Genomic DNA, 69777 nt, shown 5'->3' with positions numbered 1-69777 from the left:
ATAACTACAGACAGGTAGATCAGTGGGTCAGGACATTCATGGTGTTGTCTTGCCAAGGGCTGAAAACCTCCACAAGTGAAAAATATTTCAGATTATCTAAAATCTGGACAGTTCCTGATGGCTGCCGTACTTCAAGTGCAAGTTTCAAAGTTTGGTAAGAAAAAAGCAAAGTATGCCACTGCTTTGGACCATGGAGAACAAGTGCTGTTATGATTCCTGTATGTTCTTTAAGCACGTATCTGATACAGCAGCTCTGTTAGATTTTGTGGTCATCCCTTTGTTGTGAAGGTACCTTATTTCTGCCTATTGTCTGCACCCCAGAAAGGAACGGTGCTTAGCATTTAATTAAGAGAGTCTGTAATTATGAAACATTCAGTTTTACACACATTTATATTTTTTCAGGATTGCCTTCACATCGTGTTAAATATTTCCGTCTTGGAGATGATGTATTCAAAGAATTCTGCAGCGACTGAAATGTCTACATTCAGCTCTGACTGATGAGTGAAGACTGATGAGAAATTCAGGATCCATTTGTTGTTCTGAAATGCCATGCAAGAATGATTTGAAACTCTTCTAGGAATAATGGTAAGAATGCAGATCATGCAAATGAATTGTGATTCCTAACCTAAGTCTCTCCTTTTAATTTTTTCAAGGAGAAGATAAAAGACAAAACAAACAAACAAAAAATAATTTTGCCCTAAATCCAGCTTCTGTGGCAGCAGTCTTTTTTGTTTTAAGTGGAGCTCTGATGCTGTGCTCCTAGACATTATGAATGTGTAAGACACCTATGTGCACACATGTACACACACAACTGCTTTCGCATTTTTTTTTCTTCAATTGCTGATCCAAACAAAATATACATATATACATATATACATATATACATATATACATATATACATATATACATTTTTTTTTGTCTTAGCAACACCAGGACAGCCTGGGCGGCAAGAATTTTGATTTGCAAAGGTGGAGAAATTTTGCGATTATTATACACCAGAGAGTAGCTGAGAGGGATTTAGGAGTATGCATATTCTTCTCCCTTGAGCAACCAGCAAGGGAAGGGCATATTCCTAACTAATTTACCTAGAAGGTGGCATCCTAGATAAAAGTCCATAATTCCTCTGTTTGGTGCCAGATTTGATTCTGGGTCTCCATCATGCTGAGACACTTTCAGAATATTCAGCACATACCTCTACAATGAGGCAATATCTTTATTCTAAAGGCCTAGACTTTCCAATGATTTTTTTTGTCAAGCTGAGAAAACTTCCTCTAGCAAAAGTTCATCATATCTGATGAATCAAAAATTATTATCTGGCTTTTGATACACTGCCACTGATTCTTCACTTGGTCTCTGTACTGTAACATGAACAGATTATAGGCTATTTCTCATTTTGTGCACACAGACTTTCCTCTCTTAACTTGAATCAAAGAAATGAGCTTTCCTAGAGCCTAAGAAAGAGATTACTTGATATATCTTTGTAACTGTTTCTCATTTAATTCACTGAAGATCTGTGATCTTGTATTTTGGTAAAACAACCATTTTTGGTTGTATTGCTTAAGGTGTATTCTCTACCATATGGGAAACATGAACATGGGCTACTCCCTTTGTTACTTTTCATAATAGTGTATTGTTTCTTGCTTAGTCTATAAGAAAAGAGAACTGGGATTTATTTTTTTTTCTGCTGTTTCTTAAGGAACAGAAAGCATTGTGCTTATAAAAGAACTCAGTGGGGAATCTTCCTGAAAATTAATTACAAGGGTGACATAAGCCCTTCGCTGGAGAGAAGAATATCAAAGGTGATAACGAGAACTTACTTTTTGTTGGTCAGCATACAAAATAGATTACATCAAAGATGAACTCTCTAAAGTGCAAATTGCTCCAGCAGATGGCTCTGTGGTTTGCATAATGCGTTTGCACATGGGAGGGATGCTTATTGGGCAGAGATGCAAAAGAGTGCAAGAGCAGTGAGATTGGCACATGGATAAAAAGTCCGTGATGTCAGCCACATGGTGTTAAACAGCTTGATATGTTGCATACAACCTGCTATATCCACCCTAGACTGGATTATTGTATGTTTCTGCAAACAACAGAGCCACAAGGATGATTAAGGGAGTGGAGCATCTCCCTTACGAGGAAAGGCTGAGGAAGCTGGGTCTTTTTAGCTTGGAGAAGAGGAGACTAAGGGGTAACCTTATCAATGTTTATAAATATGTGAAGGGCGAGTGTCAGGAGGATGGAGCCAGGCTCTTCTCGGTGACATCCAATGATGGCGGCAATGGGTGCAAGCTGGAACATAGGAGGTTCTGCTTAAATATCAGATGAAACTTCTTCATGGTGAGGGTGACAGAGCACTGGGACAGGCTGCCCAGGGGGGGTGTGGAGTCTCCTTCTCTGTAGACATTCAAAACCCATCTGGATGCATTCCTGCGTGACCTGATCTGGGTGTTCCTGCTCCAGCAGGGGGATTGGACTAGGTGATCTGTCAAGCTGAGAAAACTTCCTCTAGGTGATCTTCCTAGGTGATCTTTCAAGATCCCTTCCAACCCAAGCCGTTCTGATTATATGATCTCTGCAGCAGTCCAAACTGACCGAGTTTGACTCTTTCTGCTTTCTCAATTTGGCTCAGAAGTGGTTTCTGCCAAGTTTTCATGTTTGAAGGAATCTGAAGATGAAACCTTCAGTATAGGCAACGGCTACTAGAATTGTTTCACAGGTTACAGAATGAGAATACCCTCAGTCTGACACTCAGAGCATCAGTTCTTTGTAATCAGTCTTACTGATGAACAGGTTTTTATATCTAGCTATTGGTCATTTGCCCACTGCTAACTAGCTTGAAACACTCCAAATGCATATTTTTCCAGCTGTATTTTGAGTATGATATTGTTGAACATCATTTTGTGCAGTTCATGCTGCACAAAAGTATAGTGTTTAGGCTGGTTTCTGTCCCTGTCTTAATTGGGGCCAGATTCTCACCAAGAAAAAACACCATAAACATTATTACTGGCTTTCCTACTATTTAACCCAGTTTTCCTGTAGCATAAACTGCAGGAGATTGCTTTTTTAACTAGTCTAGATTTTGGAATGCTGAGTAAAGTGTAATTCTTTTCCCTGTTTTTATTTATAAATTGTGTCTCCTAACAGCAATTCCACACCCTAGCCAGAATATCTCTAAATGTGTATTACATTTCCAAAGTTACTAAAGTCACTCAACCTTGCATTTTTATACCACAATCCAAGGCACATTATCACTGTGTACTCCAGTAAAGTGCTGGAGTGTCCCTCTTAGGCATTTGGCAGAATCATTAATGACTGGCTGTTGCAAGCTTTTCTGTGACTTAAGGACAGGCACAGCCAAAGAACTTCTCAGACTGTCAAATGTGACAGAGAGAAAAGCTTTCACAATTCATTCACAGTTGTTATTGTGGGTTTGCAGAGGAGCAGAATATGGGGTCTACACCCTGATCAACTGTACTAGGAGAGAACTAGGAATTAATTTCTGGCTTGTAGGGATGTAGTCTAGATGTATATTGGGGTAGAAAAGAAAAACTTTTTTCCCCAATTCTGCTTACAAATTGCTATACTGTTCCGCAGTTCATCCTCATTCCTTGTTTTCAAGGACAGAATCATTGTTTCTTAAGGGCTCATCTGCACCTGCTGCTTATTTCACTACTTGAAGTCAATTTACAAAATTACAGTTGGTTACACTGGAAATAATTATGATGTGAAAAATGCAGTATTGTGACTTCAGTTATAGGCATAAGTAGCTGAAGCAGATGAACCCTTACAAAATATAGATAGTATTTTTATTCAAGGAGCCTAGAAAATATAGAGCAGGGAAAGAAGGAAGGAAGATAGGGAAGCAGAAGTGTTTCAAAGTAAATAGATTTTCAAAATTCAGCATGAATATCAAATTCATGCAAGTATCAGTTACACTTTCATGCCTGACACTTTTGCTCCAAGGAATAAATATGTTCTTGCCATGCAGAAGAGTTGTTCATTTCCAACCACTGTTAAAATAACGAGAAAATTAAATATAAATAATCATAATAGCCATAGATTTGTTTAAGACATCACAACCATTACAACATCCTCAGATCTATCCTTTCACTCATTTTCCAGAGGAGAATGAATCCATCTAAGACTCACATGTCTCACTGTGACCTGGGTGAGTATCATCTCTGTGCTGGATGCAGCTGCTCGGCTGAGAAAGTTAAACTCCCTCCTGTTCTGTCATTTCCCGGGAAGACATCACTTTGCTAGTACTATATTCCTGCTGATAATTCATATAAACTAAATCTCTGAGAATTTTACAGTACATAGAATACTTAATTAGCCCTCAACACGTTATTAAGCCTGACTTTGACAGTCTAATAAGCATTAGGAATAGAATATTTTATCCATGGACTATCCCATTACTTATTCAAGAAGCTACTGATCAAGTGTACAATATGGTAATGTCATTGAAATGGAAATCTTTGTACAGTAATGACTAACATTGTATATTGGCTGCATTCTACAAAATATATTTCAGGTTTTTTTTCTTGACTACCTATAATCGCAGCTACTTCATAGTACCTTCTGGTACTTAGCACTAATTCTAGTTTCTCTAACTAAATATAAAGAAACAATCAATTCTTGAACTTAAAACACATACTAAACATTTCAGTGTTCTCCTGTTTTCAGGTAAGTTGCCAATTAATGTGGCATTACAACTTGCATGTTGCCTGAAGGATCAGTGACCTTGTCACCTGTACTTGTTGCTGCTCTTGTCCACTACTTGAAACCCTACCAAAGTAGAACATAGAGAAATAGCAAAAGGACCACTGTATTCTCCCATGGAATCCACTGTTACTGGATGTTGAGGAGCCTTTACACAACTGCTGTCCAAGGGAAATATCCCATTGACACTAGTGGTAACTGGTAAACCATGGGACCAAAAAAAAAAAAAGGCATGTAGTTAAGGGAATGAAGAAGATCTGGACTCCTCTGACTTTTGGAATGGTCTTGGGTGAGTCATTTCAAGCTTCTAGGTGAAATATTGGTTCTGTTAATACAAGCATAGCTCTTTTCCCCTCTGCAATACAGAGAATAATAAAATTTCTCTTCCTTGCCCGGGTTACATAGAGTTCACAGGGCTTTTCAAAAGGGAATTATCACTCAAAGCATCTCATCTCAGCACTCACCTAGGGCCATCAATGCTTTTGCAGTACAAATAGTGGTGATTAAAAAACAGATAAACATGGAGGTGCTAGAAAAAAAAGAAAAAAAAAAAAAAAAACACAGTCCAACTAAATGGTCTTAGCATTCAGGCCTTGTCCAAGGGCTTCTTGAGAAAAATTGACTATAGGTGCAGCATTGTTCTCTAATCACAGTGGTTTTTGTATGCCCCAGGAGGGTGCTAGGTGAACTTAGAGCAGCCAGAACAATACATCTTTTGTCTCCCAAAAATCCACTTAGCATGAGCCTACTTTTGCCTTCACTTCTGCTGTCTCTAGTCAATGCAATCTGAAAATATTCTGAACATCTCCTCTTGCACAGACTGCTCCCTTGACTGATCTACTGTGCTTGCTTTCTGTAAACGTAAATGTAGATTAAAGGAATAGCTGGAATCCAATCTTTACCTTCTTCAACATTTCAAGTAGATTTATTATCTTCCAACCCCTTCATTTGCCACTTTAATAAATACCTGAAAAGTTAATTCATTAATAGGAATAACTCAAAAGTTTCCACTTCATTTATTAGCCAGACAGCAATTGTAACTCAGGTAGCAATAAGAGATTGATGAAGAAAGAGTAAATGTCTGAATGACATAGTAAATGTTTTTGAGCTCATTTCATCAATGGGTTTTAAGATAATTAATCTTGCATTGTTAATAGCTGGAGATGGACTGATCAAGTTTTGTGTTCTTTGGACATTTCAGCATGAGGCTATTTATGCCTTTTCATTGTGGAAGGGCAATGTGAGGTTAGAATAAGGAAAGTTTGTGAAGGAAATTAAAGTGAATAGATCATTTGGGATTTATTGGAAAAAAAGTTCTAGTTTAAGAAACAAACCAAAAAAAAGAGTAATTTGGGTGGGAGGAAGAACATTCACTCTCTCTCACACTTCTTTGCTTATAAAAAGCATAAAGAAGAAGCAGAAAAGTGAATCGTTTTCCTTCCCTTTGTTTCAAGCTGCAAGACTGAAAGCCACAATGAATTGCATCATGCATGGAAGTGAAGGAAAGGAAGAGAGGAGAGAAAAAATATGTTTGGGGGAAAAATATCATGAGTTCAAAAACTTAGGTTCTCCTCTCCTCTCTTGAAGCACTGGACTGAGAGCTACCTTTTCCAAAGACCTTAGCAGCTGCGGTCCAGATCTGACTGCAGCTTAACAAGGTGGGTCCTGCACTTGGGTCATAACAATCCCATGCTTGGAGAGGAAAGGTGCAAGGCAGAAAAGGACCTGGGGGTGCAAATCCAAATGAGAGAGGTTGTGACAGGGGAAGTGGTGTTGAGAGACAAGGAGGATACGAAGAATTTAGAGGAGCATCGGGATTCAGTCTTATCACAGGGAGGACAAGAACTAGGAATCCAATCATGCAGGCCCCACTCCAGGAGGCAGTGAGCCCACAGGGCTTGCCAATCTACCAAGAATCATTTTTTATCCTCTGACTTTATAAATTGGAAAGACTCAACAGGTTTGTATTGTGAAAATCCTGAAAAGGTATACAGAGTATTTCAAATAGCCTGGAAAGATAAGCAAGTCCTGTTGAATGCCATCCTCCAGCCAGAAGAAAGGATATTAATCCTGGAGAAGGCTAATGAAGAAAATAGGAGGGTTAATGTAAGATAGGGCCCTGAGACATCAGGTGAATAATAACATGAATTGATGGAGTGGACTTATGCCAATCATCCATTTTGCCTTTCTGCTTGGCCCAGTGGGGAGAGAGATGGAGACTGGGAGATTGCTTTCTGCATCTCATAAAACATGTCAGGATTTAAACTAACAGCAATTATTTGGGGCTGTTATTTTGGGCTCTAATCATCCCTGTTACCTACCTGGCTGTTACCATTGCTAGCTCACTTGGGCAGTCAGAAGACATTAATCAATGTTTTTTGTGACTTTGGTCACCTGAAAACATGATATTGGCATAATTTTACCATCTGTCAGACTCTATTAGCCAGGATGTAAAGAATCCTACTTATTTTCCTTCAGCCATTGAAACAGCCTTCAAGCTCTTTGACATTTTTTCACTGATAAACCTTTTCATTAAATACTGCAGCAGGAGTTGTCTCCACTCCATGTTTTACATAAAGAAGAACAACGAAAATAAATAAATAAATAAATAATCTAAACCCACACCCTCATAGAAACACAACTAGCACAAAGGAGGCTTAATGAAAACTGAAAACCCACAATAATTAAACATTAATTGCCATGAATCGCTTCACCCATAGCGAAAACTACTGATGCAGTGGCATGTTTATTTCAGGAAGGATCATTAATGGGACTGATGGTGGTGGAGTGCAGAAAACATTGTCTTGCATAGCGTCTGAGAATTTAACTTGCCTCATTGTAAACACAGCCTTGATAAAAGCACTTACTGAAAACAGAACTCATAAGCAGCAACACTTACATCCTGACATAGCATATTAGAATAGCATGTGTCATTTATGTGCTACAGGCTGCGTAGAGCTGACTCTGTAACACTAATGGATTTTGCTTATGGGTTTGAGTTTCAATAACTTCTATTCCTGTCCTTGAATATGAATTCTCTTCTGAAGTGTTCTTGGCCCAGACTGCACTGATGACCATGAATGTTTATGACCAGCCTCACCTAGGGCCTTTGTCTACACCCTGCCCACGGTTACAGGGGCTCCTCTAATTGAGTTTAATCCTGATCCCTCCCTCCTGCCCTGAATTTTGTTTGAGGAGGACTGGTCCCCAAATCCTTGACTTGGACCCTGACTTGTGGACTGATGTTGGACCTGCCTCAGGCTTTAGTTTCAGCACCATGATTAAAAGCTGATATGCAAAACTCAGATAACAGTTTAACGCTTACAACACTTTACTTATTTTCTTATTCTTATACTTCAACACTTATTCACATTACAGACTTTTACAAAGAAGAGAGTGGCATGTGTGTTTTGAAGGTAGATTGCTTCTAAATCGTCACTTTTGGGTAGTTTCCCTTAAATAATAAGACTGTAATATAAAGTACCCATTTACTATTTTTTAGACTACATATAAATGGCTGTCAGATTAAGGACAGTGAAAATTAAATATTTCGTATGAAGTCTAGCCCACATTAAGAGAGCATAATTGGAAAACTATCTCAATTTTTTTTCCTCATCATTTTTGCAATTAATAAAATTATTGCTATGATGTAAGAAAGCGATCCTTCGAAGTAGCTTAAATAATGTAAAACAGTGCTACTAAAGTTGGTTTGCTGTTCAGTGTGTTGTGATGCAAACTACTGCCATCATTTCATAGGAAGGCAGGACGTTGCTCTGTGCTGGGAAATTCACATAATGGGCACTAGCAGTGGGAATGAGACCTGTACAGTCTCATCTTCAGCGGTCTCTACTGGGCCCTGACTAGACAGACCTTCAGTCTGCCCCGACAGAGCTGGTTTAGGTTTGGTCTTCAACTGGTGACTATGGGTGTGCTGCTCTGTGTCAGAAGTGGATCCTCCTGCTTGGTCTGATCCTTCAAACCATAATTAAAATGCATCCAATCTCATTGTTCCTACAAAATGACTAGGACGCTTGTATTAATGGCTGATAAAGATTCACGTTTCACGTTGCAAAGCTCAGAAAGCTGTGGAGTGCAGCGAGGTTGCCTCTTAGCCTTCTTTTCTCCAGACTAGGCAAACCAAGTGTCCTCAGCCTCCCGTCTGAGGAGAAGCCCATCCATCTGCTTGTTCAGCCTGGAGAAAAGGAGGCTCAGGGGCGACCTTATTGCTCTCTACAGGTACATTAAAGGAGGCTGTAGCGAGGTGGGGGTTGGCCTGTTCTCCCACGTGCCTGGTGACAGGACGAGGGGGAATGGGCTTAAGTTGCGCCAGGGGAGTTTTAGGTTAGATGTTAGGAAGAACTTCTTTACTGAAAGGGTTGTGAGGCACTGGAACAGGCTGCCCAGGGAAGTGGTGGAGTCACCATCCCTGGAAGTCTTCAAAAGACGTTTAGATGTAGAGCTTAGGGATATGGTTTAGTGGAGGACTGTTAGTGTTAGGTGAGAGGGTGGACTCGATGATCTTGAGGTCTCTTCCAACCTAGAAATTCTGTGATTCTGTGATCTGTTGCATCTCTCATTGGATGTCCTCGTGTTTTACAGAAAGGCACAAATGTATGTTGCCATATTCACAGCGATGGGTGCGAAACATGCACTTCAGCAGCTACCCTCCCTCCTCCTGCCATTTATCCGCCTGTTGCTCACGCTGCGAAGTTCAACGAATGCGCGAGAGCACGAGCCGCAAAGCTACACTAGGGGTCCCTCTGCACCCAGGGATGAACTAATGTCTCCTCACAGGCGAGGAAGGGGGCTCCATGCCGAGCTACGGGGAAAAAGCAGGGGACGGGCACTGCCGGGGCGGCCCCCAACATGGCGGCGGCGCTGAGGGGGCGGCCGCCGAGGGAGGAGTTTCCCCGGCCTCGGCTTAAGCCGGTGCCTGGGGAAGGCAGCGCCGAGCCGCGATGCTGCTGCTGCTGCTACCGCTGGTGCCAGCGGCGCTGCTGGCGCCCGCCCTGCCGGCGGGGGCGGTGGCAGCGGGGGGCTGCGGGCCCTGCGAGCCGGCGCGGTGCCCGGCGCTGCCGCCGCGGGGCTGCCCGCTGGGCCGGGTGCGGGACGCCTGCGGCTGCTGCTGGCAGTGCGGGCGCGGCGAGGGCGAGGCGTGCGGCGGCTTTGGCGGGGGGCGCTGCGCCCCGGGGCTGGAGTGCGTGAAGAGCCGCAAGCGCCGCAAGGCGAAGGGCGGCCCCGAGCCGGCTGCCGGCCCCGCTGCCTCTGCCCCTGCCCCGGTGGGTGTGTGCCTGTGCAAGAGCCGCTACCCGGTGTGCGGCAGCGACGGGAGGACCTACGGCAGCGGCTGCCAGCTCCGAGCAGCCAGCCTGCGAGCGCAGAGCCGCGGGGAGCCGGCCATCGCCCAGCGCAGCAAGGGAGCCTGCGAGCAAGGTGCGGGGCTGCGGTACCCTGAGTGGTTGCAGGGGGTGGTTGGCTGGGGAGGGTGTGCGCTGCTTGGCATCAAGCTGGGCATCAGTCAGCAGGTGGTGAGAGATTGCATTGTGCATCGCTTGCTTCGTATATTTTATTATTGTTATTATTTTCCCTTCGTTTTCTGTCCTATTAGGTTGTCTTTATCTCAACCTGTCACCTTTCACTTCTCTTTTTTGCTTCGATGCTCTCCTTCATCCCTCTGGGGAGTGGTGCTCAGTGCCTGCTGGATTCACCACAACCATCCCTTGTGTACCCAGTGCGGGGCCCGAAGGGTTGAGACAGCAACACATCTGACCAGATCATCTTAAAACAAGACTGTTAAAAGCATTAAATCAGTTTAATAGTTGCTGATCACAATGTCACGTTGTGGTTTTGTTTGGTTTTGCTTTTGGATTTGTTGTGTCTGGTCTCAGAAGTGCATTGTATATAGCACGTTACTTGCTGCATGTTTTCCATGTTGTGCTGCTCACCCCCGGGTTAATGTTACCGTGTTGCTGTGCTGTGTAACGCTGGTGTGTTAGACTGGGGGAGGGAATTGAAGCAGGAAAAAAAAAAAAAGTAAAAGTTCATGGGTTAAGACAAAGACAGCTTAATAGGACAGAAAAGGAAGAGAAAATAAAATAGTTATAAAACCACCTTAAATGGATTTGAGAGGCCCAGTCATGCGAAGCTGCCTAAATTTGGTGTAAGACTTCAGACAAGCCCCAGAAATACAAAGAAATGTAGTCAGTCTTCCTTGGTTTCCAGCTGTGGTGGAACCACAAAGCCCTGCTTTTCACTGTCCTAGACACTGTGCCTGTGGCTTACGATTCAGGATGCCGTGACAAAGGGGATGAGCCATCCAGAGCAGGGTTTGGCAGAGGATGTTCACAAGCAGTGAGAAAGAGAAATGTTCTGATTAAATGGATATGAAAAGTCACAGAAATTCAGAGCCAGTGTTATTGTCACTGGCTTACTTTGGTTTGCAATTAAAGCAGGTGGTGGGATTCCTCTGAATCACACGTAGCAGTTTGTACTCAAAATATTTTTGATAAGGGTTGCATCCTAGCAGGAGCTCAGTTCTTCCCAAGCTTTTGCTTAGGGATGGTGCTTTAAAAATAAGTGGTTCTGTGAAGCTTGAACTAGGCAGTTAGGGGACTGGATTTTGCCAGGAAGCCAGGGGAGATAGCATGACATTCAGTAAATGGTTGGTATGTCTCAAGGGCGGTATTTCAGCACCAGTACCATTTTTGTGGAGGAGGAAATTTTAGAAGCACAGTATGTGACAGCCTCCCCCTCCTCATTCTCTTTTTTCCCACAACTCAAGCCAAGCGTATCTTGAAAAGCAGTATTTCTGAAGCTCCCAAGGAAAGTAGTAAAGGTTAGTTAAGGATTGAGTTGCTGCTTAAATGCCCTGTGTTGCGTTTGACAAACCTTGTGCAAAACATCGGATTTAGGTGTTAGCTGGAAATACTGTGTTACAGTGTTAACTCCTAGAGGGAACGTACTGAGAATCAAAGCAGGTTAGCCTGGGAGAAGACTGCTCTACTGCGTACTCAGATACCCAGTAGCAAGGGGAATTGGAACAAAGGTCTCCCTGCCCATTTCTGCAGCAGAACAAATCTTTCCAGATGGGAGATCCACTTTTCTGAATTTCTGAAAGGGGGAAAAAAAGAAAAAAGGCTGAACTTCTAGCATGCAGTCCACAGTCTATCAGGCTTGTGTCCTTTGAGGACAACAGAGAGCAGCCTTTCAAATCTGAGAAGGGGTCCAGAGAAGCATGTTTAGAGCAGCAGGTCCTGACTGTTCAGAGTTTTTTTGTTTGTTTTGTTTTATTTTGTTTAGGTGTAACAGGGAGGGCTTGTTTTGGTTTAGCTTTGCTTGTTTGTACATCCTATTGGAAAGCTTGTCCTGGGCAGGAGGAAATGGAGAGCTTTGACTTCTGTTGGCCTTGGCTGTCGTCAGCAGGAAGGGAGGCAGCTGGAGACAAGACAGGGCATACAGCAGAAGAAAGGAATGCATCTGGGAACGATTAGATGCTCCTCTTCACCCACCCTACTCTGCAGCATGCTAAGAGGGGGCGGAGGAGGAGGAGACAGGACACAGGTGCAAGTAGGTCTAACACCACCTTTTCTTCATTCGTGCAACCATTAGCCCAAACTTCACCTCCCAAGGAGGGTGGGAGTGAATCTTACCGCAGCCTCTTCTGCTGCCTTAAAACACATGCCCTGAGACACAGTGATCAGCCACAGGCACTTAAATGGCTGGGGTTCCTATTCCTACTTTAACTGAGAGAATCATTACAAAGCTAACTTTTGTCTCTGTCACATGGCTAATTTTTTTTTTTTTGCGTGATAAAGGTCAATTTGCGCAGTAGTGTCCAACAAAATGTCCCAGACGTTAAAATGCACAGGAAGTACCACTTGTATACTTACACTGGATTTCAGAGAGATTATGGGAGAGATTATAAAGCAGCCTAGAAGAAAAGAACTAATTTTAGAGGAAATTACATAAGGCTTAACATGCAAAATACTACTTAAGGCACATGCATTTTTTAATAGATTAATTTCCAGGGGGATAAAAAAAAACGTTCATTAAAATGCTGTTTGGTGAAGTCGACAAAATACAAGTCCAGCTGAGCTTTCTATATTGTTTATAGTGCCTGTCATATGGTTTCCTGTGCAATGCTCTGCAGTTTTTGCTTGCTAAGAAGTGCTGCCCAACAACTGGGAACAACCTGGATGTTTCTTTGTTGTTAATAGGTTAAGCAAGGAACCATTCCTTGGCTCTACCTAATTTCCTCATACCTTTCCTCAGGATTCTCTTTCTTCTGCTTGTTTTCCAGACCTCTCTGATCTGTTGCCTATGTCCTTTATACAAAAACAAAGGGAACCCATGTTGGTATTTCCAGAGCAGCCAAAAATTCCAACTGGAGTGCAAAGGAAGTTACATGACTTGGCTCAAGACAGGCAGAACAAACCCTCAAAATACCAGCCTCCATCAAAAAGCTACAAGTTCTTGTGTGTTTTTTGTTTGTTTGTTTGTTTTTTGCTTGATGATCTTTCTGAGCTGAAAAATACCAGGCACACACTTCTTGCTCAGACAGTGCAAGCAGGGACAGATCTCCCCGAGTTACCCTTATCGTTAGCTACCAGCAGATACCTGCTTCAAGGAGCGTGTTGTGACTGCTGGAAATACTGATGAAGTTGCCTTATTACAGCCCAAGGGCCTTGTGGTTTAAAATCCCTGATACATGTTCCAGTAGGGTTTAGGTCTCCAGGTTGCCTTGCCGTGACCGTCAAGGCTTTGTCTTTATTTTACACTCACTTCTTCATCCCAAGTGGAAGCCAGTTTTCCATTCCCAATTTCCCATTCTTGCACAGACACAGTGTAACACAAAGCAGCCCTTGGTGGACATCAGAGGACAGTGTTTTACTGTCAGAAAATCAGTGCTGTTTGATACCTAGCTCCAGATACTTCATGGAGGTAGAAACTAGGGGCCTCTCTGGGTGAAGGGTGGGTATGCCAGCATCCCAAGGAGCTCGGTTTGAGCTCCTGATCTGAACATGGCTTGCATCTCACTTGTCCCATGGAAGTCCTTTCCCAGCATTGGGAACGTGCAGGGGTTTGGCCCATCCCACAGGCTGTAGTGCTTCCAAGGAAGTGCCTGCGCCCTCCTTCAGCCTCCACAGTGGTTTTGTTTAGATGTGTTTGTACACATCTAAACAAAAAGTGTCCAAAAGCATTTGGACACTGTTTACGAAAGTATCTGGGAGGTAGCAGATTTCGATCACTGACACTGGCTCGTGTTCTGATACAGCTCTCTTAAATTCAAAGGCTCCTAAGTCTTACATAACAGAGAGCATAGTTCGTATCAGACCACGTTTTGAAAAAGCTCTTCTGGATTTATGCTTTTTAATTAACTAATGGCTTAGGTTGCTTTAGTTCCTTCTTACCATTCTTTCTTCCTTGGATTATAAGAGACTTAAAAGAATAGCCACGAGCTATGAGCTCTTTCCTCTTGCTTGTGAAAGAGAGGGTTAGGCGAGTTTTTTCTAAGTGATCTGTGGTTGGAAATGAACTAAATTCCCTAATTCTCCTATGAGGCTGGTTTGGGTTTCTGCGTCAGAAGTCTTGGAGCAGGGGCCTGCTACCCACTTCCTCCCACCACAAAGAAGAACTTTGTATTTGTGGGTGGATCTTGTAGGCATTTTTGTGCCACATCCACAGAGTCTGTGACAGAGCAGAGCCACACAGGTGCTCACTGTGGTTAGAGGGAGGTTGTACCACAGGGTCTTTTGAGGTGGAACATAGTGCAGGGATGCAATGGGGTTCAGCATGCTCCTTGCTTTTCCAGCACATGGTGCACTGGGATTTTGAGTTTTCACGGCTGAAGTTTTATGCTTGTGTTTGTAAAAACCATCTACAACCTTGGGTTTTTCCACTGTTGTAGCATAGGTCCTTAATTCCCCTTTAAAGTGCATTCACTTATGTGAAAAGTCTTCTGGTTCACTGGAGCTTAATACGGTTTGAGTTTTTATGGTTACAGTGCTAAAATCTTATCAGGGAAGCTGTTTAATATATTACTGAACAGCTCAGAGCATGTTCACTGGCATGCTTCTAGGAAAGCCCCAGTATACCTGGGACTCTGCAACACTGCCACTGTCCAAGGAGATCCCATATTTTTTGCTTGTCTTCATTCACAGTCATTGTAGAAAATTAGAATTCACTAGGAAGGAATGGCTTTGGATCAGCAAATTCCTCTCCATGTTTGTTTTTTCTGCTGTTGGAAAGGCATGCTGTGTTTAAAAAAAATAATAATAAAAGGAATTTAATCCATTGTTGGGCTGAGATTCACTGAGGTTCATACTAAATAGGAGATTATCAAGTAATAAGTCTAATCAGGTTGGACTTCTGAAAGCCCTGCTTGCTTTAGCATGAATAAATGCTGCCATGTCTAGTTTCTGTGTCTCCCAGCTCTCACAGTGCAAGCTTTTCATACTCTTTCCTGCTTCACATCTCCCTAACAAAAAAAGGTTTTGGAAGGAGGCAAGCCTATATTTTGCTTTATGCAAAAGCCAGGTCCTTTCTGCTCTACAGCATGTCCTGCATCATCTGTATGGCACCAAAACAGCTTAGCCTGTGGCTTGCAAGCCCTGATCACTGACAGGGGCATCCTCCACAGCTGGTTAATGGAGCTGTCTCCTAGTTCTCTCCTGCCTTGTTGCAGTGCAGTGCCACAAACATACCCGAGTGCTTTTTGCAGCTCTTTGCTATTGGCACGCTAAAGGGAGCAGCACTGGGTGGTGTGCGATGATGAAGCTGGGACAAATGAAATACTGGGCTGAGCACGTTCTCCTATCCTTAGCAGACAGACACTGAGCTACTGCTTAGCCTTTATCTCGCCTTGCGTTAGCTTGCAGTCCTCCTGCCACGATGACAGCTTTCTCAGTAAAATAGCCAAGGTCACACAGAGAGAAGAGGGGAAGCCAAGGCCAGGAGGAGAGGGAGTAAAGAAGTTTTTTGATAGAGCTTGTCCAAGCAGGTCTGGGATAAAAAAGAAATACACAGCAGGACATGGCTGTGAAGCAGCAAAGGTGTTCGCAGAATGCTGATGTATGTTTGACGCTAGGGACAGCACACATGAGAGACTGACAAGAGAAGGGGAAAGGGTTAGGCAGTTGTTAGACATTGGCTTATGGCACTCTCTTAGCAAGGCCTGTTTCTTGTCTGCTCAGAGGTCTTGGCCTTTCCCCTTCATGCAACAAGGAGCACAGACACCTTTTGCTGTTTCCAGAGCCAAGTTTGGTTATAAGCTTGCAGCTGAGCTTCAGAGTGACCTCGGCCACACTGGCCTATACATTCCTTCAGCTTCAAAATTTGCATTGTATTTGGGATGCTGAATGCAGCAAGGTACTGCACGTGGGATGAGGCATGCAGAATTGAAGCCATTTCTCTGAGTGTAACACTGGAGTCAGTGCAGCCCCATCATTCTCTTTGTTAGGTGAAAAATGGATTAAGGTTTTCTTGGCAGTAATTCCACCCCCAACCCTTCCACCTTAGGTGTGACCTACGAAGCAGGACTGATACGGAGCCACATAAAGGTCATGCACAGGGTCTCTATATTAGAACCATTGAATCATCATAGACTTGTTTAGGTTGGAAAAGACCTCTGAGGTAATCAAGTCCAACCATTAACCTAGCACTGCCAAGTCTAGTTAACTAAACCATAAAAGTCCACTAAACCATATCCCTAAGCACCACAGCTGCACGTCTTCTGAATACCTCCAGGGATGGTGACTCAGCCACTTCCCTGGTCAGCCTGTTCTACTGCTTCACAACCCTTTCAGTGAAGTGTTTCCTAATACCCAACCTAGACCTCCCCTGGTGCCACTTGAGGCCGTTTCCTCTTGTGCTGTTGCTTGTTACAATAATATTGTTTGTTGGAGAAGAGACCGACCTCCACCTCTCTACAGCCTCCTTTGAGGTAGTTGTACAGAGCAGTAAGGCATCTCCCCTGAGCTTCCTTTTCTTTACGCTGTCAGTCCAGTTTCCTCAGCTGCTCCTCACAAGACTTGTTCTCTAGACCCTTTGCAAGCTTCATTGCCCTTCTTTGGACACACTCCAGCACTTCTGTTTCCTTTCTGGTAGTGAGGGGCCCAAAGCTGAACACAGTGCTCGAGGTGCGGCCTCACCAGAGCAGAGCACAGGGGGACGATCACCTCCCTGCTCCTGCTGGCTGCACCATTCCTGACACAAGCCAGGATGCCGCTGGCCTTCTTGGCCACTACTGGCTGTACCGCTCTGTGCCAAGTCCAGTGGGATGGAGAGCAGTAGATCCATGGCAGTGTTGTCCCAGCCCCTGGGACACCTCAGTCTGTTGCACTGGCTGAGAATCACTGGGCTGATGAAGTCTGAGAGACACTGCTCACGCTTCCCACCTGCTGTTGCCTCTCAGAGCTTTGCCTTGGGAAGGAGCAGCTCAGGGCCTCTAAGGCAGAATTAGCAGGCGCTGCTTACAGAAGGGTTCCCCATCTCCATATAAAGCAATTTTGAAGGGAAAATACTTTCCCAGAGATTTAAGAGACTGTAGTGGGTCTATATCCAGGCTTGACAGAGCCTGAGTAGGTGAAAGCTGTCTAGCTTTTGCTTTGATTTTTGTCTGAGTTTTTCCAGTCTGTGTTTTATCTGGGGCTGCAACAAGGCAATGCAGCCCTTGGGACGGCTGGCTGGGAACCAGGCTGACACCCACACAAGCTTCAGCATGTAGTACGCTTCTTGATATTTTTCTGGTCAGGACTTCATACACACACCCCCGAGTGCCACAGCCTACCCAGCGGTGCTTAGTGCTGGGCCTGTCTCTGTCTGTAGTTACCTACCTGCAACCTCTTTGACTTTATCAAAGGAGTTGTTGCTTGTTAAAGTAAGATTCGTGTGTGCGTGCTTTAATGAAGCCTGGGTGCTTTAGTCTTAAAGAATGTGGATGTTTTGTTCAGAGGCAGAAGCATGCAGGGAGTGTCTCTGACTGGATTCCCTGCTGAGGCCCAGCCTGCCCGCACATGTGATCTCTGCTTTCTGACAGGATTGTTGGCACTTGCTGTGGAAGACCAAGAATTGAGAAGGCTGAATTGCTCTGTGTTGAAAAGCGTGTGATTTTTGAGGTGTTCCTGTGATGGCGTGATTCCTGGGAGAGCAATTTTTGAGGCCTCTGTGGAGGCCTCACAGTCTGTTCTGCGTAAGCTCGGAGCAGCTTCTCGCGATGTGGGGCAGGGTGGTTTTGCCTCCTCTGTGACCAGATGCTTCACCCTCCATGGCTGTAGATATGTCTGTGTTCCCAAGGGGACGGGTTGTGGGCCTGAACACCACAGAGAGAGCTGCTGGGGGCAGCTAACCCCGAGCTGTGATGGACCATCCTTGCAGTGGGAGCAGGGAGCGTGTGGCGGGGCTGGGAGCTGACAGGCAGAGGTCTGGCGTCTCAGCATGGTGAGCAGGGAAGAGGGACCTGGGACGAGTATGCTAACTGGTAGCCTCGCTGAGGAAGTCACGGGCTCTGCCACATGCTGCTTTGGGAGAAAAGCCACTGAACAGAAACTCCTCTCTGGCTGCTGACACAATGCAGACTGGCTCCTTGTGATCTGCAGGAAAAAACAAGCCTGCCATATTCAGGCTCTGCTCTCAGGTGAATGAACACACTGTCTCTGTAAATAAGCCCCTTTCCTGGCCAGGGAGAGCTATTTGTCTTACTGACAGTGGGCAGAGCAGCTGGGAAGTGCCTGTGGAGAGCAGCTGATCTCTGTCAACAGTCTGTGGTGTCCTGTCAAAGCTTCTGCACATTCAGCTCAAGTACCACAAGGGAAACCCTAAACATCGTAGGGCCCCTGGGTCAGTCTCTGGCAGGGAGCAGAGACCGCTCAGCCAGGTTGATGTCTCTGTCATCTGGGGCTGGATTCTGCTCTTGGTGACCATTTTCAGAAGCAGGTACAGCCTGCAAGTAACCAGTCCAAAGGAAGCAGAGAGAAAGGTTCCCCGTTGTGGGCAGTGCTGCAACTGGAGCAGCACGACCTCTAGGATGCAGGATGTAAGATGAGGGCCAGAGAGGATTCTTGCTGTCTGAAATCAGCTCTGTTGCTCTGTAAGGGGTAGGCTTGCTTCCAGTTCTACTGAACAACGAGCGGTGGCCTTGCTCCCTACACAAGGTCCCCTGATTTTGGGGGTCGCTTGCAAGGCGGAATGTGCACACATCATCTGGATTCCCAGGAAGGCTCAGGCATCTCCCGTTGTTGCAGGTTCCCACGTTCCCTGCCCATCTCCAGGGTAGAAGCTACTTGGGAGGGTTTGTGGGAGAGATCACGATGTTGTGGGGGTCTAGCTACTGTTGTATTGCTGTGGTCTGTTGTGATTTTTACTTAAAATTTGTTGGGTTGTTGGCCTTTCTCAGTTATTTTTAGTGGAGGAAGAAGCCCAACTCTAGAGTTTTGGAAGTCTGGATTAAAGTAAAAGATCCCAGGGGACCGAACTGACTCTTCCCATGACACTCGCATCTTTCAGGATGTGTGCTCCGTCGTGGTCTCAGGGCTGCGTCAGATAGAGATGGAGGCCTGTGAATGTTTCCAGTTCATTTTGCAGCCAGATTCTTACATTCCTCATTATTAGATCAAAAAGTACATCTCGAGCATGGGGCTGCCTCGTAGTGGCCAAATGCTCACCATGCTTTGGCTGCAGCCCCGAGGCCAGCCAGAGCTTAGCTGTGAAGCTGTGCTGGTGATGCCCTTTTCCAGGGGGGATAAACAATTTTTCCTCACCCTAAATAGGAGCTGAAATGACTCCTCTCTTTTTCCCTGCCAGTTACTGCTGCAGAAATATACTGGTATGAGTGAGACAGTACTTGGTGCATCAGTTTGCCTTGCTGGCTCCTTTCCCCTCCGTGTCCATAATAAGCATGGCAGTGGTACAGGGCCAAACTCAGTGTCAGCTGGATTTAGTGGTGTGTTGGGTATTGCCAGTTCCCAGTCAGGAGAGAACTGAGACAGATCCAGTAAGAGCGTAACAGTGCTTTGAAGTCTGACAGGCTTTTAATATACAGCTCAGGACCTCTCCTTTTCTGCAGTGGGAGATCGTGGCCATGTTTGGGCAGCTGTGTTTTCCTTCCTCGTGGAGACCCCAAGCAATTGGTGATAAAGAGGAGGGTGTCATAAGGGGATGAGCGTATCCCTTCCTGCCCTTTCCCCAGAAGGGCATCTTGCAGTTTGAGGAGCAGAAGCTCACAGCAACAGGCTACAATCACACGTATCCCTGGGAGGTGCTTGCAGGGCGTGGGGGTGAGCTACAGAGCCCAGAGACATCCAGGTACCACCGAACTGCCGAGCACGTTATTGTTTAAGGGACACAGCTTATTGTTTAAGGAAAACAATGGCAGAGCTCCTCAGGAAGTGGCCATGCAGGGGCTGGAAAGCAGTGTGTGACCTGAAGTGGCTCGGTTATGAGAACCCATACCGTGACCTAGACCAGTCCTTGCTGCTGTGCAGGGCTCTGGCAGTGCTTCACACAGCAGTGTGCTCCAGGGATAACTCCTCTGCACTGTGCTGTTTATACAGCAGGGAGGTGGTGAGAGTGCAGGCCTGTGTGTGCTGCTGCCTGGAGGTGCAGCCCTGCTTCTGACTGCTTGGAGCAATGATAATTCCAGCGAAAAAGTCCCTTGCATATTGGAGAGGGTGCTGCGTGCAGGAGGAATGGGATATGTCTGTAAGGGAGGGCATGGGCTGCAGCCACCCCATGGCTTCCCACAAACAGGTTGTGTACACTTGGAAGAGAAGAGCAAATGCTTCTCTGGGGTGACAGCAGCTGCTGAGCAATGGGGAGCCACCTTGGCATCCCTTGTGCTGAGACACAGGGATGGCTGATGTCTTCTGGCTGGTGTGGATCTGCCCCTGGATCCCCAGCAGCAAAAAAGATGTCAGTGCACTGGGATGCACCAGAAACCTGTTCCCCCAACATCTGCGGGAGGGCTGCAGAGCAGGGTACAGCTGAGATCGGTGCATGTTCAGGACCCCAGGAGGAGCCATGGGCTGTGAGCAAGGATGGCCAGCAGCAACAGGCTGGGCTGGGGCCTCTTGTTTGCACTGGAAATGACTTGTCCTGGTGAAGCCGAAGGGGAGCCTGTTTCCCATTACTGCCTACCTCTTTAGGGCTGAAGGGGAAAATCATCTACGTTCTTCAAGCTATCAATAAGTGGAAATAAACACCATGTCTTCCTTTGTTCTGCATTTCCTATGGTAGGAAATGAGTAGCCGCATTTTGCAAAGCAGCCGTGGTTCCCCTGCTAAAGAGGGACTAATCAGAAATGCCATTCTTCCCTAAATGGAATAGGGGTGGGTTGTTGCTCTGAGATTTTCATGCCTGAAGGGTAAACATCTCCAGCCAGATCTGCAAAACAGCTCTGCTCACATCTGGCTTTGGAAACAGCTCCCTGTTTCCCCAGGGATTGACTCCCTGGGGAAAACGGAGATCTGCATTCACCTGATCCCCTCCCAGATTCCCCCCGAGGGCTCTGGCACCCTCCACAGGCAGCCTTCTCTAGTTGACTCTTGCGCGTGGCTAGCAGAACTCAGTGCTGTTTAACTGCTACGAACTTTTGCGTGCTAAAATCAGGCTTGGGAAAAGGATGCTGCAAAGCTGGCCAAGCTCCCTGCAGCATGGCAGAGTGATTGGGACCCCTCTGTCTCCTGGGGAGCGTGTGGGGGTCCTCTCCTCCAAGCCAGCACTTGGTGGCCACGTGGTGAGCAAAGGCAGCAGCAGTTCATGAAGTCCTGCATGGTTCCCAAGGCAGCAGAATATAAATGCTGCCTTACGTCTAGCCTCAGATTTGCCTGAGGAATCTGTTGGCCTTCCACTCCAGGGTTACAGCACTGGTGGATGGGGGAAGAGAAGCCTGCCCAGAGAAGTGGGTATCTTATCCCTACGACTGTTTAAGGCCAGGTTGCACAGGGCTTTGAGCAATCTGGTCTGCTGGAAGGTGTCTGTGCCCATGGCAGGGTGGGGAGGCTGGAATAAGATGCTCTTTAAGGTCCCTTCCAACCCAAACCATTCTGTGATTCTCAGTCTTTCAAGTAGCCGGACTGATGGCCTGAAGTGCTGAGCACTGAACAGTTTAAGATCGGATGCAGCTTTGGCGAGAGACGTGCTGTGACGTGAGTCCTGCATGCTTTGCTCACAGCAGGTGGCCCCCTCACCTCATCCTCAGAACCCATCAGAAATGACTGCCCCTCTTAAAAGGGCTTGCAGTCACACGGTGCTGAGAAGTGTTTCTGCCTCTTTGCAGGACCCTCCATCGTGACCCCTCCTAAGGACATATGGAACGTGACAGGGGCACAGATCTACCTGAGCTGCGAAGTCATGGGCATTCCGACTCCTGTCCTCATCTGGAACAAGGTAAGGGCCTTGCCAGGACCTTTTGGGTCTAGCAAAGCTGAGGTAACTGGAACTGCCTGGTGAGTACCAGGACCAAGTCATAAGAAATCCTTCCCTAGAAACATGCATCTTCGATGAGTTCTCCCATCTGTGCAGTTCTGTCCAGCCCCAGCCATCTGGCCTTGTTTAATCTTTAGTCATTGCTTTTTTCTAAACTTTTATTGACCCCAGCACAGAACAGGATTTGTTTTTCCTGGTAGCGCCTGGTATTCCGAGTATGTGGGGAATGTCCCTGAGGCAGCTGGACACAGTTCCGCCAGCATCAAGCACTGTGACATGGGGCACGTAATTCCAAGGGCTGGTAGCACCTGGCTTAGGGCAGGAGCTGATCTCGAGCACAGAGGATCATAGCCACAGGACTGTGAGCCACTGCACGGCCTCTGCAGCCTCTTCAAATGCCAAATGTTTGTGGACGCTTTGGAGAGGTCTTAAAATTAAGCTGAAACAATACTACACTAAAAATACCGTAGAGGAAAAAATAGATTGGCCCAAAGATCACTATTTTGAGACAGCACGCTCTGTCTGTAGGGTCCCAGAGGAAACTCTTGAGTTAGCATACAGCCTAGCAGCATTTTCTGCTCGTTTACAAACAGATGTTGTATTTACACTGCCAGTGCTGCTTTGCTTCATGGCCAAGAAACTGCTTGCCCTTGTGCTAACAAGGGCTGAGTACAACCTACCCCCTGTGCTATGCTCTGGGTTCAGATACCCAGCACTAGAGAATAACTCACTCTGAGAGAGCACTGCTGCTCTCTCGTTAATGAAAGAAAAACACTGCTACTGCACGAAATATATTCATACAAAACTAGTGTTGATCTTGTCTGGGTGCAGGTATGGTCATAACAAATTCTACCACAAGTCCCCAAACCCTCAAACCTTTCTGTTTAGATCATTCGGGGACAACATGGTGTCCAGAGAATGGAGCTGCTGCCTGGTGACCGGGAAAATCTGGCGATTCAGACCCGAGGTGGCCCTGAGAAACACGAAGTGACTGGCTGGGTACTGGTAAGTATCTCATGTGTGCCTCCAAGGGAAGCAGTGGGGAAGCCCGAGGGAGCTGCTGTGCCTCCCCCTGTAATGGAGTTGCATCCATTTGTGAGTATGATGGCTCCCAGCTGCAGGGAAGCTGGGAGAGCACAGGTCAGGGGAGTGGCTCCTGCACCACTTGCCAAAGCAGGGGTGGAAACAGGGAGAGGGAACAGTCTGAGCCTGCAGTTTTGCAGAAGTAACAGACTGGATGCAGCATGTTCCAGGAAGGATTTGTCTTCCTGCCTCCATTTCCTTGTCAAGCGTGCAGTGCTCTGACACATCTCTGGACTAGGTAAGCACTAAAAGAAAAGGAGCGAGTGTTAGAACACAATCTGGCCCAGCAAAGCCAAAGAAAACTAGGCTGAATCCCAGCAGTGGCTTGTCCCAAACCTGACTGGAGAAAACCACCACCATCTGAACCAAATTACGTAAAGAAGACAGTGTGGTCTGTAAGGGTTAACTGATACTTTATCCATTCTGGTCATCTCATTATATCTCAAGAAATTAACAAGTTGTCGTACAAGATACCTTAAGACAGAAGTACCTCTCCCTTCTTTTCATGCTTTCATACTGATGGATGTTTCTTTCCCTAGATATCTCCTCTGAACAAAGAAGATGAAGGAGAGTATGAGTGTCATGCATCAAACGCCAAAGGAGAGGCAACAGCTTCTGCAAAAATCCATGTTGTGGAAACTCTGAATGACGTAGCCCTGAACAAAGGTAGGTGGCGTGGCTGAATATTCAACAGCTCTCCCCTAACAGTTTACTTAGTTATTTGATACAGGACCACCTCTGTTTTAATGCTTTCTGGAAGGAAAAAAAAAAAAAAAAAAAACACTAGAAATATCAGATTAACATGCACTAGGTTTGGCAAAACACACTCAGGAAATCTCAGCTGCTCATTCTCAAGGGATTGTCAAATAACCCCAAGAGCTCTAAGGTACTGGAGACCAAGATGCCATACGAAGAACAGCTTTGTGTTTTTTTTGTTTTACAAAGCAGCTTTCATTGGCTTTCCAGACCTTACTTTGTATCCTTACAGTGTTCTTGGAACACTTCTAAAGCTGCCCATCTTTCCTGGAGCAGGATTGGCATAACCATCAAAAAGATACAAGGGAAAGACTTCAAGCACCCCCACGTCCTCTTTTGGACATAATTCTTAGTTCTAGTGGCTTTATCAGGATGACAAAACTGGATCCTTGTATCTCTGAATAGCTGAAAGACTTCAGGAGAATATTAACAGCATCTGGCACTGTGATAACAGCATAAAATGAATCCCAGAATCACTCTCGGCATAGAAACCTTTAGCACAGAGACTAGCTAAAAGCCTCTCTTTTCAAACATCATTCTTATGAATGAGAATGAAATTGAGTTTTACAGAGCTATACCATGAGCAGCAACACTTGTACGACAGTCATAGCCAATATGAGGGTCCTGCTTAACAAACTGACTTTCCTTTTATGACAAGGTCACTCATCTAGTAGAAGGGAAAACAGTTGATGTAATCGTTTTGGCTTTCAGTAAAGCTTTAATACTGTTTCTCACAGCATCCTTCTGGACAAAATGTGCAGCATCCAGCTATCCCTAGTACCTAGTACAATGGGTGAGCAGCTGGCTTACAAGGCAGGCTCAAAGGGTTACAGTAAGTTGGGTTACATCAGGCTGGCAGCTAGTCACTAGTAGGGTTCCCAGGGCTCCATTTTAGGGTCATTTATCTCTAATGTTTCATAAATGACTTAAATGTAGGACTTGAAGGATCACTGAATACGTTAGCAGGCGTCACTAAATTGGGAGGAGCTGCTGACTCAGTCAAGGTTAAAGGGGCCTTGCAGAGAGCCCTGTTAGAGAGCTGGGCACTGGAACAGGCTTCCCAAGGAAGCAGTCACAGCACCAACCAAGCCTGAAGGATTTCAAGAAGCATTTGGACAACACTCTCAAACATGAATTTAATCTTTGTGCGGTCCTGTGTAGAGCCAGGAGTTCTAATTCTATGCATACATCCTACAGCTGTTTCTTTTCAGCTATAGCAAAGATCTCAAGTATGCATGCTGTAGCTAAGCCGTAAGTTATTGTGGATTGCCAGCTTAAGAGGAAGTTGGGAATAGTAACAGAGCACGCTGTTGGATATAACAGGCTTCTGCTTAGCTTCACTCTACGTGCTTAGGGAGTTTCCAGGTGACGTCAGCACCAAAAAACGCTATCTATTACCACCCCCCTTCCAGCTGGAGTCCTGCAGTAGGGAGGGAAGGAAAGAAGGTCAGAACAGATCCATAAGGTCTCATGCTCAGTTAAAACATCAGAAAACTCACTTCCTGTGCTACTGCTGAAGCTGTGGCATTACCCCTTGATACAGGGTGCAGCATAACATGTTTTTGTTTTTCCACAGATGATGGTGCAGAGCTGTGATGTGAGGACTTTCACTTATGCACAGTTTTAAGTCAGTATTTTGGAAGCCGCAACTTCTGGCTTTTTCTAGCTCACTAATCATTCTCTTACTCCCTTTATTCTTTGATTACCAATTTGCTTGCACACTTCTTTTGCAGATATACAAATAAAGAGATTCACGAGTTTGATTACAAACTTTAATTCTATTTACAGGAAATAAACATACTTTTTGAACAGCACGTAGCAGATGAGTAGAACTATTTTAAATGCGACCTAAAACCAAATGAAAAAAACCTAAACGTTTCAGTCCCACATTTTTGGAAAAAAAATAAGAAAAAATTTTAAAGGCTAAACACTCATCATACGAGGCGCAATACTCATAGACATCAGTTCTTGGAAGAGGAGTTTGCAGGCATAGGGCATTCGAACCAAAGATATCTGGGAAAAAAATTCAAAAGACTGGTGATGAGCACTTTAAATTATCAGCTTCTGTCACACAGATAAGTACACAAATAACTTGTCACCTTTTTAGCTCAAAGCTGAATCTGAAAGCATTTAACAAGAATTGCTTAAAGACAGTAACAAAGCAAGAGGGAAGCTAAGACAAGGGGTAGAGGCTACAAAATAACTATGCAGAACTCATTTTTAGATATAAGAACTGCAGCCAAGGGATGGGTTCTAAAAACAAAAGCCATTTAACAAGGCAATGCTTAGCAAAGCATGCATGTTGTGCAGTAACTACAGTTAAGATTGCAGCACACATCTCTTCAGTAACCCTAATGTCATAGTTAGAGGTGCAGCAGTAAAGTCCTAGCACACCACCGAGTCTAGTTAAGTCAACTATTTTTAATCTCTGCTGTCACTCTGCCTTGATGTAACTCTGTAACCAAGCACACACTATCACTGTAAATAATACTTAAAAGAATACATGCTATAAGTAATACTTTTTTTAAAATGCGATGCAAAAGACCTCCCATAGGAAGAATCCTGCTCACAGGCATAAAATAGCTTCATGGGAACAAAAAAATCACAAGAGTGACACCATAAATTCGTGCACTTCTGGGATTTACTGCCTATTCTAAAAATAAGCTCTCCAACTGTTTATGCACTGCAAAATATTTGAACAGCATTTCCTGCCAAGGGAGAAGCCAACGCTATAACATGAATAAGGAAACATCCAAATAAATCAGCTAGGACACTATGAACACTTGAGTATTTAGGAAACTAAAACAGCAATTGTTCTGGTGTTTCTTAAAACATCTACATTTAAACATAACTTCCTGTTCACCTGGTAGCATTTCCTTTATCCTGATTAAGCCCACACCTACCTGCGTTTTATTGCGGCATCCCCGGCATTCATAGGTGTGAGTCCTGGTGTTTGCGATTGCCATAATCCCACAGAGGTTGCATACATGGACTTGATACGGGTCTGAAGCTTCAAACAATCTCTCTCTCAAGAACTGGGCTGCTCCATGAGCGATTTGGCAATCTCGTTCCATTTCTCCAAAACGAAGGCCACCGTCACTGGAGACAAGAGAAAAAGATAAAAGAACTTGAGTTCGTTGGCAAAATACATCGGTTGCTAGAAAATGTAACTTGACAGAAATAAACAGTACTATTCTAAGGTACAAGTAAATCTGTGCGTTAGTTTTCTTTTATCTCAGAAAAGTTCTCTCTGTTCAAATGTGAACTGGCCACAGTTCCTGCCAGATGAACTCCTCTAGTGTGGGCTTCTCTCCACAGAAGAATCAGTTAATTAGGCAGCTAATTTTTAGGGCTCAAGACTTGGGGGAAAAACCAAAACACTATATAGAAAATAAACATCCTTACCGAGATCTGCCCTCCATGGGCTGTCTGTTAAGTATCTGGATTGGCCCTCTTGCACGAGAATGGATTTTGTCATCTACCATGTGCTTCAACCGCTGATAATATGTAGGACCAATAAAGATCTGTGATGTGATTTTTCGACCAGTGAAGCCATTGTAGAGGACCTGAAGTAGTTAATGCAATCACTGAATCATAAGCCTTACCATCCAAACATATATTAACAAGTTACTATGAAATCATATTTTGATTATACCTCATTTCCTCTCAGATGGTAACCATAATCTGATAAAAGATTGGAAATCTTCTGCACATTGACAGCATCATTAAATGGTGTAGCATCACCAATTTCTCCCTTGTTTGCCGACACCTACAAAGAGATTTGCAAAAACTTGTAAGATTTCTCAACAAACTGATCAAACAACACGTTTCAAACAATTTTAGCTATTAATGCCAGAACTTGAAATTCAACACCCATGATAGCACTGTATCCTGCTTTGTTTATCAGCTGCAAAATTCTACAGCTGAGATTTTCAAAAATATACAGTATCAATAACATTATTACTCCTTTTTCTAGGTTACAGGAAACATTTGGAATAAAAGCAACAGATTAATATACACATTTAACTTGATACACAAAATTTACGAGATTGTAGGTCCTCCAAGAAACTCGCATGTGCTATTACATAAATGAAGAACTTCTTATTTAATTAAACTTTAATTAAAAATTTTTTAACTGCATTAATAATTACCAGGCAGTAGCATCTTTAAAATATATTTTTATATATATATATGTATCGAGAGAGAATATTTTTTTTATAAAATATATATAGAATGTATATATAATCTCTCTCTCTCTCTCTCTCTCTCTCTCTCTCTATATATATATATATATATATATATATATATATATATATATATGTGAAACCATATTCCTTAAGCATGCAGCATAAAGCATTCTTCTTACCTTCCCCTGCAGACATTCAATCAAGTGACCAATGGTCATCCGGGAAGGGATGGCATGTGGATTGATAATTATATCAGGTGTGATGCCTTCACAAGTGAAGGGCATATCCTACAGCAGAGAAGCAGACAGTCAGTACTTTCCAAAAAAACAGCTTTAAGAAAAGCAGTCCATAGATTCAAATTAAATCCTTTTAAGGCATTTCAAGGGCCCTGCAGTACTATGTAAGGAAGAGTTGTGTCCCATTCTAAATAGTCTAGCTAAACTTAAGTCTATATATTGCACCCTAGTACATATTCTACAGATGACTCACAGCAGTTACAATACTAAAAAGATCAAAGCTAAAATATTAAGGAGGAAAAAAAGAAAAATGAAATCACTACCTCTTGCCGGTACTGGATACCACAGGTTCCTTTCTGACCATGCCTGCTGGCAAATTTATCTCCTATTTGTGGGATTCTTACAGAACGTACCTTAAAGCCACAAGAAAACATTAACTGGTAAATTAGGCACAGAACAAAAATGATTAGGTAGAAAACACATACATGTTGGTGCTCACCCTAATCTTGCAGAACTTGTATCCTTCCTGGTTCAGTGTTACCATGACCTGATCTACAATACCCGTCTCACTAGTTCGCAGAAAAGTGCTACAGTCTCTCTTTGTGAAGCGTCTGTTAGTGCTTTCCAGTTCATCTTCATTTTCTGGTAGCGTTACTGTTTTGCCAATGATGACATCATCCCCAGACACACGTACCCCAGGTGCTATTAAGCCATCATCATCGAGTTTGTCATAGATGGCATGTCTCATACCTTGGGGGGAAGGAAAAAACAAAGATCTCCACGTGTTGTAACATATTGACTTTGATGTTTTATAGAAATTCAACCAGCCTGCTGCCAAAAAATGTCTAAAGCTGATGCATTTTGCTATTAACACAGATATTTTGGCTACTTTACACATCCCAAAATAAAGATTGAATCAGTTCAACAACAACCTTACCACAAATGCTTAACGAACTCTGTCTCAATATACTTTTGTATCTTACCTTGACAAGTCTCACGTGTAGGCTTCTCAAAAACTTCCTCTTGGTCATATCCTTTTTTGGACTCCTGCTCTTTGTAGGACCGATAAAACACAGATCTGAAACAAAGTCATAAAGCCTTCTCTGTGAAACAGTGTAATTTTTCTTCATATGTACATCTCAATTTCATTAAAACCACCACTTTAACACATATTGTGGCTACTGTTACTAATGACAACAAAAACAAATTCACAAGCCAAACAACTTTAAAGTCTGGTTAATCTAACTGTCACTAAGGAATGGGGAAAAAAAAAAAAAAAAAAAAGTTTCATATTAGCATCTTAGTGGTCACTTTTTGGACATTTCCAAAATACCTATTGATAACATGCTTATTTTTGATGAACTATGGAGACCATCCAATCTGCCTGACATCTCAAAAGCAGTTACTATTCTTGAGGACAATTCATATCTTCATCGTATCAATCTCATATGACTTTTTTCCTTAACTCTGCCATTTTGAAAGCACTTTTACTTCTGATACCTTACAATGCCACACTCGGTACTCAGAGTTTCAGTGGAAACGTTTCAATTTATATGAGCTCTTTCTGAGCCTTTGAGGATTTCTGTTTGCTACCTTATTTGCTAGCATACCAAAACTACAACCTTTAAGATAAATATTGTTCACATTTAGTAGCTCCCATGAACACAGAAGGTTCTATAAAACTTTCATATAAGCCTTAAAAACGCAATATAGTCCCATACGTATTCTACATTAGAAGGTAGCAGATGCAAGACAGCAGGCACACACTTCTTAGGTGCAACTCAGACCAAAGATAATGAACAAAGCCAGAAACCAATTGACCAGTCAAGGTTATACAGCCACCTAAGCAAGAGCAATAATGCACAGACAGATCAGTTGCAAGTTGTCTCAACAGCAGTTCCTGCTAAGGAGAAGAACATGCCAATCCTCACCAGTTAGTAACTGTCATGCTACTAAATATTCTATTACAGTGCTGCAATATTAACATTAAGGAGTTCATATGATTGGCAAGTCATGCACAGACTCAGAATATCATTTAATTTAACCACCATAAAAAGAGCAATTAACATAGTAACTAAGACCACTCTGCCTTTCTGGCAAGTTACACAAAGAATGTACACTGAGGTTTGCCAAGATACACATTCACCATTTTTGTTCTGCTGCCTTTTAAGGATACCTTCCAGTTTAAGAGGACTTTTTCTTGAGCCTCTGGACAACTCAGCACACTACTTATTTTCAAACAGTTCAAAAACTTTAAAAAAAAAAAAACACACCTGAAAAAGCCTCTATCAACAGCAGAACGGTTCATGATGACAGAGTCTTCCTGGTTATATCCTGTGTACGATGCAATGGCTACAATTGAATTGATACCTGTAATACATTGGTTGAATACTTTGAGAAGATGAACACATAACAGACAGGCATTACTTACAACTAAAAATGAGCTGATTTCCCTAAATTAAAGCTCTTCTACCCTCTTCTGATATTAAAATATCCACATCCCATGTGCAAAAACCACGCTGTGTCAGTAATAGAGATTTTCGGTAGAGATTAAATTTTTTTTTATCAACTGAAGAGTGACCCCATGCGGAGAACCTATGTAGGAAATGCACCACTTCCAGTTAGATTTTCAACAGGCTATATAGCAAAGGAGTTCCAGCTGCAGCACTAGGAATGCTGTGGTTTTTTTTCAGTGTAGGTGTGTCTAAGTTAACATTTAACCTATCATACATCTTTAAATTACATAAATATGCTAATTATTTAGATATTTTCCACATGTTTATGACCATTTAATACACAAAAGTACTATCTTTTTTGTCTAAACATTAACTGACAACATACCTGCTGGTAACTCTCTGAAACGCAAGTACTCCATGGAGCGAGTTGTTACAAGGGGCTTCTGAGGATAATATAGAACGTGTGCCAGTGTATCCATACGAACGTGGAAGTTTGTAATGTAAACTCCCATAGCCTGTTTACCCATAGCAGACTGATATGTGTTCCTAGGAGACTAGATAGAGAAGGAAATACCCATATATATTATGCACATACGCATCTGGGTTTTCTATTAACCTTAAAAGCAGAATGTCAAAATTGATGCACTGACCTGGTTGTGATCAGGGAAAGGAATGATAGATGCACAGACTCCCAGGATCATGGATGGGTGAATCTCACAGTGTGTGTATGTTGAACAGTATGCAACGCCTTTTTCTTGCAAATCATCTGGAGTCATTGCCAGCATCACAGTCTCTTCTTCCAGTGTATCAATGTACTCTACTACACCACTGGCCACGAGATCCTGCCAACTGAATAATCAATGTTTGAAATACTCAACTAACACACAAAATGGGTCTCTTCAGCAGTAACAAGAACAAGGACTTCTCTGCCTTATTATTACTACCACTTCATAGAAAGTCTCATTAAAAAAATGAATTAAATTGCCAGGCAGAGAAAGCGTCTTTGTGCTGCACAAAGCTTTAAACATTTCTCTCTCCCTTCAATCTGAGGGAGCTTACCAGGATGGAAAATTAGACATTCAGTTGAATTTCAGAAAAATGTCTCACCTGTAATTGTTGTACTCTCGTTCCTTCAGTTGGTCAATATGCCTTTTCTTCAACAGCAACTTCTGTTTTTCCACAATCAGAAGGGGACGGCAAATTCTGCCTGCATCAGTATAGATGCGGATTTCTCGCTCACGAATATCCCTAATCATTGAGACCTGCACAAGAAAGCAGCACAAAGAGTACAAAGCCTTAGCCTAGAATCAGAACTACAGCAAACAAAATAGGATAGCACAGTTCCCAGAAGCAAAGGCCCTACAGGTGTCATCACCAGCACAGAACAAACTTTAACACTCATCCAGACAAAAGCATTTCAAGAGACTATTTTTAACTACTTACAATAAGATTATTTTTCAACTGGTTCCTCTTAACAACAAGGAAAAAACAATATGTGCAGAAACAATTGCAAATTTTGCCATGGGGAGCTAGCAAAGTACTCTCAAAGTATTATCCTCCCTTATCCAAAAAGGTAACCCGAAGTCTAAAAGATAAGGTTATACCTCTGATACAATGATATCCATCTGACGACGCAGCTTCCTTAGTGTATTCATAAGCTGCTCTGGATCTTTGTGTATTCCTACCCAGCAGCCATTAACAAAGATCTTGGTAGCACTAGAAAGAAGAGAGAAAATAAATAAATAAATAATTATCTGCAGGTAATAAAAACTTAGATCTGTTTAAACAATTTCTTTTGCACGTACTCAGCTATTGCTGCTGGAGATATTTCTTCCAGGTTTTCCATACTCCACTCTTCCAAGAATTCCAAAATCGGAGATGGCTGAGACCCCACAGAAATGTAAGCCATAAGGGCTAAGTTCTTGACAAGTCCTACTGCATGACCCTAGTGAAAACACACAAATTATTCTGCATTTCCAAACCAAGAGACTCCCCTAAGCAGATTGGAGAACTTGAAGTTCCAAGTCCTCAAGGAACTATACACAAAACATACTATTAAATTCTACCATTCAACTAGAGAGCTAGCTATAAAGTTAAATATTCACGTCACTGCTTCAAACAAAATACAAGTGATCACTGCAAGCGCTATGGCCATAAAATGACTGTCAGATAAAAGCAGTTAGGTATGGTAAGTAATTTAATTACCTCCGGAGTCTCAGCAGGGCAAACCATTCCCCACAGCGTATTGTGCAACTGTCTGGGCTTTGCCAGTTTACCATCTCTACCAATTGGAGAGTTCAGGCGTCTCAGATGGGAAAGCGTAGATGCAAAGGTCAGGCGGTTTAGCACCTGGATGTAGCATGGAACTCAGTTAGTGAAAGCTTCCCAAGTGCGTTGTACTGACAGGCATCATAATACATTAGAACAAAGGATCAACAGTATCTAGAAATGATGCATTTGACAAGAACCAAAATTGTACCTGAGATACTCCTGCTCTGGCCTGATGAGCTTTCTTCTGATCACCCCAGTTTCCAGTTGCCAATGAATATTTCAAACCATCTGAAATAATTCTCGTTTTAATGGCCAGTTCCAAGTTGAAATCCTTTCCTCTGTCAATAAACTTTTGTGCGTATATTCTCACTTCCTTCAGCAAATTCTTAAACATTCTGTAGAAGGTGTCAAGAAACACAATTAAACAGTAATTAAACAGCAATTCAGCCTACCCAGAGCTCTCTGGAGAACGTCAAGCGATTTGTAAGTAGGGGGGGAGAGGAAAAAACAAAAACAAAACCCATCAAATTAATCTACCCATGAACATGCGTAATACATACTTTAAAACAAGCCAATACTAACCACCCACTATTAGAGAAAACTTACCCCAGTCCACAAACAGAGCCATAATCACATACAGTCTGTGCTGCCCAAGACTGGCTACCAGACTACACAGGACAGTCTGACTTATTTAGAAGCATGGAACTGGCAATGGCTCTTCCATTAATTATCTCCAAAGAACGTATTAGATATTTACCCTCTGAACAGGAAAGCTAGCAGTGGCCCAGCAAGATCCAGTCTTTTGTTGCCATAATGATCTCTGTCATCAAGCTCCCTCCTTCCCAGTGCTGCCAGCAACAATCGATGAACCATATACCTAAGAAAATAAGTTTATATCTTAAGCCAACAGCAGACATTCACGACGAAGAACACTTACTGTTATTAGATACATCAGTGAACTGTTTCCTAAGGGCTGCACATTAAAGATCAAGTTAAAATACTGCTGGATCTAAGACAGGTCTGTTCAAGTATGTATGTCCTTAGAGCTGAATGACACACTAAGTTTAAATAACCAAAACAAAGTTAGTATATATATGATGATAGCAATGTAACTGCTACACGTCTACCCCAAGCCATAATACAGTCTATGTTTAAGCTAGTGAGACTATGAATGGGACGTGTTATTTGAAGCAAAACAACAGGTCTCCTGATGCTATCGTTTATCTGCATACCAGTAAGTGGTGATCAAGAGGATGTACCAATAGTTTGAAACGATTTATTTACATTACATACAGCTTATAAATAGTTGTCAAACTCTACCACTTACTTATCAACCACTATAATGTTGTCCATGCAATGAGACGTTAAAAGCGCTTGGTCAATATCATCACATCTAACTTTAAATCCAGGGTGTGTTGGAGGCTTGTTTTGTTCCCTCTCTTTTTATTTTTTTCCATTATTTTATCATCATTTGCATTTTCTCAGCCAGGAAAACCTGCAAGTGCTCTAAAATTTACCACTGAGTATCCAGAACACTGAGATTAAAAAACAAACTCCTATTCAGAGTGCTTTCCCAATCATGCACATAGTCTCTGTACCCAGTGACAAGCTGCAGTGTGTGACAGTGCACTTGAGAACACAGTAACATACCCCAGGAAATAGGCCTTCTTGGTTTCACAGAAGTCACTGACACCAACATGTGGAAGCATTTCTTTCTGCAAGACTTCTTTAGCATACTTGATTCTTTTTTCTTTGGTGACGCCTGGCTTCGCACCTCTCGATCCAATGAAGTTCAGAGCCACGTTTTGCTCCTGAATGACAAATGCTTCATCCAGAGAAGGTTTGACCTAACACACAAAATACAGTAAAATCATGAACCATACAGTGCCTGTTTGGGTTGACGAAAACTGAACAGTAGCCTGCTGATGATTCTTCTCAGGAACTATTAATTACTGCTTTCTGACTTTACTCTAGTAGTTCTTTCAAGAGCAGCAGAAAGCAATGGAGCACACAGAAAGCAAACGAAAAACAGTTTAAAATTCAGAAAGCAGCTCTCATTCAATTACATTCTAGGCCTGCTGCTGATGTGCATATAAATTGAGATTTTACAATTAAAAGTCAGTGGCAGCAGGCTGAGCCTACCTCTCCAAAAATATATTAGCTCTTTTCAATTTCCATTGCAATTCATTCACTTAAAATACTCATTAGAATGGTTTAAATAGACAGCTCTTTGCACTTCTAACAGACAACCCACAGAAATAAAGCAATTACAATAGGAAAGCTAACAAAATACTCAATAATAAAAGACTAACCACAGCGGGACATCATCTAACATTAAGCAAGAAAATGAGTTATTTAACATATTACCATTTCCATCATTTCCGGATCTTCAAAATCATAAATGATGTGCTCTAAAATATCCCTGTCAGACACAAACCCTAGTGCACGGAAGACGATTATGATGGGCACTTCTTGTTTGATATATGGCAAAGTTGCTACAATGCGCTGACCAATAGCACTCTTCTTTGCACCCTAAAAAGATGGGGGAGAACACACATTAGTCTAAAATGATCTTGCCTTTAAATAAAAAACTCTCTCTAAACTTAGATGATGTATTATAGTTGTATTTACTACAGGAAACCATGACTCCTCAGCAGACTAAGTGAAGATCTATTCGGAAACCTTACTCCAGAATTGACTTCTTTTAAGCTTTTTCTAACCTCAGAAGTCTGCAAAAACTTGAATGTTTTTCCCCATACAAAGGAATTTGAATAACACCATTCATCCACCCATCTGCATCATTTCCTCCCTCCTGAGTATTTGCAGAGAACCGTTATCTATCTTCGGTTTTCTTTCTGTCAGTTTAAGTCCAGCTTATAAAAGCTGCACAAATCTCCATTCTCTTGATTACTGAAGCAGGTGCTCCCTCCTCCTCAGAAAGAATCAAACATTGAGCATTACTGAGGGACAACAACCACTGAAGAATGTCCCAGTTATAAAGCACTAGAGTGGTGTAAAGCTTCTATTAAAGTTGCTCTTAGAATGCTTGGAAATTTCTAACCATTCAGTGCAATGGCAAGCAAGTACCAACACTTTCTGCCTTTGAAATTATGTCACTTACAGCCAGTGCACAGTGCCTGGACTTTGACAAGTGGCAGAATTAGATGTTAAATGTTAGTTAACATACAGTCTGCAAAACTTATCTGAAACACTAGCTTGGCCTTCAGCAAAGACAGGGTCCCTGTTCCTGTTCTTTTCCTTTGTTAAAAAGCAGGAAGTAGTTTGCTTGGATTTTCTAATAACTCATTTACAGTAATTAATTGTAAAATTATTTTTTAACCCCATTTTGCTCTGCCACAAAGAGAGTCTTCATGTCAATCCTCAAATTATTTATCCCAGAGACAGGCATAATCTGACAACGTTATATGAAAATGAGTTCTTTTATCTTCTCACAACATCAGAAGAAATGTCTTCTTAAAATTGCAGAAGAAAGTGATATTAAGAGACAGGAGAGTAACAAAACCCCTAGAACAATCTTCACTGTAAGCCCTGGGGAAAGGGATTATTACTGCTTAGGCTTACCTGCCCACCTCTGGCTAGCATGCTAACCCATATAGTACTTGTTGGTCGAGAGGAATTTTCCAGACAAGATCTACACTCTCCTGTGTAGGCATATTTTGAATCTTTCTTTGCAAACACATATACTGTGTTTGTAGCCATTTTTTCTTGAGCGATCAGAACCTGTGTTAGAAACAAAAACAACAGTAAGTAACTCACAAAAGGGAATGTGAAAGTAACAGCACAGGGTTTCTACCCTTGCTTCATGTGCCTTACTGTTTAAAGCACTCCACAGCATGATTTCAATTTGCTAAACTCAGTTGGACTATATTCTCCATTTTAAAAGCACATTAAGCAAAACACATACTTTGTTCAAATAGAATAACCAAAATAAAAGGCTTGGAGAACACTTTTCTGTGATGCAGTCGCCATATCTGCTAGTTGTGCTAAGACATTTGCGTTAGCTTTAGCCAAAATACTGATAAAAGAAATAATTTCACTATCTGTTTTCAAGGCCAATGAGCTACCATGCAAGCAAATTCAAATGCCAGCTCTGATAGTAAAAGCCAGATTTTTTTTTTTTCCTCCAAGAAGAAAAATAGATTTATTTTGGTGTCTTGCCCAGGCATCAGTTACAAAAAAAAAATTAAAAAAAACAGTTTGGTGAGGCGCAAGCATGGAGGGGATATGCTTTGCTAAAGCTGAATCCACAGCAGTAGAGGGAAGAAATGAAAGTCATAGGTTTATCCTATTCTTAAGACGCATCTATACAGCTGTGAACAACCTGAAGGAGCATGCAAGTGAGGAAGCACCTTCCTCACACTGATGATGACATTTAAGAGTGCACGCTGCTCTGCGAAGTTGAAAATGAATCTGTAGAAAGAAACACGTCTCAATGAAAAAGAGAAGGTGGCTCAAAAAGTCCTAGCAAAGGACCAAGTTCATCACAAGCTCACAGTAAGTGCACAAGTACCTGCAGAAACTAGAATGAAAGCGTTTATGTCCCTAGCAAAAGAAATAGAAGTAAGTAACAGAACTTCCAGTGCTTATAAAGACAACCGTGCAAGGCATTATCCCTTACCTTTTCTGATCCATTAATGATAAAGTAGCCACCAGGATCAAGAGGGCATTCATTCAGTTCACAAAGATCACGGTCAGTTAGGCCATTTAACAAACAGTATGTTGATCGTAACATAATAGGAATTTTCCCTATAAAAGTTTTCTGATGCTGCGTCTGTAACTGATCTTCCCCTTCTTTAATAACTGTTTTAGTTATATCCACATACAAGGGGGCTGAATACCTACAGAATAAAAATACCATTGCATTAGCAGTCAGTTATTGCTCTGGCCTGTACAGAAGGCTAATGAATGCAGTTATTCAAGCCCTCGTTTGTAATACTAAGCATTATTACCAAATTATCATCTGGATTTAACAACTAAGCATTGTAATTTAATAAGAGCAATAAAGAATGTATCTTCAGAATTACTAAATTGAAAAAAGGTTATCAATTAACAATTGTCAGTCCTTCCTTGTGTTTTGATCAACGCAGAGGTCTTTCTTACGTAAGGTTTCTCAGTCTGGCTTCGTTGGGCATCATAGGTGATGGCGCTCCGTCTCTTTCCCAATGAGTAGGTTTGGAAAGATAGATTTGTTCAAACTTCAGGAGATAGCGGGGCTGGAAAACAAGAAGACATTTATCTGTAATGGAGAAAACATCCATTTGGGTTATTCAAGAGCAGCCCTATAGCTTAATTCCCAGTGTTGCTGCATGTCCTCAGCTTAAGGTATAGAAATGAACACTTTCGATGGCTAGGTGAACAAAACACTCAAAAACTTCCAGTAATTACACATTCTATTCATCATGTCCTACACAAAACCACATGAACTACCCATTCAGCACCTGAGCTAGGTGGTTTAACTTCCTCTATAGATTAAGCAGATCGTTGCATTAATTGTGTTGTTTTGCTAAACTCTCAGACATCTCTTGTCAGTGATGCTTGCTCCCATCCTGAGCACCTTCATACAGTTACTGACAAGCCAAACTGCAGCAGCCAACTGTTCTTGGTCATTCTTCAGCTCAACCAACACTTTACCTAGCAGGTGACAATGATTCTATAGGAGAGGGAAGTGTAATACCACAAATAACAAAACTCTTGCATGTGTTTCTCAGCAGCATACTTGATTATCTAAAAACTTGGGCATGTTCCTTATAGAATCCAAGCAGTTCACACTTCTGTCCTCTTGGCTGCATAAGCAACATCCTAACTTGGATACATTTCAGTCTCTCAGGATGGAGGTTGAATAAAACCCACCTAAGCAAGGGAAAAAGCACTTTGCATTGTAAAAAACCATCACCTCCAACTGGGGCCTCCACTTACCGGCTCTTCCACTTCTCCTGTAGCATGCTGGGCTTCAGCTTGTAAATCAATTGGTGGTGCATCTTCAACAATTCTCTGCACAGACATCTGAATAAACTCATCAAAAGAATCCAACTGTTGCCTGACTAAACCCTTCTCATCAAAATAAGAGCTAAAAAAAAAAACACAAAGTGCATTAATTAAATTAAGATCTCATTTCATTCATGTACTTTTTGTCAGCAAGTTTAAGACATATTTATAACAAAACCTTCAAATGCCATGAAATATGGTAAGAAAACACTTATTTCATGAGGCGTGAGTTTCATTCATAGATGGTCTGAAACGTTAAACCTGTTTTCAGTGCTTTAAGGCACACTGCAAAGTGGCTGACTTGCTGCCACCTCTTGGCTGAGCCCTATATGCACACCCCACCTTCAATTAGGAAAGGAAACATGGTGACAAACACCAGCAAAGGTGGCTGTAGCCAAAGTTTTCAGCAAGATATATAAATGTGAGCTCCTAATCAAGGTGACAATTCTCAGAAATGTCCTTAGCTTTGACACCTTCTGTTAAGACACACTGCCATTCCCAGCTTCGCTCCTCCCTGGATTTCCCCCGGCCTTTGTGTCACCTAGATTCAACCCAACGCATCCTAAGTGTAAAAACCAAAGCCTAAATCCTGTCTTTTAATGAGATGACTTAAATCTGCTGTGTTAGGTCCTACACCTCAAACTCCTGAAGCCATCCGAGCAACCCACACCTGCCAGGATCTGATTTCTCTAGAAAACCAGTGACAAACGCTTTTGTACCAGTACCTTCAAGCTTCCCTCAGGAAGCTCAGGAATAGCCACGGCTGTTGTGCTGCTGCCAGCCGGCTAGATTTTACCTTTTATCCCCCAAAACCCCACAGAGGCAGGAGCAGCATTGAGAACCGAGCACAGTCACCTAATGACGATCCAGCACGCCTCCTGCCACAGGTCCGGGGTGATTTCATCGTCGTCCTCATCGTACTGCATATCTGCGGGGGGAGCACACACCGCTCACACACCGCTCAGCGCCTGAGGCCGCGGCGCCATGAGGGGGGGGAAAGGGAACCGAGCCCGGGGGAGGAGAGGGGAGACCTCGAAGGGGAAAGAGACCCGGGGGGCAGCGAGGAGACCCGGGGGGCGACCCGCAGCGCCCTCACCTTCGTCGGCGTCGTACATGGCGGCGGCTGGGGGGTGCCCAGGCGGGCACAGGGAGCTCGGCGGTTGCTGGAGGAGCGGGGACGGGAGGGGAACGGCGGCGCCTGCGCTCGCTGTGACGGCGAGAGGGCCGCCCCCTGGGCTGGGAGACGCAGGCGCGGCCGCTCAGCCCTTCCCCTTCCTATTTTTTGTCCCTTCTTCCCCTTCTCGACCTGCCCCGCCGCCGCCATGCACCGCCCGTGCTGGGCGCTGCTGGCCCGCATGGCCCGAGCCCGGCCCTGCTGGGGGGCGCCGCGGCGCGGGGCGGCGGTGAAGGGCGAGGAGGAGCAATTCGTCTTCCTCGAGTACGAGCCGCAGCCGGAGCTGGAGGCAGCCAGGGGCGAGGCGAAGGCAGAGGAGCACCCTCGAGGGCCGGCAGCGAGCAGGGAGCGGCGGGCGGCGGTCGTGGGGGCTCCCCCGGGGCGCCCCGAGCCCTCGGTGCCGCCCAGCGGGGTGAGCTGCTCGGGCTGCGGGGCTGAGCTGCAGTGCCGGGACGGAGCGCAGCCGGGCTTCGTGCCGGCGGACAAGTACCGCAGGCTGGAGGAGAGCCCAGCGGGGCTGCGGGGAGCCGTGTGCCAGCGCTGCTGGCTGCTGGCCCACCACGGCCGGGCGCTGCGGCTGCAGCTGCCCCCCGAGCAGCACCGCCGGGTCGTGAGCGCTGCCCTGCAGCGCCCAGCACGGCACGGCCGGGGGCCGCTGCTCCTCTACCTCCTGGACGTGCTGGAGCTGCCCGACCCGCTGCTACCGCAGCTGCCGGAGCTGCTGAGCCCCGAGGTCCCCGCAGCCGGGGTGCTGGTGGTGGGCACCAAGGTGGACCTGCTGCCCGCAGACTCCCCCGGACACCTGGGGCGGCTGCGGCAGCGGCTGGAGGCCGCCTGCGCCCAAGCCGGCCTGGGGAGAGACGCGCTGGTGGACGTCCGCCTGGTGAGCGCCAAGACGGGCTTCGGCCTCGAGGGGCTGGTCAGCCGGCTGCAGCGCTCCTGGAAGTGCGCCGGGGACGTCTACCTGCTGGGAGCCACCAACTCGGGCAAGTCGACGCTCTTCAACGCCCTGCTGCGCTCCGACTACTGCAAGTCCCGCGCCCCCGACGTCGTCGACAGGGCCACCGTCTCGCCCTGGCCAGGTGAGGGGCGCTGATGCTGTGCCCCATTTCGGTGGGGTGCCTTGGGGCTGTCTGGTTTTAGTCCTGCTGCCAGACAGGCCCTGTTCTGCAAGCTGGCCTGGGCCTCCATACGTTTGGCCCTGACAAAAGTCAACCAGCAGCATCGTTTTCCTGACCCAAATCTTGCTGCTGGACAAATTCCGATCCTTTAATTTCATAGAAATTGGCCCTAGGACCATGCTTTGGTGCTCAGGTGTCTAATTGACTATCCAAAAATCTACTCGGTAGCTATTGTCTCTCAGATGACCTGTGACTGTGCAGGTGTTAGCATTATTTTAATTTGTGAGATTAATTTGTGAGATTACGTGCTGTAAGGGTAATTGTGGATTGCTGAGAGACCCCTTTCAGCAGGAAAACAGATCTCAATAGAATCACGGAATATCCCGAGTTGGAAGGGACCCACAAGGATCATGGAGTCCAACCCCTGGCTCCACACAGGTCTACCCCAAAATTCAGAGCTATGACTAAGAGCACAGTCCCAACACTCCTTAAGCTCCGACAGGCTCGGTGCCGTGACTGCGTCCCTGGGGAGCCTGTTGCAGTGCGCGACAGCCCTCTCAGTGAAGAACCTCTTCCTGCTGTCCAGCCTGACCCTCCCCTGTCACAGCCTGACCCCATGCCCTCGGGTCCTGTCACTGGACAGCACTATCAAGCAGGTGGATACCTCGTTTCAGCCACCTGTCTGGGGAGGCTGGTACTTTACGGGAGCACCTGCTGATGCTTAGCTCTACCTCCAACTTTGTGTTAACTGGGTTTCACCCAAAAGTTGTAAAAGTTGTTTTTTATTCTTGTTCCTCAGAGCTTAAATATAACAGATAGTCGTGGGTCCAGATGTGACTTTTTTTTTTTTTTTTCCAGGAACAACACTGAACCTATTGAAATTTCCAATTATTAATCCTACGTGTGACAGGATATTCCGAAGGCAGGAGAGGCTGAAAGAAGAGGCATTGAAAACAGAAGATCAGCTAAGCAGTGAAGAAAAACGGCACCTTAATCGCCTTAAAAAGCAAGGCTACTTAGTGGGTGAGTATTGTCCAAGTAAAGGTATAACCCTTCTGTCCTGGTGAAAATACTCACACAGGGGGCTCTTAACCCCTCAATTTGCTGCAGGATGCAGCTGGTTTTGGAAAGTAGTTTCTTCCCACACGGAAATAACTTGTTTTCATTTAGTTGTGGGAGGAACATTGTATCTGTAGTAAAGTAAATAAATAAATAAATTGTATCCAAGTTATTTTGAGCAGATACTGTTTCCTGAGGAATGGATGCAAAGCCTCCAGCTCTTCCCTTGGTAGCATCAGTAGTATTTCTTCCAAAATTGTAGTAGCTGTTGTAGTTATGGCAGAGGTTTCTTCTGTGCAGTGCACCTCCCATCAACAGAGCACTTGCCAACCTGGTTTGGGTAGCTTGGTGCTTTACAAGAATATTGCATTCTAGCCTGTGCCTTTCATTCCCAGAGGAAGATGACATTCAATTTTTAATTAGCATGTTAGGCTGCAGGCCATAGGGATTGTGTATCAATGTGGTATATATCCTGAAAAGGAGGGTTGCCAGAAGCTAGCTCTGACATGAATAAATCTGTGAGAATCGAAGACAAAAAAGAGAAATCAGCCTGGTAAAGGAAATATTGGAGTATCTGTGATCTGCTAATGTTTTGGGGCTTGAGGTCTGCTAATAAAGAATTATATATTAAGGGATTTATTAGCCTTTTGGCTTTTGAACATGCACATTTCTAGCCACATAACATCTTTATCACTTTTATATTACTGCTGGTAAGCAAGAGAAAGGGCAGATTTCCAACTGAAGGAAATGCAATTAATAAATTAATTGCCAGGAAGTGAAATGAAACCCTTTCATTTTAATCCAGGAAGAGTTGGAAGAACATTTCAACGTCAGAAGTCTAGCCCTCTGATTGAGTTTGACCCTGACATGCTCTCATACAGCATTGATGAAGATCCCAGCCATTCACATAAGAAGCCTAAGGAAAAAGAAGAGTTCACGTACAATGAAGTGAAGGATGCTCGCTGGTGTTTTGACACTCCAGGGATTGTAAAGGAAAACTGTGTAGGTACTCTCAGGTTGTGTCTGAGGAGGTCACAGTTTGGGAGGACTGCTCTGCCTCTGTTACACACATGGGAGAGTTTCTGATGCAGTCCTGGAGTTCAGAGTCAGGAGTTAGTTGTTTTGGATGACTGTTAAAATGTGGTTTGTTCTTTACGTGGGGAGCATCTGTCATGCTACTGCTGTTGTGTTTCTGAATGGTGCCTGCTGTCATCTGTAGGAACTGCGTGACTGTGTCAGCAATGTTCCTGATGAAGGGAAGTAAATGGCACTATTAAAGCAAGTTTCTACCAAGGTTGCTCGGGGAAGTTTGCACTTTTTAGCTGTGCAAGCCTATTGAAAAATGTGAACCTTAGGAAGGTTATCAGTGTTGTGTGATCAAATTAAGTCTTTGAGAAAGACCTGAAACATTCTCCCGATGCCAGCAGGATCTGCAGTGTCCCTGTGTATAGCTCCAATATGTGAGGCCTTCCTCAATGTTTCGATAGAGCAATGGCACTGAAGCCAGTGCTGATACAGTTTATATATACAAAAAAGCTGTATTTTGTTTTTTCATTGCTTTAGTATCTGTACAGAGCTGCAGGTCATCTTTTTGGAAATGTTAAAAAGTACAGGGAGATAGGAAAGTTCAGAAGAGAACAAAGTGCAAGAAAAACTGCCTGATATTTCACACTGCATTGCCTTATTACATTTTTTGAGTACTTTGTTTTCCATTGAAAATATTTACTTAAAGAAAAAAAAAAAAAGTCCCTCCCCTTGAGAAGGCAAGGTCTTAGCTCAAGCCCACAGATCTTAACCTCATAAATTTCTCCAGCTGTAAGACCTTATTAAGAAGGTATGTCTCCCAAGATCATAAAACCATCAAACTGTAAATTGGATTTAACGTCCCGTGACATTTCCTAGCCTCATACATATAATTAGAGTGCGGTATAGAGCGCTTTTTGTGTTCTGTCAATAAATCACTAGGGAACAATCAACCTTTAAGAGGGCGTGCTTTGATGACTTTTCAGACCCCTAAGCAATCATGCCTGCTACAGTGGCGAGCTGGTCTTTACAGCCCACAATCCTAGTCAGAGAAGCTAATGTTGGACAGTGCACCAAACACTTAATCCTATTAGACTCTGCAGCCCAGATAATTGGAGTCCAGGGACACACTGATTCTGATTTGGTTGATAGATAAGATTAGCCAAGCTACTGTAGGCTATTTGTGTTTACAAATTAAGCATTTTAAGGTCTTCAACGCTACTACTGGTTTTCTAGTAGAAGTTTGTGACATCATAACCCGCTTTACTGTGGCACTGAACTCTGTGGTAGCGAGTTAGTGTCTGCTGTAAAGACAGGGCTCCTGCCCTCTGGCTGGAGGACAACCAAGATGGTCTGTGTGACATTTTGGCAGGGGAAGCTTCCAGTTACAGACAGGTTCGTTTGTCTTGATTTGTATTTTGGAAGGAGGTGGAACAGGGGAAGGGGCTGTTAGCATATGATGGAATTATGTTTTTGTCCATATTCCTTGGAGGGTTGTTTTTAGCTGCTTCCTCACGCCTCCTTCCAAAGCCAAATTTCTGGAAAGCATAGCGAAGGCTACTGATAACATAAATTGTCATTGAAGCATTGCCAAATACATCAGAAAGCCTGCAGCTAGTAGGACGGAGGTTTTTGTTTTTCACAATTGGTGTTAAAAGCTGCCTTGGCTTTCAAACTAACAATTGTCTGCGTGTGACCATAGGAAGAACATTGTGTGTTCTGGCTGCACCACAGCCCTTGTTAGTTTGGTCTTTTAATGCTTAAACGAGATTAATCCTTGTGGCTGGACTGCTACAGACTTGTATTTGCATGACTGGCACGTCTGGGACAGAGCTAGCAGCATTTCTCCTGTTTCCTGTGTTAGGCATTCTTCACGCTGCCCTACTTGATCTTTTTCCTCTACCAATATTAACCTGTTGTCACTGTTGGGACACCTTCGGTGTCTCATGGTTATGTAATCTATTTTGCAGGTTTTGAACCTCCTGACAGATAAAGAAGTAAAGCTGGTTATGCCAGCAAAAGCCATAATTCCACGGACCTACATTCTCAAGCCAGGAATGGTCTTGTTTTTAGCAGCTTTGGGACGTGTCGACTACTTGCAGGTAGGGGAAAAAAAAGGATTTTTAAGAGCAGCTCCTTCATCTCATGTTATACCAACCAATAAAAGGCTGCTCGGACAGCTTCCCCAGCCCCTTTCTGAGGTGCCTTTGAGATGACAAAGGTGTTAATAACTCTGAAGAATTTATCCGAGGAAGCAAGTAAATGTACATGGATTTTAGTTTCTAAAAAAAACACTTTTTAAACACGCTGTCTCTCTCCTCCACCCCTCCCAACTTCTTTGATTTATTAGAAATCCCATGTGATACACCTTTACTGAGCAGTGGGGACCCACCGTTCCTTCACCTTACCTGTGGAAGGGGCAGTTTCTTCCAGATGTGGATCTACCACTGATGATAGATAAATGCCCTTCGCAGTGGTTTGCCCCGTTTGGAGAAGGGGGTTGTGTCTATGGCTATTCCGTTGTTTCAGTCAGCTTTCCAAGATCAACGTAGAAATGTTGGATCCTTACTTTGCTAAGGAAGCTCCTGTCCTGCTGGAAGAAAAGCAGAAAGGTGAAGGTGACAGGGTGCTTGCTCTAAGTAGAAGTGTACCAGTGTAGCTGGAGAGCTCCAGCATGGGCAGAGAATCCAGAACATGAAATGCTGCGAGATCGGGACAGCCTGTGAGCATGGATGAAGCCAAAGCAGTTCTTACACATGATGCAGGAGGAGAGGATAGGGCTGGCAGTTCAGACACAGGGGTTGTTTTTGTCACGAGGGGTGTTAGAAACGCAAAGTGGTAGGAGAGGGAACGCCAGACAAGAGATGTCACTCACTTCTCTTGCTAAATAACCACTCCGAAGTTGTTTTGGGGAACTAAACTTGAGCAAAGACATCTCTTGGATCTTGTTTGAGCTGCCCGGGATGCAATGGCAGGGGCTGTGGTGTTGTGGGTGCTTTGAAGTGAAGCTGTTGACGCTCCTCTGTTTGCATAAACCATGGCTGCTCTGTGGTGACACAGGCAAGAACCATTGGTCAGGGAGGGGACAACAGTCAGACAGGTTTTCAACACGCAGAAAAGAAATGGAGCAAGAGAGCAGCCTGAAGATGCTTTTCTGTTGTAAGTAACGTCCTCTTCATTTTATTTCAGGGAGAAAAACCTGCCTGGTTTTCTGTTGTGGCTTCTAACCTGTTGCCAGTCCACATCTCCACCCTGAGTAATGCGGATGCTATTTATGAGAAGCATGCTGGTGAAGAGTTACTGAAGGTGAGAGAAGGAGCTGCTGTCCTGGGCTTTCGGTTGCAGATGGGCAGGTGAAGCTCTGCTCTTTGCAAATGTGAAGTAGCTCATATAGGGATATTCAAGTCAGGTCTTACTTGTAGCAGTACTGAAGCATCTCTTCGCTGCTAAATCTTCTCTTGTTTTTAGGTTCCCATGGGTGGGAAAGAGCGAATGAAAGAGTTTCCCCCACTTGTCCCCCAGGACATTACACTGAAAGGAGTTGGTACCACTGAGGCAGTCGCAGATATCAAGCTTTCCTCTGCAGGTAATTTAACCTTTCCTCATTAGTTTGCTGTACGGGATCTCTATCCTAGAAACATTATTGGGAAGTAGCCTAGCAAGGGCTCGAGCCCTGGTTTCTGCTAAGGGCAGGACTGTCACTAACACAAAATCAGGACAGCCGTGACTACAGCTGAGGCTCAGCAGCCTACAGGAATGGGGACTGACAGCCACGCTTGTGCAGGCTGACTGCATTGATGCTCTGGCTGCCACAGAGGTACTGCAGCACCAGGAATGGATGTGACCCTGCCTGCTGTCCTGGTGAGAGGGAAGGGGCCACAGATCAGAAAGTTTTTGATAGTCTCCACCACCCCTCCAAGTTGAGCAGAAAAGAGATGTATCTGGGAAGAGTAGGATGTGGCTTTAGGTGCTGCCTTCTACTGGAAAAGCTCTGGTATTACCTCTGAGCTTAGTTTCTCAAAGAAATCCCACCTGGGTAGCCGATACAGGAGTGCTGAGCCTGTGTTCTGATACGGGTGACTCTTCTCACTGGCTGCACTTATTTTTCTTGGCTGTGCAGGCTGGGTGGCAGTGACAGCTCACGAGGAAGAGGAACTGCTGCTCCGAGCCTACACTCCCAAGGGCACTGAACTGGTGGTGCGGCAGCCTCCACTTCTACCGTGTATCAGCAGCATCAGAGGGGCCCGGATTGCAGGTACTGCTGCCTACAGGACTAAAAAGCCACCTTCCCTGGTGGAAAATCTGAAAACCATGAAGAACAGCTAGCACTTCTCATCATCTGAGCAAGACAGAGACAGAACAGCCTTTGGGGAACCCTGTTGCCTGTTGATATTCAACTGACTGACCTGTGAGTATAAGGAAGCAACTCCTTCCCTTGTTCCCTCTTGAAATACAGGATGGAACTCAGCTGCCAGCCCTGGGCTGACTTTGCTGCTCAAAGAGTAGATCTTTTCTTGCAGGTCAGAAACTATTACCTGGTTCTTATGGACTTTATGTTGCTTTCAAAGATGAGGGTGTGGAGAGGAGCAGGGAGTGCTCTGGTGTGGGTATGATACGCTCAGGGGCTGACAATAATTCAATATTACTGACCAAAAATCAAGCCCTCTCAGTCCTTCACCACCTGGGGCAGACTGGGGAGCGCAATGCCCTACTTCTGGGCACAGGAAGAAAGAATTAACAAAAAGCAGGTCTGCACAGGTGCCTGACAAAAAAAAAAAAAAAAAACTTTCACAACTCACAGCTTGGATTTGGTTCTGTAGCTTGTATAAAGATTTCTGAAACTGAGGGTGTATAATAAAAACCTTTTAGAGACTTCTTTGTCTCCTTTTGAAAGTGCTGGCAAAGCACTCTGGTATGGGCATGCGTCCTGCTAACTACACAAAAGCACAAGCAAGATGGTTTGTGTTAGAGGAAAATGTATCGTGCCACAGCTGACAGCCCAAGAGAGATGAGACTGCTGCAGTGAAGTCCTGCCAGGTTCAACCACTGGAGCGGCTGAAGATGTGTTTAGAGTAGACGCATGCATGCAGAGCTGACATACTTGTGTCTGGCCACACAGACTGCAGGCAGACACAATGCTGAGGTGAATGTAGCTCCAGCAGACTCATCCTGCTCCCCTCTGGCTGAGTGGGCCATGTCTCCTGCTGTCCTGTTAGTCCAGCCTGATCCTCACCAGTGATGATGAACTTGCACGCCTTCCTGCAGCCTGTTTGTCACCACCGGCAGGTGCTCTGACCTGTGGTCTGCCTCCAGTTCTCCACAGGGAACTTGTGTTTGTGCCTGTTGCTTCTCATCCAGTCACTGGGCATGACTGAAAAGAACCTGGCTCTGTTCTCTTTGCACCCTCTCTTCAACTATTTATGTGATTCTGTGCCCCCCTATGTCTTTTTCACTAGCCCCTTCACCAGCTTTGTTGCCCTTCTCTGAATTAATGCTCTGACCTCAGTATCCTTGTACTGAGGGGCCCAGAACCAAACACGAGGTTTTGGTTCACCCACACCAAGTAGAGAGGGGACAATCACTTCCCTGGTCCTCCTGGCCACACTTTTTCTGATAATAGCATGAGCAAAAACAGGAAAATGCCTCACCTGGCAGCAACTCTTCATTTTGCTGGGTTATCAGCCGGGGTCCTCCAGCTGAACTGGAGGTCAGGAGAAGGGTCTGGCTGTGGTCTGTTAAAACCAGCTCAACAAATACAAAGCAGGCACCTCCTGTAACATTCCTCTGCTGCTGTAAGTCTGGGAAAGACACGATACAGAAGACAAACACCAAATGCAGAAAGAGTAAACTGGAAGACCTTTCTCTGCTACAGCACGGGTCCTCAGCACCAAAGCTGGACGTGAAGAAACGCAGGTGAGCTGTGTTTGGTGTAGCAGGTGTTAGGGCTGCATCTAGGAGAAAAATCTTGCTGCCAACATGAGGATGTGTAGGGTCATTTGGTGCTTCCTGAGACGTGCACGTGGGGCAGCATGAGGACTGGAAGTCGTGAGGGTGTTCTGTGCTTTGGCAGAGCCCCTGCTCACCTATCGACTCCACGGACCACGAGAGCAGCAGACAGCTACCCACAGCCCCAGCTGGGAACAAAAACGTGTGCTCCTGGCAAATGTGAAACCTCAGCGTGCAGGTTTAATGTGGAAGCAATTAGTGCCTTGATGAAAGCACAGAAATACCTTTAATGAGCTCGGAGGGCTGGATTACACTGAAGCTGAGGATCTACTCAGGAACACTTCTCAAAGGGATAGCTCGTGTCTGTTTTACACCAGTGCCAGACAGCCTGAAAGGCAAGACAATTTTTAACGTGTCTGTGGACAACAACAGCTAATTTAATCTTACCACGGGAGCCAAAAGCAAATGGAGCTCGAGTCTCTGTGCAAAAATGAGGCGTAAGGGCAGGGCTGGGAAGGCTGAACCTTCTGGGAGGGTCTCACCTTCACGGAGCTGGGTGCAATCACTTAGAAATACTCCAGAAAGTTGAGGAAATCTTCAAAGTGCATTATCAGCAGGACAGCTCTGTTTGCTGGAGTACTGAAATAAATAAATAAAAATAAAGCAGCCATGTACCACAGCCAGGTACCTCCAACCTAGGAAAAAAATAAAAGCTGCTGCTTTTCATGGCAAGAGAAGAACAGAATGCCCTGCAAATGTCACCTTGAGGTTTTTGCTCGCTGTTAATGCCCCCAGAATAGCCCTTAACGTGGAAGAGGTGCACTGGGCTGGGATCCCAATAGCCCAGAAGTTTCAAGCATCTGCTTCCTGATTTTTTATTTACAAGTCGTGAATTACATGAAACTACCTGTAAACTCTCTTCACCAGCGACTGATTTCACAGACCTTGTAGCCAAACTGCTGGTGCTTGTCCAGCACCGCTCAGGACAGAGACCGAGGTGCCCTGTGGGCACTGACTTGCCCTCTCCATCCCCCTGGTGGCAGAGCTGTGCCTGTGAAGGTGGGCTCACAGCAGCCTGGAACACCAGAGTGCTCTTCACCAGCTGCTCGAGGATAACGAGATGGTGGGAACACCACATTTCAGAGACTGGGTGCCTTGGTGTGGCTGTGGCCATAAATTTTAATTAGTCTGTGCCTCATTCCCAACCGAGCCTCACCGTGCAGCCCTAAACCAAGAAAGGGGGACAGGGGAGACGGGAACCTCAAACCAACAGGGTTACTCTGGACAGCTCTGAGCAGGGCTTGAAATGCTTTTTGGAAAGAATAGCACAGAAAGGGGAGGAAAAAAGTGTAAGCTCTTTATAAAAAACAGGTTCTCCAGCTCAGCCCTCTTTTCAGTTTTGCTCCATGACTGCAGGGCTCAGGCATGCTGAAAAAACAGTGCAAAGAGCAAGGCTGGACTGGGGGCAGGCAGACGTGCTGCGCTGCACGTGTGTTAGACAGGAGCGTGTGCTGTGCTGCAGATCCGTGCTGCAAGTGCTAACTACTTACATATGAAACCAACACAAAGAAACAAAAAGATACCAAGCCAAAATCGTGAGCTTTGTATTTCATTGAGGTCACACGCTGCCTTGGTACCACACGGCCTTGCACTTGTGGTGCACAACTTAGCAAGCAGCAAGTTTTCAGCCTAGCAGGTGTTCCCCTGCAAGAAGCTGTTTGAAGGATGACCTGACTATAGGCGTAAGGGAAAATTGTTTCTCACATTGGCAACCTACTTTTTGAGATTTCACCTGATTTTGACTCTTTCGGGAGGGGAAACAGCATGAGCTGGTCGTGTAAAGGGCAGGGCCTCCTCTATTGATCCTGTCTGAAATAATTAACTCACACAGCACAGGCGGAGAGGCACAGAAGTACCCCTCCATCTCTGTGTCACACTCTCAGGCCACCTCTCTTGCAGCTCGTAATTAGGATTGGGTACCACGCCTGCTCCCTGTCCTTACACACCCCCATTATGGTAAACTACACACATTACCTACAAGACTTTAAGAGTTGCAAGCCAAAACATGCCCCTTACCTGGTCCCAGCCCCTCCATCCTGCACCCTCCAAGGCCATGTCCTGTAGCAGCAGTGCCCCCTGCTCTTTGGTGCTTCAGCATTACCTGAAACCCAAATTTTCATTGACAGACTAAGACCACCACCCTTGGGGGAATGAGAGAAGATGCATACAAGAAAACGATCAATCAGCAAACATGAACACTCACCTCTTGTGCTTTGCGGAGCACCCCAAATTGTTCAAAGCTGAATCAACTGTGTATAAAACTATCCCCACAATTTAATCAAGCATCACTTGCCTTGGTTCCCATGGCAAAGAAGAGTCCCATGTTAGTACCAGGTCAGCACGGCCAGGCCTTGGAAGACAGGTTAGCATCAGAGATACAAAATACATCAGGCTCCACAGCTCTCAAGACGTTTCCATTATCCCTGTACAGCCAGTACCATAGCCATGGGGAAGACAGGTGACCTCATTTTTATAAATCTGCTAGGAATTCCCCAAATCATCAGAACCACACATCCGCTGGGAACGCAAGAGGAACTGCCACCAGCATTAAACCTGAAATTCAGATCTGCAACTTCCATCAAGTTGTACTTCTCACACAGGCCCAGCATTACATTTGAACCTGGTCTGCATCCCTGACTTCGTGCCTAGCTTTAATTCAAGTGGGGAGATAAATGAATACAACATAATTAAAGCGAAAAAAGGCCATATTTCTGGAGCCACGGTCCCCTTCTGCAGTCAGGACTGCACATGCATGCACTTGGCAGGTATATCCTGGCTCCCCACATCATTCTGTCCTGATGGCTTAAAGATGCAATGATGCTTGCATTGCTGCTGCCGTCAGTTAAAAACATCTCTGATAGCTATTAATTAATAAGTAGTAGATAGAAGCTGCAAGTTCCTTAATAAAGTTTATTTAATCATAACTATGCTTAGGAAAATACACTTGTACGGGTTAATATAATGCAATTTAGTTTAACTTTACACTACATTTTGGACAAAAGACTTATACATGTCTTAAGTAAAAACAGGATGTACGATCTGGCTTGTTTTACATCTATTAAAAACGTAGAAAAGGCTGTCATGCACTACAGTAGAAAGAGCATGAAAAAAAATTACCTTTGGTTTAATTCAGAGAATACAAGTATTGCACTGTAAAAGCATCAAACATGGTGCAACCAAACATCACAAACACATTTCCGTGCCAGCTTACAAACGTTTGTTAGCTAGTATAATTTTAGAGGGAGGAAGTATATGTACACATAAAATAATTCCATAAGCTATTCGGATTCTGTTAATATTGTACGTATGCCACATATCTACAGAACTGCCATTCAAGAAAACTTGAATTTGGTTAATACTTTTCAGCTACATCTGTTGAATCTAAGTCTGTTGAAATTAATGACGCTACCACATCTTAACTGGCCTGTCAGTTGTCAAACCTTTTTTTCAATAAATGAAGTTTCAGCCTAGACCACCAAAATCCCAAAACATTGGATTATGAGTGCAATCCACTTCTGGATCGTTTCTTAGGGCAGTTACTTTGAGTGTACGGAGGATCCACACAGGCAAAAACCCCACACACCGTGTTTGCTGCTCAGCCAAGGACCGGCAGTGCAGAGCTGTCCTGGTGCTACTACTCCCTGCGGCCATGAATTGAACACTCGTGCAGGTTATCATCATCAAGACAAAAAGAAATTGCTAGTATTGGTCAAACTGACACAGAATAATTTAAGAATATTGAAAGAGACAGAAGTCGTTGTTTAAAAAGGAGATACAGCAATGCAAAACCCCCACGTGTGGTAGGTTACCTAATTCATACACTCCACATCAAATATTCAATATTAGACATTTCTAACATTTTAGATACACATGACACAGTAAAATCTTTGCTGCTTTAATTAACATACTCCCAAATCTTGGCCTTCACCAAGCAGGTAATTCCAACACAGCTACGTACCAACAGTAGGCATCTTAGGACATTGCTGGTAAGGGTCTCAAGTAGACTTTTCTTCTTAATATTGAAATATTAAGAAGATCTTGTGATAAAACACTGCTTAACAGAAGCACCATTGTCTTCAAAGAGTTCTTGGTAGATCACGCATTAAAACCTTGACCACTTCCCAGAAATGTCCAGAGGAGTATCTCAAAAAAACACACTTTTTTATCTCATAAAGAGAGATTTCAAGTCAGTCTACACCATACTTTCCTTTAAAATTAACAAAAAAAAAAAAAAAAACTCTATCAGGCCAGTCCACAAGTTTATCTGAACATAGCTGAAGTCCTTGAAGTCTCTCAGAAGATGGCAAATGCCAAAGGGGAGCTATAAAATCTCTACACAGTACTGGAATTCCCAGCATCTGTTCACATTGCTCACAAATGGTGGCAACATTATATATCACTGGGGAAAAAAAAAAAAATCTAAGACTATCACAACTGGTTGTCTAGGAAAACAATTCATCTAGGTTTATTTTCTTAATGTTTAACATAAATATAGTTGCAACGTGATCTTTAGTTGACACTGATTGTCACAGCCAAGGTAAGGATTGAATGCTATCTAAGCAAACAAAATCTCACTATACAACTTATTTCTGCCACGAGGGATGTCCTCCCTCTCAAATCTTTGGCCTCCTATTATACCGATCTCTCCCAAAAGGAGAAGCAACGTAGCATTGTTGTTCTCTATTCATTCAAGAGGGTTTGCTTGGAGGGGAAGCTGACATAGGGACAGGCAGAGCAAAATGGGGTATGTTCCAGAACATTTTAGGTCATAAAACACATTAATACTGATTGATCTCTCATCTCCAAACACCTGCCTCCAAATTTGCTTCTTTGGAGTTGACAAGAAGCTACCCCCAACTGCTCCAGCTGAAAAGGGAGCTAACAGTGGTGTTCTGCAGATGGGAGTGTTTTGTGCTTTCCCTGCTTATTTGGATTTTGTTCACATTTTACTACTACAAGCAGCAGGCATGCAATCTCTTGCATGTTTCTGTGCACCAGAAGAGAAATCTGCTTAGAATTAAGAACTCCTGCAGTGATGGTTCTTGCATACAGACCTAAGAGCACAATCTTACGTTTTTCTCCCTCTGCATGGAAGCAGGATGGTTTTACTAAACGCAACTTGAATGAATAAGGAGCAGGAATTCCTACAAGTTTTAATACCAGGTTTGTTGCTTACCAGTTATCTTTGTGGGTTTTGCTTGTTTGTTTGTTTTTGGTGAGGCATTAGATTTTGATGAACCATACTTATATCAGTGCTACATTTTTTTTTGTTTGTTTTTGTTTTTTTTTTTTTTAAGTTCATGAAGTTTGACTGCTGTCCATTGTGGAAATTAAAAAGGAAAAAAAAGATCAGCTGGACTTTGCAGAACTTGCAGACATTTCCACTGAGAGCACGTATTGCCCTGTCTGGTGATCCCAAATTAGAATTTTTTCTTCTGGATACATATTAAAAATACCAGAAGTGGCATTTCTATGAAAAAAAATGTAAAATAGTGTTTTGAAACTGCACTGGTATCCTTTTGCTCAACAGCTATAAAATTTTAAAGCTAGTCAAAAATATATAGCCAAACAATTCATAATTTCATGCACAAGTAGCAATACCCCACGAAAACAAGAAAAATATGCAGTAAAGAGAATCACGAAAAAAAAAAAAAAACTGGCCCATGGTAAGCAACGAATCTGAATGTTTTGAAATAAAAATGGCTACACAAACAAAACCAAACATGCATATATAAAGTGTACACGTACTGCACAAGCGCTATTTCTAAAGGATTAAACTGCATAGGTAAAAACAAAAACAATGTGCAATATTTTAAGCCTTTAAAGCACACAAAAAAAAAAAAGCAGAAAATTAAAAATAACGAATTTACTTCCCCACAGCGGAGCCAAGTATGTATCATAGTTAATAAGACATTAATCAAGACAGGTTCTCCAATCAAAAGTTGGAAGGACTAACCCCAAATTTTGGCTCACTGTTCACACTTCGGGGATCTGAAATGTACACTCACAATTATAATTATCTCCAACAGTCACGTTCATCGCTAGCCAACTTTGATTTGTTTTTACAAAGTGCTCTTTTATGTAATAGAAGCTATCACCCTGGTAGAAAAAACATGGAGTAGTTTTTACCACTTTGAACGTCCAGAGACATTACGAAGAACTGAAACAAAGGCAGAGGAGAGGGGAAAGAGATGAGTTGGCTGCTAGAACAAAAAGCAACTGTCAGCGGCTCTATAAACATCCAACTTGTGTATGAGTTGCTACAGTCTTGTTCCTAAAATTCTATTTATAAAATAACTGCATAAGCTAACGGACTAGAAGCAGACAGACTTTACGGGACACGGCCTCATACGCCCTACCTGCCTTCTCTAACGAGGAGATCCAACAGTTAATGAGTTCATTACATAAAAAGTCGTCAAAAATATTTTCAACTGAAAAATAAATCCCAACGCAGACTCTAAAGCAACCCATGCTTAAAAAAAAAAAAAAAAAATCTACAGCATCTGTACACGAGCTACATAAGATCTTACAAAAGATACACATACCCCAAAACCACAACTATTTAATTCTACTCCTGCCCTTTTGTCGCCTTCTCGAGATAATATACATTGACCAAGTGGCGATTGAGGTGCTTGCTGTACTCGCCCTCCTTTCTAAACGAGCGGTCACAGAAAATGCACACATAGTTCTCCCTGACCACTGTGCTGTCTGCAGCTCCCTCTGACGCCTTAGGGCTGGCTTCCTCTGGCACAGAGTGAGCGCCATTCAACCCCGAATCATCGCTTCCTTCCGATATGTTGTCGCTGATGTCGCTGCCTTCGTGGCTGTGGATGCCCTCATCCTCCTCCATTTCCTGAGATTCATTCCCTGCTGCGTTACCCGGAGACGGTAAGGCCAGCGCTACCGTAGGGCTCTGCACGCATCCTTCTGGGGGTGCAGGTGCTGGCACGGCATCTCCCGTGGGCTCTGTCGCCGGCAGGCGTGCCTTAGTCAGGTCCATCGGGTCAGGGTTACTCACAGTTTCTGCCACGCAGGTTTCCTCTGGCTCCTTCTCAGGCTCCAGATCTGGTAACGCGTCCATGGGCTCATCCGACGTGTGTTCAGAAGACGCCTCCTGAGGAGATTCTTCAGAGGAAGCGTTTTCCTCCGTATCCACCTTTCTCTCTTCTTTTTCACAGTCGGCGTCTTTGCTCTCCTCTGCTGCAGCAGGCATGTCTTGATCCTTCACCTCACCGTCTGCGTTTTCATCCTGCTCTGCCAGACAAAGCTGTCCTGGCTCTTGTGCAGAACCTCCTTCAGCACTGACGCTCTCCCCCTCGCGAGCGTGACCACCACCATCACCTGATGATGATGCTGGGCCAGCAGGATCTTGCTCCTTCACCTGGTCGCCGCTCAGACCGTCAGGCTTCACACCCCCGTCTTCATCTCTAAGAGTACATTCGTCTGGCATCTCCTCTTCCTCCATCTTCTCCTGATCAGGTCGACTGCTTTTCCTGCTGTGCTTGTTTTTCAGAGCTTTCTTTTTTTTGTTTTTCTTAAGGCAGGAATTTTGCTTTTTAGGCTCCTCCTCCGGTGCATCATTTTTTTGAGCTTCCTGGTAGTCTTTGGGCTTAGTTTCCACTTTCTTTTTCTTTTTTGTCACTGCTGAGGTGTCATTTGCAGGCTCTTGCTTTGAGGAATTTACTTCTGCCTCTGCCTTTCTTTTGATCTTCTTTGTTTTACATGCTTTCTCAGCATTTTTCTCAGTTTTAATATCCACCTCCTTGTTTTCCGAAGCTGATTTCCGACTTCTGGTTGTCACCTGGCCTGGCGAAACACTGGTTGCCGGCTTCTTTTCTTTTGCTAAATTCTCTTTTTTCTCCACTTTCACAGTTTTCTCCGCTTTCTTTGCGGCTGCCTCCCCCTTCGTTTGCTCCTTCTCCGCCTTGTCGTTAACGCCCTCGGCAAAGTCCGCCTCGCTCTTTTTAGTCCGTAGCTTCACCTTGGAGACATCCATGGTGATGTCTGAACAGTCGGGGTGCCTGGATTTGATGTGGTACTGCAGGTTGCATTTTTTAGACGCCGCGTAGTCACAGACAGGGCAGAGAAACTGGCGCGGGTTGACGTGGAGCTCAACGTGCTTTTTGAAATTGCTGCGGTCGGCTGTTTTGTAGTCACAGTGTGGGCAAGTCAGAGGCTTCGGCCCGTTGTGAACCTGCCGCGCATGTCGAGTCACTTCGTGCTGGTTTGAGGCCACGTAGCTGCACTGGTCACATTTGAATGGCTTCTCACCTAAGGAAGGAAGGGCGGAAGGGAACGATGATGATTATTGAGCACGGGGGTGGAAAGGAAACGGCATTGTGCTAATACAGGCACGGAGATACGGAACTCAGAAAGGCAAACAAAATGATCCATGCGCCTTTAAAATTAAACACTACCAACATAGGAAATCCACAAGTCACAAACACATCCACAAGACACCAAAAACGATATACAAAATTTAAAAAAAAAAAAAAAGAGAGGAGGGGCAAGGATTGGGAGGAAAGGGATCCACAACCAAACAAGCAGTAACAACGTCACGGGTTCTGGCTATGCATACATACCGGCAGAGATCCCTCTACAGTAATATTAGCAAATGGAATCCATACCCAACTGGTCCATTGAATGCATTGTAGAAAAACGAAATGCAACATTGGATGAATAGCAGTTTCACACAAACGTTTCAAAAAGTCCAACTTTACACAGAGTTAGCGTACTTCATGCTTGCATTGAGAAAAGAAGTAAGGGAAAATAAGCTAGCAAAAACCAACGCCTGTGAGAGAAGCACCCTGCTTAGCTGATCTTGGCCTCTGATAGCTCAGTTTGCTGGAGTTTATGTTTCAAACACGACGTGCTGGCTGCGGGCTACTCTTGGCAAGGCAATCCTAGGCATTCTAAAGCCATGGCGTTACTACTGAAACCTGCATTTACATTTCTGGAGTTACTCTTGCATAAGTCTTTTCGAAATGTTAGGTTTAGCACACGCTGCTGCAGCCCAACTGGCTTTCCATTTACACATCAAAGCACGCAGGAAAAACACTTTCAGCACAATAAATCGATACAAAAATACTCTGAGAATATTTGTACACAGGCAAATTCAGCAGAGGAACTCGGGATGCTCTTGGGCTCTAAACCATCTCAAAACTGACCTGCAGAACTAGTGCATGCCACTTCGAAGGCACACTGAGAAGCCACCCCAGGCCCTTATGTCCATGGTACAATAGTACTTGTGCCATCCCTCCAGCCCACTGCCCCGATTCATGCTGCTCCTCGGAAGCCCCATGACTCAGGAGAGCAGAGCAGCCTGCAATTAACGCCACGTCGCTGTGACTGCGCTGTCCATTTGTGTGTCAGCCACACGGACTGCAACAGGTTGTGCTGCCTCCCTGGCAAGCAGGGCTGGTGACGCTTGCTGAGGAGCCTAGAACACTTCATTTCTGCCTGCAGCATCTCCTTGCTATTTAATGAAGGATTGGTTTGATTCAGCCCATCTTCTTTCCTTCCTCTCACCTCCTCCTCGACTCCCAGTGACCTTTTCCACGAGCTTAACCTTGAGGTGCTTCACTGGGCATACTCCTGCCAAGGGTGGACCTTATTCACCTACACTGCATACATCAGCTTCACGTTATAGACAGTGAGGACAAGAAGTCCCGCTCTTACATGCGTTACAACAAGCTGTTCCAACCACACAGAGTGCTCAGGAATGCTGGAAAGCCATATCCAACAGGTAACGCACACACTGTACGCAGAAAGCTTGTGTCTGGCACCTCTACCACATCCAACGTTCCTGTGCAAGTGGATCACTTAGCCACTAAGGTGGCTAAGACAGCTAAAGTAGTGCAGCGGACTATGAAGCACTGCACTTCACTGCCTTGCACTTGAAGGTAGTTAAAATCAGCACTGGTTTGCCCTAAAAGTCCAGCTTTTGAACTGCAAGAATCTGGAAGTTGCTCAGAAGTTGCCACAGAAAGGCCTGGACAAGGGGGCAAGGCAAGATGGGCAACAGAAGTTATGACAGCTGTTAATAAAACCCCCCCGAGAGCAATCTCCTATGTGCAATCCCATTCCTGGCAGCACTGCTCATGCCCTCCTTCCCAGACCTTCAACTCAATGACCAAGGGCAAATCCCACTCCTTGTCCCCTTTGGATTTCAGACTTCTTTGCACAGACAAGGGGGGAAGAGGATGTTCAGGAAATAGTTTCTGGGCTCAGTAAGTTTTGACCAAACCATTTGCAAATTCACATTTAGCCCAGAGGTTGAGTTAAAAATTTTGTTTGGTTGGTTGGTTTTGGTTTTGTTTCTGAAAGAATTCAACTGAAAAATTCTCAAAACCAAAATACTGGCACGTCATTTTTAAGCTGGCTATTTTCAATGGGTGCAAACCCCCATCCCACAACAGTTAAAAACGCCTTCTCGTGTCAGCAATTGAAATCAAAACAGCTACTGTTCACAAGGCTTTTATTACTGTTTGCCAGGGATGGGAATTCATCTAGGGTTGGTCAATTCAGATTTTAGCAAACCCAAAGCATCTACGTCAGCTACCCTAAAAAGGTCACTAAGTACACCTGTGCTTGCGTTTAGCATGACTGCAGAGTAAGAGCTCAGAAAAAAATGCTGCTATTTTATTCAAAAACAAAACAAAACAAAAAGATTCACAAGAGAACAGGAGATGTTTTTTAACACCACAGCTTTGTGATCAATGATGGAAAATAAATGCTAGTGAAAATTGCTAATTCTGCCCCGTAGTGCCACAAGACTGAATCATCATTTGTAAAAAAACTCCTGAGTTTGCTCATTTCTCCCCTGTGCCAGAAGCAGGCACTGCTTTCAATCTTTTTGTAATACTAAGCAAAAACTGAGGGTTTCCTCGGAGCTCCTTGATGCGATGAGACCACAAACATCACAGGGGAGCTTCTCAGCTATTCGAACCTCTCCCAGCTTCACTGATTTGAACCGAGGTATTGCAGCAGACAGAGGGCAAGAATTTGTTCCTACATCATTGCAATGTTGTATTTACTACTAGACTAAGACTACTACAGCACTCCTATGAACCTCAGAATACATCTTGGATAGTGAAGGGAAAGAAAAAAATATATATTCCCATATCATTCATATATGAATGGCAGTATTATTTTAGCAGGTAAGGACAGCCTTCTCTGTTAAAACCAGCAGCTAAAGCTCAGGCTATCCTGGACAATATGAGCGCCTCATCTCATCCAGAGCCACCCCCTTTTCCTGAGGCATGCTGCTGCCACCACCACCCCCTTACCAACCTGAGTGGGTGCGCATGTGCCTGGTTAGATGGGTCTTCTGAGAGCTGGAGTAGGGACACATGGCGCATTGATAGGGCCGCTCTCCTGCGAAAACAGAACAGAAGGGAACAAAAACACCAGCGATTAGTTACTGACACGCAGCTGGTTCCCATACTTGGTTCCCAAACCATCCGTGCCAGGCTGTCACAGAACCCCCCAGCCGCATTTCAAGACACGTTATCGCTCAGAAAAGGGTCAGGGCGAGAAGCATGTGCCTGAGCTGAGCCAGCAGATGTGTCATGCCTTATGAACGTGGGACTGCAATGACGGGACAGAGTATTAGAGTCGGACAGTAACCTCAGGCAGAAGGGGATCAGGACAGCCACCTTGAGGAAGTCATAAGCCACCAGAGCTGATTTTTCTACAGTGTTTTCTGTCATCAGCCCAAAGACACACAGAAGATACAGACCGTGTAAAAAGCCAGGCACATTTTTGCTTCCTTTAACGCCTTACCTGAAACCTCCACGTTCAATGTGGATTAAGGGTGGAGAGAAACTGCCCCCACTTCCCAGAACAGCATTTTCCAGAATGCAAGTGCAAGGGGCTGGGACATACCAGCAAACTTTTACTGGCAAAGTGAAATTGGCTGGAACGTGGACAAGCACAATGCCTTGCTCAGCGAAACTGCTAGCAACAGCTCGAGCACAGCAGCAGCACTTTGAAGACTCAAATTCCTCCACCTGCAGTTTTTGTTTCTGGAGAACTGATGGAAACTAGCCTGCCATAAATTAGGCCTCCACGAGAGTTAGCTTGTGTAGCTACCAGTACACTTGGAAAATCCTTTTCAAGTGAAGACAAGCCCAAAATAAAGGCCGGCAGATTTAGAAATAACATCCGTTAGGCAGGTCCACGTAAGACCCAATTTTTTATTTTTATTTTTTGCCTCAAACTGCCAGCACATCCCAGAGATGTAGGCTGCTTTGTCTCCACTGCACGTTGTGGAAACGCTTTTTAGTTTAGAGCAGATACGCCTAAGAGGGGACGGCAGTAATGCTGGGAAGGGAAAAGGATATTCTCAGCTGTAACACTACTCAGGGCACAGTCAGCATTACACCGCAGCACTTTGCTACATCAATCAAAGCATACAGCCAAGGTCCTCCCCAAACCACTGAGATCCAGGCGGGAGCAGAAGCCCTGTACGCAGCCTATGCCTTCGCTTTCAGAGCGTAGTTTTACCTGTAGCAGCAAAGACCTCCAGCTGCTAGGATCCGACGTGAGGCTCCACTGCTGGTCTGTGATGAATCAGCAGTAGGAGCAGTCGTGGTAATGCAGACAAATCCCATCCCCCTTCCTTCCTCCCATTAAATCATTTGGATTACCACTCGTTTGTATCAGCAACTTCAACACGAATTCACCCTAACAATCACAGCCTCCCGCACCACACAACCCCATCCCACCCCCCCAAATTTCCAGTTAAGACAAGGTTAAGTCACGAACAAGGGAGGGCTAGGGCTTTTGTCATACAGAAATGGTTGGGGCTTGCAGTGAGCCTTTATGCCAAGGTACAAGGGTTGTTTTATAAAGTCCTATTCACCAAATGTTATTTTACAAGCTTGCTGTATGCAAACAGGCCACCAAAAAACCCTCTACGGGACACTCAGAGAATAAACCCCGAGCTGGCAAAAGCCGAAGCAGACACTCAACTCTACACAAATGAACAGGCCGAACGACCTCAGTGAACACGTTTGAGATCACCTCCTCACTAAAGCTTTTCTTCCTGTGCTCCTAAAAGCTCTGCTTGAAACAAAATTGCTTCCATCAAACTGCCAGTACAGTGCGGCAAGCAAGAGAGATCTCCTACAGCAAACAAAATAAAAGTACAGCAGCTTGAAGCTAGGCACCGAACACTGGGACTGCCTGAAGAAGGTGCCTCTTTTATATAGCCCTGTAAATGAGTTTTGGTTGAGCTTCCTAGAAATTGTTTCTGGTAAGTAAAATGGAAATAAAATAAAATAAAATAAAATAAAATAAAATAAAATAAAATAAAATAAAATAAAATAAAATAAAATAAAATAAAATAAAATAAAATAAAATAAAATAAAATAACTTCATTCTGTCTTGCACTTAATACAGTTCCAGGATCAGTAGAAGGAAGTACCTGAGGGGGGTAAATCGAGTCTAAACTTGCTCTAATATATCTAGTGAGCACAAATGAGTCTAGGTGGCTCTGTCCCTGACACATGGGGTCCTTTCTACCCCACCAGCAGAGGAAGGGATGGCCTTGAGCTCCTCCAGACACCAGGCTCTTCCAGGGGTAGCTTTCCCAGCAGACAAGCTTATGACCTGCTGCAGCATCCTTAAACCACCCTCTCTGCCCAAGGTCCCCCATTTGCCAGTAGCCTGTCCCACAGTTTTTAGTTTTTAGTCCAGGACAGATTCACACACGCTTGCTTTTCCATAGAGATGCAAGCACAAGGCGAGCAGGTAACACCCGCCTGCTTTCCTGAGGTCAGATGCTTCCTCCACCACTCACTGCCCTTGCCTGCAGCCCCCTTCCCCTCTCTGGCATTTGTGTGTGCCCTCATTAAGCCACTTCAGTTCACCACCCAGCAGAAAACAAACTTGGGGATGAAGAGAGGGATATTTCGCTGCCATTTTGGTAAGCTGAATCTATGAAAACTGTTATTGCAAACAATGCACATTTAAAAAGGAATCCACTTATTTGAAAGATTTTTAATCAGGTGAGAACTGGCAGAAAGATCTGCATGTGCTAGCTTTCAGCTAGCAGCTAGCAAAGAGAGTAGCTACCAGAGCGAACTAAAAAGTGCTGAAATCATAAAATCATAATTATTCTTTTTCAGCTTAATTAAAACAATGAAAGGACATGACAAACCAAACCAAAACCAAAAGACTTTTAAAGGAGAAAAGGGGAAATGGACAATATTCTACATAGTTTAACTTGCCTTTTTCTTTTTTTTTTTTTCTTTTTCTTTTTCCTTTTTTTTAATACAGCTCACCAGTCATGAAAAAACAGCAGCACTTGTCTGCTGAAAACTGTCACCTTCAGAGAACTCTGCCTGCAGCTCTGGGAAATTAGGATTGTATTGAATAGTTTCCGTCACTGATTTTCTTTAAGATTGCAGTTCTCAGAGCTTGCAGAGAGTTTCCCAGCTCTACAGTTGCTGCCATCACCCTCTGCTGCCTTCTCCAGCTGCAGTGATAACAAGGTGCTTCCTCAAGCATGCATTCAGGGTTAGTTCCCCTAAAACTCAATGAGGGCTTTCAGAGATCAGAGTGGGAACCTGATGTCACACAAACATGAGCAGGGATGAATTCAAAGTCGAGACATATGTAGAACAGGCACCACAGCATGAGCTCACATTTGGCAATGAATTCCTGGGATGATTTATTTAGGTTTCTCCTACATTTGGTCAGTTTTACCTGGTCTCTTTCCTGTTATCTCCCACAATACATATAAATGAAAACACTCTGGAGGACAAAACGTACCATTTTCCTAACACCTCCTAAAATAACCTTTGTTTACTTGTTTGGAAAAAAATATTTAGACAAGGCTGATCTCCTTTAAACAACGTCTCACAGCTATTGTTAAGAGAGTAGCATGCCTTAATGTATCAAAAATCAGAAGAGCCCCTGCAGACTCTTTGTCAGAGCAGCCCCTAAGGCACGCTCGTGAGCCCAAACTGCTCCCCAGTGCTCCACCACACCTCGGCTCAGGCCCAGCTCCAAGGTCTCAAGCGTGCAGCCCTCCCCTTCCAGGCAGCTGCAGAAAACTAAGCAGAAGCCTCAAAGCCACTCGTGTCAGCAGTGTGAAATGTGACTTCGAAGAAACAACTCGACAAGTGTTTTTGTTCACCTCCAGCAAAGGGAACCGGGCCAGGACATCACACCAGAAGCTAGTTAGCAAGGCTGCTCTCCGAAAAACCTGCAAGTAAAGTATGAATGGCCCCTCCCTGCCCACGGAAGGCATCAGGAGGCAAAGCGCTTGTACCTCGCTGCCCTAAGAAGAGGATGTGGCTGCGACATCCCCTCTCAGACCGCAGCCTTTAGTCAGAAAGGAGTCTCAAGTTTGGCTGCACTTCAGCACTTCCCACGTCAGGGGCTGCGGAGGCTCTGTGATACAAAGCAAGGTATTTCCTAATCAGCTGCAGCCCCAGCTCACACAGCTGCACGACTGAAGGCCCTCTGAATCCATTTGGTATAAATCAGAGCTGAAAGGGGCCTCATACTTTTCCTGGAGATTACAAACTGACACTGGGAGAAGACATGAAAACAAGCCAAAGTCTCACTTGAGGGCTCCCTGTAGGCCAACATTAGTATGCATCTACTTTTGGCTACTGCAGTGATGCAGATCTTAGAAAAAAAAGTAAGGGCCATTAAGAGAAATTTATTGCCTACGAACACTACTCAACATTTACTATGACTTTGTAGATAGGAGAGAGCACTTTTGCATGTGTGCATCATCTTTCTTCTACTTACAACTTAGTCAAGTTTCAGCTTGGTCTCAAGCCACGGTTTTCAAAACCAGCTATGTGATTTAGGCATCTTTTGTCAACCTGCTTGTTTTGTTCTCACAAAACATCAGGGCCTTGCAGACCCTGGCAATCATCACACGCACACTTTGCCCTCTTCAAAAAAGTTGCCCACAATTAATAAACAGGATGCTCTTCACCTCCCTGTGGGCTCCTGACATTGAGAGATGTCAGGGCCTTCTTAAAATTGCAGACTGGAGCTCAAACCCAACCCCCATGTCACAGGCTACAGCCTGGTAGCACCAAGTACAACAAGAAAGCCTTACAAGGGTGGAACAAGCTCTGCAAAGAGAAGAATCTTGGTTTGCTTCATCCGTTCAGTTTCACAGTACTTACCAAGCTTACATTAAAAAAAAAAAAAAAAAGAAGATTAAAGGCTTACCTGTGTGAGTTCTAATATGTTGAATATAGTTGTTTTTCCTGTCTGAAAAGTAGGAGCATTGCGAGCAGGTATACACTTTCCTAGGAAAGTGATTTCTTAGGTGTTTCTTCCAGTGATATTCACTGACAGTAGTATAAGTGCATATGGTACACTTGTAGACTCTCTCGTTTTCTCCGGCTTTGTTGTGGTGCTTCAGGTGAGCCAGATAGTGATCGTATCTGTTAGTGTTATAGCCACACCGATCACAACGGATCGGGCCCTTGGAGAAATCCACCTCTTCGGTGGTGCAGGAATCGGACTCCTTGACCTGGGCCTGCTTTTCCGCATTTTCTTCCACGAAGAATTTCTTAGCGCTGTGAACCCTGATGTGATGCACAAACTCCTCTTCGGACTCTGCCTCGTACTGGCAAGGCTTACAACGAAACGGCTTGCTCTTGAGGCTCTTACACTTGTCCTCTGTGCTTTCTGGAGTACCCGGTGCCTCCAACGGGGCCTCTTTGTCCGCACTAGGAGCCTCGGGAGCGGGGCAAGCAACCGGCCCTTCATTTTCCACGCTGGGCACTTCAAGAGGGCTCAGCTCCACATTTTCGGGTGCCTCCCGGTCGCTCTGCTCAGGCTGGGGGTCTTCCATACCCTCCCCATCGCTGTCGGAGAAGTTGCTGTCCCCCACCGTCGTCAGCTCCGCCATCTGCCTCTCCTCCCCGACCAGGTAGTCGCAGCAGTTGCCGTTCACCTCTCCGGTCAGGGCCACGTTGGCCAGCATGATGAGCTGGGGAGCCGCCAGCTCGGCTTTGGACAGCTCGTGCAGGTCGTACATGTCTCCGGGCAGCGCCATGCCCAGGTTGGCCCCGCCGGGGAACAGGCTGCTCCCCCCGGCCTGCCCCAGCACCTGCGTGGCCATAGCAGCGCTGCTGCGGGGGAAGGAAGAAAAGCAACAGCGGTGAGCACCTGGGCAAAAAAAACAAATCAAAAAAAAAAAAACCACACACACACACAAAGCCACCCTCTGGGGGCTGGGGGGGGCTCCCCCTGCGCCCCCCCTCCCAGCCGAGGAGCCCCCCGGGGGTGCAGCCGGGAGGCGGCCGGGGGAGCCGTGCCCCGCCGCAGCCCTCCCCCCGTCCTCCTTCCCTCCCTCTTTCCCTTCCCTTCCTTCCCTCCCCGCTCCCCTCCCTCCCTCCCAGCCAGGCATGCGGCCATTTTCTGCCTGCCCACACAAAGCGGCCCTCCCCGCCGCCGGGGGGTGGAAGGAGGCGAGGAGGAGGAGGAGGACGAGGAGGAGGAGGAGGAGGAAGAGGGAGGAAGAGGGGGGGGGGGGGGGGGGAGCCTCGCCGTGGAACCGGCACGGAGGCGAGGCGAGGGCTCCGCTTCCTCCTTCCCCCCCCCCCCCCCCAAAAAAAAAAAAAAAAAAAAAAAAAAAAAGAAAAGAAAAAAAAAAACACAAAACCAGGGCTCGGCTCCGGGGCAAGGTCACCGCGGCCGATCGCCGCCTCCCGGGGCCGCGGGGCGCTGCCCTTCCTCCGCCCAGCCCCGGCGCGGTGCAGGCGGCGGCTCCTTAGCCGTGGTGCTGATCCCCCCCCCCCTTCCCTTCCCTTCATTCCCTTCCTTCCCATTTCCCTTCTCGGCCCGGCCGGGCCCGGCCGCCCCCGCCCCGCCGATCAGCCCTGGACAGCGCCTCTCGGCTCGGCTCGGCTCTGCCCGGCTGCGCTCGCTGCTTTCCCCGGGGCTCCGCCGCACTCACCGGCGGCTCGGGGCCGCGGGGCTGCCGCTGCTGCTGCTCCTCCTGCTCCTGCTGCTGCTGCTGCTGCTGCGGGGCGCGGCGCGGCGCGGGGCCGAGCGGGCGCTGCTGGCGGCGGGAGGCGCATTCCAGCACACAGCGCGCAGCGGCGGCGCCGCCCCGCCCCGCCCCGGCACGGCACGGCACGGCTCGGCCCGGCCTCCCATCGGCTCTGGAGGGCTCTTCCCAGCCCTACAGCTCGCCAGGTTTTCACAGAATCACACAGAATCACAGAATTTCTAGGTTGGAAGAGACCTCGAGATCATCGAGTCCAACCTCTGACCTAACACTAACAGTCCCCAATAAACCATATCCCTAAGCTCTACATCTAAACGTCTTTTGAAGACTTCCAGGGATGGTGACTCCACCACTTCCCTGGGCAGCCTGTTCCAGTGCCTCACAACCCTTTCAGTAAAGAAGTTCTTCCTAACATCCAACCTAAAACTCCCCTGGCTCAACTTAAGCCCATTCCCCCTCGTCCTGTCACCAGGCACGTGGGAGAACAGGCCAACCCCCACCTCGCTACAGCCTCCCTTGAGGTACCTATAGAGAGCGATAAGGTCACCCCTGAGCCTCCTCTTCTCCAGGCTGAACAAGCCCAGCTCCCTCAGCCGCTCCTCGTAGGACTTGTTCTCCAGGCCCCTCACCAGCTTCGTCGCCCTCCTCTGCACCCGCTCAAGCACCTCGATGTCCTTCTTGTAGCGAGGGGCCCAAAACTGAACACAGTACTCGAGGTGCGGCCTCACCAGAGCTGAGTACAGGGGGACGATCACCTCCCTAGCCCTGCTGGTCACGCTGTTCCTGATACAAGCCAGGATGCCGTTGGCCTTCTTGGCCACCTGAGCACACTGCTGGCTCATATTCAGCTGACTATCCACCATCACTCCCAGGTCCTTCTCTGCCTGGCAGCTCTCCAACCATTCCTCTCCCAGCCTGTAGCTCTGCTTGGGGTTATTGCGCCCCAGGTGCAGGACCCGGCACTTGGCCTTGTTGAACTTCATGCAGTTGACCTCAGCCATAACAAGGAGTGCAGGAAGAGCAGCTTGCCCTGGGTGGAATGGTTTAGATTGAACTGATTCATAAATCCCAAATCTTCAAGCAGTAGAGTGCTTCATGAAGCTACAAAAACCCTCTTCTTTTCCTCTTCACCAGCTCTGTGCATGCTTTGCTGCACCACTGCATGTTGTGCATAAAAGGGGGCCGAGTCCCCAGCTGGCAGAAACTGGTAGAAACCCCTTAAGAAAAGCCAAACGCAAATGTCAGCTTTCCTAGATACAAAAATCATCAGAGAAGTCAATATATGCCAGGACTCGCCTGAATTATGCCAGAAGCATAAAGGTTTGTCAGGCATTTAAATAAAGTATCCAAAGAGCATCCCTGATCCATTCCGTTTTACTCTTTATCCCAAGAGGAATTTCAGCCCAGCTGAGCCCAGTCGGTGCTGATGCTCCCAGACCACCTCACGCTATGCCAAGCTGTGGAAAATTATGAAGTGTCTCCCACTGGTGGCTAAGGGATTTTGCATGCCTCTTGTTTCATTTGCTGGGTTTTGAAAACTGCTTTTTTTCTTTTTTTTTTTTTTTTTTCCTAGCCCCCGTCAGTAGATGGTATGATTGAACCAGTCCACTGAGCGCTTTAAAGTAGGGTTGGAAGGGTTCAGCTTCAAAGCAACTGTACGGCGTTTAATTTAATCTTCTCTCAGCAGAATCTGGCAGTGCAACCTGATCCGGGCAGCCAGACATCATCCCCCCCCCCTTGTCTCCATCCCTTCCAGGGGCACATCCAGCAGGCAGAAAGGTCTGCTTGTTCGGCCCTGTTTCACTGAAGTCACGGGGGCTTTGTACAGGTGCTGCGAGTACCAGGCAGCGGGTCCAGACCACTGCTTGTTAACTCTTTGAGGGAAGACACATGCTTCTCTCTCTTTTCTGAATCCAAGTCCACGGAAGTACGTAAAAATAAAAATATTTATACAAATAGGTAGGTTTTAGGACTCATTCTGAAAGTGTGATGAATACAGTTACAGATGGCAAGAGATAAAACAATTCCCCCTTCTCTAAACAGATATTTGCAGTGTACACAGAACGTGCATTTCCACCCTCCTTGCCCACACACATGCAGCATGCATGCAACACCACACTTCAGTTTAAAGCACAACTGTGTCAGGCATGAGCCAGCTCTCTGGATCTTTTTTTCAGTGTCTGATGACAAGTTGTGAGGAAAATACACAAATAGGATCTTTTATCACCCTTCCTATAATTGTTCACTGGCAGTCACAGGC

The 69777-nt window shown here is 45.0% G+C and overlaps 4 protein-coding genes across 7 annotated transcripts; 2 read left to right on the top strand and 2 right to left on the bottom strand.

Moving 5' to 3' along the window:
* Positions 1 to 9653: 9653 nt before the first annotated feature.
* Positions 9654 to 25698, top strand: IGFBP7 (insulin like growth factor binding protein 7). The gene is made up of 5 exons (XM_084286109.1): positions 9654 to 10156; positions 21996 to 22105; positions 23033 to 23149; positions 23767 to 23893; positions 25560 to 25698. The coding sequence occupies exons 1-5, from the start codon at positions 9682 to 9684 to the stop codon at positions 25577 to 25579; spliced, it is 849 nt and encodes a 282-aa protein (XP_084142235.1). The 5' UTR covers positions 9654 to 9681; the 3' UTR covers positions 25580 to 25698.
* Positions 25699 to 25741: 43 nt separating this feature from the next.
* Positions 25742 to 40355, bottom strand: POLR2B (RNA polymerase II subunit B). Of its 2 annotated transcripts, XM_084286108.1 has the most exons (25): positions 40236 to 40355; positions 39995 to 40067; positions 39071 to 39221; positions 38255 to 38367; positions 37773 to 37992; positions 36716 to 36874; positions 35501 to 35665; positions 34784 to 34980; positions 33891 to 34010; positions 33342 to 33528; positions 33068 to 33211; positions 32668 to 32807; positions 32467 to 32578; positions 31970 to 32124; positions 31513 to 31711; positions 31248 to 31416; positions 30680 to 30776; positions 29390 to 29484; positions 28906 to 29156; positions 28730 to 28819; positions 28350 to 28457; positions 27639 to 27752; positions 27389 to 27549; positions 26887 to 27082; positions 25742 to 25996 (listed from the first exon to the last, which is right to left on the bottom strand). In XM_084286108.1, exons 1-25 carry the CDS (start codon positions 40252 to 40254, stop codon positions 25907 to 25909), a joined length of 3525 nt encoding a protein of 1174 aa, XP_084142234.1. In that variant the 5' UTR covers positions 40255 to 40355; the 3' UTR covers positions 25742 to 25906. The 2 variants fall into 2 exon arrangements, with proteins under 2 accessions (XP_084142234.1, XP_084142233.1); XM_084286107.1 differs by having other exon boundaries at positions 25742 to 27082.
* Positions 40356 to 40461: 106 nt separating this feature from the next.
* Positions 40462 to 48349, top strand: NOA1 (nitric oxide associated 1; the record flags this gene model as incomplete). Of its 2 annotated transcripts, XR_014618394.1 has the most annotated exons (8): positions 40462 to 41395; positions 42293 to 42457; positions 43299 to 43495; positions 45487 to 45618; positions 46706 to 46822; positions 46985 to 47102; positions 47637 to 47924; positions 48037 to 48349. XR_014618394.1 is itself a non-coding variant. In XM_084286590.1 (7 exons), the coding sequence occupies 7 exons, from the start codon at positions 40462 to 40464 to the stop codon at positions 47840 to 47842; spliced, it is 1869 nt and encodes a 622-aa protein (XP_084142716.1). In that variant the 3' UTR covers positions 47843 to 48349. The 2 variants fall into 2 exon arrangements, 1 of the variants encoding a protein (XP_084142716.1); XM_084286590.1 differs by having other exon boundaries at positions 47637 to 48349.
* A 7358-nt stretch (positions 48350 to 55707) lies between these two features.
* On the bottom strand, positions 55708 to 67586 carry REST (RE1 silencing transcription factor). 2 transcript variants are annotated; one of them, XM_084286336.1, is made up of 4 exons: positions 67464 to 67586; positions 65726 to 66636; positions 60815 to 60898; positions 55708 to 57793 (listed from the first exon to the last, which is right to left on the bottom strand). In XM_084286336.1, the coding sequence occupies exons 2-4, from the start codon at positions 66624 to 66626 to the stop codon at positions 56091 to 56093; spliced, it is 2688 nt and encodes an 895-aa protein (XP_084142462.1). In that variant the 5' UTR covers positions 66627 to 66636; positions 67464 to 67586; the 3' UTR covers positions 55708 to 56090. The 2 variants fall into 2 exon arrangements, with proteins under 2 accessions (XP_084142462.1, XP_084142463.1); XM_084286337.1 differs by having other exon boundaries at positions 65726 to 66633; positions 67464 to 67547.
* Positions 67587 to 69777: the final 2191 nt, after the last annotated feature.

This window comes from Netta rufina (assembly GCF_964035555.1).
Source record: "Netta rufina genome assembly, chromosome: 4".
Taxonomy (NCBI): Eukaryota; Metazoa; Chordata; class Aves; order Anseriformes; family Anatidae; genus Netta; species Netta rufina.
Note: the sequence above shows the minus strand (reverse complement) of the source record. Positions and strands in the feature narration are given on the sequence as shown.

Coding starts and splice junctions, on each gene's coding strand:
- POLR2B (XM_084286107.1), bottom strand. Junction 39,222..39,994: donor GCGTGCTGGATCGTCATTAG/GTGACTGTGCTC, acceptor TTTTTTTTTTAG/CTCTTATTTTGATGAGAAGG. Junction 38,368..39,070: donor CAGGAGAAGTGGAAGAGCCG/GTAAGTGGAGGC, acceptor CTTGTTTTCCAG/CCCCGCTATCTCCTGAAGTT.
- IGFBP7 (XM_084286109.1), top strand. CDS start 9,682: ATGCTGCTGCTGCTGCTACCGCTGGTGCCAGCGGCGCTGCTGGCGCCC. Junction 10,157..21,995: donor CAAGGGAGCCTGCGAGCAAG/GTGCGGGGCTGC, acceptor GCCTCTTTGCAG/GACCCTCCATCGTGACCCCT. Junction 23,894..25,559: donor TGACGTAGCCCTGAACAAAG/GTAGGTGGCGTG, acceptor GTTTTTCCACAG/ATGATGGTGCAGAGCTGTGA.
- REST (XM_084286336.1), bottom strand. CDS start 66,626: ATGGCCACGCAGGTGCTGGGGCAGGCCGGGGGGAGCAGCCTGTTCCCC. Junction 60,899..65,725: donor ACATATTAGAACTCACACAG/GTAAGCCTTTAA, acceptor CTGTTTTCGCAG/GAGAGCGGCCCTATCAATGC. Junction 57,794..60,814: donor GCACATGCGCACCCACTCAG/GTTGGTAAGGGG, acceptor TTCCTTCCTTAG/GTGAGAAGCCATTCAAATGT.